At 29.5% G+C, this 71,707-nt stretch overlaps 7 protein-coding genes across 18 annotated transcripts in view; 4 read left to right on the top strand and 3 right to left on the bottom strand.

Moving 5' to 3' along the window:
• Positions 1–15,329: 15,329 nt before the first annotated feature.
• Positions 15,330–19,449, top strand: LOC8279080 (SHUGOSHIN 1). 7 transcript variants are annotated; one of them, XM_048376180.1, is made up of 15 exons: positions 15,330–15,832; positions 16,342–16,505; positions 16,630–16,667; positions 16,779–16,887; positions 16,994–17,017; positions 17,113–17,181; positions 17,273–17,314; positions 17,408–17,492; positions 17,593–17,650; positions 17,764–17,886; positions 17,991–18,125; positions 18,232–18,369; positions 18,458–18,595; positions 18,704–18,826; positions 18,910–19,051. In XM_048376180.1, the coding sequence occupies exons 1-15, from the start codon at positions 15,787–15,789 to the stop codon at positions 18,929–18,931; spliced, it is 1,314 nt and encodes a 437-aa protein (XP_048232137.1). In that variant the 5' UTR covers positions 15,330–15,786; the 3' UTR covers positions 18,932–19,051. The 7 variants fall into 7 exon arrangements, with proteins under 7 accessions (XP_048232137.1, XP_048232134.1, XP_048232135.1 ...); XM_048376176.1 differs by having other exon boundaries at positions 15,331–15,832; positions 17,776–17,886; positions 18,936–19,449; XM_048376175.1 differs by having other exon boundaries at positions 15,333–15,832; positions 18,936–19,449.
• A 6,625-nt stretch (positions 19,450–26,074) lies between these two features.
• Positions 26,075–27,491, top strand: LOC8279081 (transcription factor SPT20 homolog). Its single transcript, XM_002532732.4, has 2 exons — positions 26,075–26,254; positions 26,455–27,491. Exons 1-2 carry the CDS (start codon positions 26,204–26,206, stop codon positions 27,184–27,186), a joined length of 783 nt encoding a protein of 260 aa, XP_002532778.2. The 5' UTR covers positions 26,075–26,203; the 3' UTR covers positions 27,187–27,491.
• Positions 27,492–31,730: 4,239 nt separating this feature from the next.
• Positions 31,731–40,500, bottom strand: LOC112536846. Of its 2 annotated transcripts, XR_007216277.1 has the most exons (4): positions 40,289–40,500; positions 34,783–34,859; positions 33,376–33,576; positions 31,731–33,274 (listed from the first exon to the last, which is right to left on the bottom strand). XR_007216277.1 is itself a non-coding variant. In XM_025159746.2 (2 exons), the coding sequence occupies exons 1-2, from the start codon at positions 33,580–33,582 to the stop codon at positions 33,080–33,082; spliced, it is 402 nt and encodes a 133-aa protein (XP_025015514.2). In that variant the 5' UTR covers positions 33,583–34,497; the 3' UTR covers positions 31,731–33,079. The 2 variants fall into 2 exon arrangements, 1 of the variants encoding a protein (XP_025015514.2); XM_025159746.2 differs by lacking the exons at positions 34,783–34,859; positions 40,289–40,500 and having other exon boundaries at positions 33,376–34,497.
• A 314-nt stretch (positions 40,501–40,814) lies between these two features.
• LOC8279083 (pullulanase 1, chloroplastic) lies at positions 40,815–54,718 on the top strand. Of its 2 annotated transcripts, XM_002532734.4 has the most exons (28): positions 40,815–41,132; positions 41,221–41,365; positions 41,557–41,609; positions 41,783–41,891; positions 42,440–42,576; positions 42,670–42,869; positions 43,068–43,217; positions 43,412–43,472; positions 44,202–44,322; positions 44,614–44,704; positions 44,786–44,879; positions 45,130–45,225; positions 45,392–45,532; positions 45,803–45,853; positions 46,242–46,312; positions 46,484–46,576; positions 46,772–46,862; positions 48,092–48,163; positions 48,929–48,985; positions 49,608–49,676; positions 50,864–50,920; positions 51,064–51,138; positions 52,303–52,391; positions 52,579–52,656; positions 52,894–53,032; positions 53,752–53,861; positions 53,951–54,050; positions 54,357–54,718. In XM_002532734.4, the coding sequence occupies exons 1-28, from the start codon at positions 40,893–40,895 to the stop codon at positions 54,459–54,461; spliced, it is 2,895 nt and encodes a 964-aa protein (XP_002532780.1). In that variant the 5' UTR covers positions 40,815–40,892; the 3' UTR covers positions 54,462–54,718. The 2 variants fall into 2 exon arrangements, with proteins under 2 accessions (XP_002532780.1, XP_048231440.1); XM_048375483.1 differs by lacking the exon at positions 40,815–41,132 and having other exon boundaries at positions 41,261–41,365; positions 41,557–41,592.
• A 3,413-nt stretch (positions 54,719–58,131) lies between these two features.
• Positions 58,132–62,722, bottom strand: LOC8279084 (PP2A regulatory subunit TAP46). The gene is made up of 9 exons (XM_048375484.1): positions 62,405–62,722; positions 62,193–62,315; positions 61,951–62,037; positions 61,586–61,690; positions 61,326–61,487; positions 60,126–60,161; positions 59,951–60,022; positions 59,167–59,447; positions 58,132–58,682 (listed from the first exon to the last, which is right to left on the bottom strand). Exons 1-9 carry the CDS (start codon positions 62,483–62,485, stop codon positions 58,427–58,429), a joined length of 1,203 nt encoding a protein of 400 aa, XP_048231441.1. The 5' UTR covers positions 62,486–62,722; the 3' UTR covers positions 58,132–58,426.
• A 4,106-nt stretch (positions 62,723–66,828) lies between these two features.
• Positions 66,829–67,461, top strand: LOC8279085. The gene has a single exon (XM_048375760.1). The coding sequence runs from the start codon at positions 66,972–66,974 to the stop codon at positions 67,431–67,433; it is 462 nt and encodes a 153-aa protein (XP_048231717.1). The 5' UTR covers positions 66,829–66,971; the 3' UTR covers positions 67,434–67,461.
• A 620-nt stretch (positions 67,462–68,081) lies between these two features.
• LOC8270429 (putative pentatricopeptide repeat-containing protein At4g17915) overlaps positions 68,082–71,707 on the bottom strand; it is a 5,045-nt gene continuing 1,419 nt past the window's right edge. Inside the window, exons 2-5 of one of the 4 annotated variants that reach the window (XR_007216361.1) lie at positions 70,681–71,707; positions 69,985–70,205; positions 69,544–69,631; positions 68,082–68,951 (exon numbers count right to left, since the gene is read on the bottom strand). The exon at positions 70,681–71,707 is cut by the window's right edge and continues 767 nt beyond it. Coding sequence is in view for 1 of the 4 variants with exons in the window: in XM_015727617.3 (XP_015583103.1) it covers positions 71,040–71,707 (668 nt within the window). In the remaining 3 variants the exon portion in view is untranslated. Of the gene's footprint in view, positions 68,952–69,543; positions 69,632–69,984; positions 70,206–70,279 lie in introns of those variants that run through there. The other 3 variants (XR_001536218.3, XR_001536219.3, XM_015727617.3) reach the window with 3 other exon arrangements.

Raw genomic sequence — 71,707 nt, 5'->3', positions numbered from 1 at the left:
TATTAAATTACTAAGTTTCTTAAATTTAAATTTATGATGCCAATGTATTAAACGAAGCTGCAAATATACATTTAAAATTAATAAATTGTTACATTAAAACTATAAAAGTTAAGTTCTTAATCTTTATATCAATGAGTGATTATCTTCACACAAAAAATAAATTATACCTTTATACACTAATAATGATTGAACTTATTTTACATGCTCACATTTTAATAGCCCTACTAATAATTAATAAATAAAAGAATATATTTACTGTAATTTATCAATTATTGGATGATAGGGTTATTAATCATTGAATGTGAAATGAAGTTGATCCTTAAGAATTTATTAATTTATTGATTATAAAGTAGTATAATGAATTTATTTAATATTTTTTACTTATTTAATTTACTATTCATAAAATTTCTATAAACGTTACAAAAAAACTAATGCATTAACGATGGAAGATTTCATCGCTAAATGGGGTAAATCCATTTCTAATACCTATTTAACAATGGCTAAACGACAGATAAAATCCATTAATAAAGTGATGTTCGTTAATTATGATATAGAAGGGAGTCACAAGCTCAAAAGAATTCATTTTTAAAGTCAAGAGGGAATAAAATAAAACATTGAAAATTTTAAAATTTGGATGGCCAAAATGAAAAAATATAAATATATAAAAAAAATTCACAAGTTCTTAAATTTATGTAAAAAGACTTGAGATGTATAAAAGCAGGAGAAGCTAAAAAAGATAGCCTAGAATCATATCTTCTCATGTATTTCTGAAGCATGTAAACACTTTACAAGGATCATGTTCATGTTCTTAAGTCTATTACTTGTTGACAAATATTGTGGAAGGTGGCTAAAGGGATTGTCATAGTCAGCTCCTCATGTAAAACTGCTGTATTAATTACTTGTTTTATCAATTAAAGCTTGATAAAAAAAATACATAAATAATGACTTTATTTTATACAACTTGCTACTTAATCGTTTTGTTAATGCACTTTGTGCTTAAGTATTTTAGACTAATATTTTACTTTAATTCTCACTAACTCTCTTTTAAGTGGTGGAGTAATCATGTTCTTTCTTGTTAAAGGGTGCCATCCTCCTTGTGTTCCTGGTGTCTTTTGTCATTTGCTTTATTTCTTTTCTTTTTATTTTTAGTTTTGATTTGACCCTTTTTTAAAATAAATGGAGGTATGTTAGATGTCAAATCGAATGAAAAAAATAAAATAAAATTTAAAAGAAGAAATAAAAAAAATGATATGATTTCCTTTGTAATTGTCCTATTTTACTAAATATAATAGTAAAAGAAAATTAACAAACGGGTCATATATTATGAGATTTTTCATTCTAATTTTACATATATATTTATACTCAAATTTGGCAATGGTCCAAATTAAAAAATTTGATCATCCCAACCCGAAAATCATTCAAGTTTTATCCAGATTTCATAAGTCTATGAAATCTTGACCTATGATCTGATTCTTGACCCATACTAATTCCTCAATCCAACGGCCAAAGAATTGGTTAATAATTTTTGGATTCTTATTAACATATGATAAATATGTATGGATGTGAAAGAGCAATTACAAAAGTTTATAGAATGTTAAATTAAAAGTAATTTTCCTGTAAAGTGAGAAAAATGCGAGGAAGTTATGAGAAAAAAATAGCATAGTAGCTCATAATTTTTTAAAATATTAAAGCATAAAATAAGAGATAATGATATAAATGGCTACTGAATTTCACACTTCATTTCATTTTTAGTTATAAAATTTTAATTTTATTTCAATTTAATCACTTTACAAATAAAAGATTGACACATAATAGGGATTAACCAATAAGAAAAGAATAATTAAAAAAAATATAACATGTCGGTTTTTTATTGTCAAAGTAATTAAATTACAAACAAAGTCAAAACTGGAATGATTAAAATAGAATAAATTAAAATTTTATTATCAAAATAAAACTAAATATAAAAAATTTGACAATCATTTATATATTAATATGAAATAGAAAACAAATAAGAAAATTGATAAATATAAGAATGTTGAGAAGTGGAATATGAAAGTTAAAACATGTGCAGAATGTGGAAATTACAAGCTATAAAGTATTAAAGTTGATTAAGGAACAAGTCAAAAAGTGAAACTATGCAACAATCTTTTCACCAAGCTATAAATGTCTATTAGCAAAAATCGATTACTTGGAAAGTAAACCTCAACTAATCAACCAATTAACCTAATAATTATATAAATTTTTTTTTATCTATTATGAGATCTTTTGCCTTTAGCACACTCGATGGCTGCAAATATCAAAATAATACGACAACTGCGATATTAATATTTAATAATTATTTTTTAGTTATTATTTTTTAATATATATATATATTGACCTTTTTATTTTATTTTATTTTTTAAATTTCTAACAACTGTCAACCAAACAATTAATCCTTAATGATGGGTTTTAGAAGACCTTATAAATTTCAAACTTCTTCTTCCAAAATGCAAATCCATAGATAAATAAACTCATTATCTCTCTTACTTTCTAATTACTCCACAATAATTACAAGGCCTCTCTTAACACTTTTTGCTTAGATTCAAACTGCATTTTGCCCAGATTCTAACTTATGTTCAGTTGGGAACTGACACAATAGTTTAATTCTGCAAAGTAATTTTCATTTCAGAAATTGGTTTTCCATAATGGGTCTAACAGGCTTACCTTTTTATAAAGTATATGATAGAGTTACTTTTTTCCTTACACAATTATCACTGTAAGTATTTCTTTTTTTAAGATATAAAAAGGTCTTAGGATTTGAATTCTTTTCTTCATATTAGATAGATTTTTTGCTTTTATAGAATGCATAAAGAAACAACTGCCTCAATTCGTATAGTGTATGAATGTATAGGCCTCTCCTTAGTTAAAAAAAAAAAAAAGAAGAATTATTCATTACAAAAGTAAAACATAATAGCATAATTAACAAGTTCTTGGATAATAATTTTTCTTTATTATAGGAAATATATTTAAAAATTATGACTTGAAGAAAACTCCTTAAGCTTTCCAACAATGCTTCCTATATATTCCTTTCAAATTTTAATTTAAAATGTATGTGTCTGCCAACAACATTCTTTATTTTACTTTGATAAAAAAAAAAAATAAGTGAAAAGAGAAAATGTGACTGTTAAAAAAAAAATAATAATAAAAAAGAAATAATAATTTTTTTTAAAAAAGTCATCTTCTTTCTCCTTAAATTAAGAAGGGAGAATATGGCTTCTAAATTTTTTTAAAAATTCAGGATGAATTATAGAGTCTCTTGGAGTCTTAAGAGCGTTCTTAATGATATTTTAAATCATGCTCATTTTCTATTATAGAAAATACCTATAAAATGAGTTAAGTGTCACATTCTCTCTTTATAATAAGTAGAAGTTAGAAAAAATAAAAAGTTAATTATTTATAATTTAATAGGAAGATATATATAAGAAACATTATTGGGGATGCTCTAATTTTGGATACACCATCTTTATATATATATATATATAATGAGTATGATTTAAGATTTTGTTGAAAATGTTTTATGCTATATCTTTTGAGATCTATCAAAAAATTCATTTTATTTGAGAAAAAGTCATGAAAAAAAAATAAAATAGAAATGATAAAGTTGAAAGAGATATTTTGGTATTATAAAATATATTAAAAAACTAACGTGAAATTTATTTAAAAATTCTATTTATTTTCTTATAATTTAGTTTAAATATAACAAATTCTACACAAATTTGATAATGTAGAATTTTAAATTAATATTCACTTCACTCAAATCACCTAAATTTTAGATTTGCAAATAAATTCTATAAATTTTAACCAAATACAATGTTAATTTATCGTCACTTTCTAAGATTTTTTAAAAATTATATTTTCTCTTATTTATTAATAAAAAATAAAATTAAAAATATTATTATACATATATATTTTAAAATAAAGTAAAATAAAAAATAATGATTTATAATTTAATTAAAAAAACATATGAAATGTATTTGTTGGGATGCTGGAAGAGTACCAATCCCCCCAATTCTTCCCGGTGATATGAAGATATAATAATTTAGCAAGAGTATGCTTTTAGACCATTAATCCTTGTCACTTCAGAATCCACCATTGTTTTCTGGTGCATTCACTTTATAAACAAACAATAACATGATAAGTAGCAATTGACCCTATGCAACTAAAAGGGTCTCATGCCATTACAAGTGCACTCTAGATTGTTAGTTAAGGAGCAATGATTTACATAAAGATTTTCTTCAAACTTTATTATCCAATAGCAATAGGAATGGATATTATTGTCTAACAAGAAACAATATATTATTAATAAATAAACATCCGAAATGCATATCCAGACTTAGCTCGGTGATATTTACCTATTTTAATATAAATAAAAATCTTAAATAAGATATTAAATTTAAATATCCTTTCTTCATTTATAATATTTAAAAAAAAAAATACTAGAAACTCACACTTTAAATTCAAAACCAGATATTTTATCCTCAATACATACCAATCACATTAGTTTGGACAGTGTACACAATGTTAAATATTTAAGTTCTACTTACAATTCAAATACAAATATAATTATTAATAATATTATTAATATTTTCTTTTAAAATTAGTAATTATTTTTTATAAAATTGAATTAATTGATTGAGCTGGAAGTTGAGTAGATGAGAGAGTGTAGAGCTCAACTAATAGAATTGGACTCGAATCCAACAACTATCAAAATAATTAAAACTAGCCACTTGGTTGGTTGATTCTTTATATTATGTATTATTTATCTTTCATATTTTTTAACGATGTGAGATCTCTAACAATTATTATTTAATTAGAAAAATAATTTAGTAGTTAATTATATTAATTATATTAATTATATTAATCAATTAATATTAATAATATAATTAATATAATTATTTTTTAGAATTAAATTTATTATTTAATTAAGAAAGTTTTTTTTTTTGATATAAAGATGATATTTTGTACTTTAGTATTAGAGGATAGAGACATACTTAATTATTTAGAATTAATAAATACAATAGTAATTATTTACCAAAACTAATAAATTATTACAAAAGGGTACTTTACCTAAGGGTTGGGTCGTTAAAGATTTAAAAAAAATAAAAAAAACTAATGAAAAAAAGAATATGATTTTCATATATAAAATATACAAAATAACTAAAATTAAATACAATATATTAATTAAGTATATAAAAAAAAGCTCGGTGTGCAATAAAACATGTTTCAAGATTCATCATAAAATAGTCAAATTTTCTCTAGGACCAAAAAAAAAAGAAAAGGAAAAGAAAGGGAGAAAATACTGAGAGTGTCTCCTTCATCTCCGTGCAGGCTCCAGCATGGACCATGGCACATGATTGGTTCTCAAAAAGCAATAAACACAGAAAATCAAAATTTGATAAACACAGATTGTGACAGAATTAGACCAACATCTTAATCTCCTTAATTTATTACAAATTTAAATCACAATAATACAAATAATGATGAAGAAATTTCAATGTTTTTTCTTCAATAAAATCGGCTCCAAAAGAAGAAATAAATTATATAAAACAGACAAATAGGCTGCTAGAAGCTGAATCTTGAGATATAAAGCAGACAAATAGGGTTTTAGATAGAAAAAGGGTTTTTAATTTTTGTAGCATGAAAAAAGAAAAAAAAAAGGTTGGATTTAAATAAAAAGAAAATTCTTTTATATATGCAAATTGCAAGGTATAAGTATAAGTACTTTTCGTGGGGTTGGAGGGAATGTGTAAATAACCTTTTAATTTTGGGCATTTTCTTTCTGCTATTATCTAATCTTTTAGAAATGGATTATAAAAAAATTGGTCTTTTTCTTTGCCTATCAATTCATCCATGATGCCTTAACTCGGAAGTCACAACTCAGAAAATCAATTTTGTAGACTCAATTTTTAGCATTAGATTCCTCTTATTGGCTTGGAAAAGAAAACCCAAGACTTTTATCACCTTAGTTCCACATTAATTATTTAGGAAGAAATATTAAAAATATTTATAATTTCCTATTTTCTTTAGACAGATTTTCTACTTTAATTTTCCATGTCATAGAAATTACTTGTTTTCCATGTGTGATCAAATCGGTGACATGGCCTCCACTAATGGGAAGAAAAAGGAGACAATCTATGATGCTAAGAAGCCCTTTTAGGCCGAACAAGGCCTCCTAATATTGTTGATCTTTGGTCAAAAGAGGATTTTGAGTAATCTTAAGAGGCAAACTACCATCATTTTTAAGATATAAAGTCTTTAAAATAACAATAATAATAAAAAAATTAAAAAAAATATATGACTAATATCTTGTTTTCTAAAGGATATATAGGGTTTAGCATTAAAAGAAACTAATTATTTATTTATATATTGTGGACTTCAATTATATTTCTTTTGATTTTAGTCGAAAATTATTTTTATTCGGCAAGAAAAGAGAAATGAAGGAGGAAAAGATGAATTTTTATTGGCATGAAATTAGTCATATTTGTTTCCTGTTTTAGTCGAAAACAATCCATTTTCAGAAAATAAAAAAGATATTTTAAAGATAAAAATACATTATCTTTGATATAATCTAAAAAAAAAAAAAAATCTAATTATCTACTCATCTAAAGTCGACGTGAAAGGAGTAAAAAAAGACACCGCCTAGGAGTGAAATTAGCCAAGTTGGTCTCAACATGTTAGTAATGCTGTACAGGGCCATGCTATTTTTATTTTTTTTTAATCTCATCTCTTAAATGATACAATGTGGCATATATTAGTTTTTATGAAATTATCACTTAATATTTTAAAATTAAAAAATAATTTTATAAAAGTCGTAAATATCATATTGATAAAAGGTGAGACAACAAATAGTGAAATATTAAGTTTTTTTCTATTATGTTGAAACTAGAACTGATGCAATTATATTACTAATTGAGATTAGTTCAAATTTAAGATATTTTTAATGAATCAAAAGATAAATAAATTTTGAGTTAAGTTCGGACGGTTAAAATATATAACAGAAAATATCAATATTAAAATTAAGTAAATAAAGTTTATCAATACTAAAAATAAACAGGTAATATTACATCTTCAACATGAAAAAAAAAAAAAAAAATTCCGCAGCTACTATGCACTTTTTTTAGTTCCATTTTTCAAGCTCAATCTCTACGAATTCCGTTTAAACTTTGATTTTCTCTTATTAATTTTTCTTTTTACATAAGGGATTATATTTGATTGCTTAACTAAGCCATAATATAAGTAAATAACACTATATTTGATATATATGAGAAATGGTGGGTTTAATAATTCCAATAACTTAGCTAACCTATGAGACAAGTCTTATCTAAAATCCGTATTCCGATGGAAATACTAAACCATAATTAATAAAATTTTGATCCCTAAAATAGTTATGAGTTTTTATTTTATTTCTCTAACCTTAACTTATTTCACACTTGCTTGTACTTGTATCAGTAAACTCACGACTAAAAAATGATAGTTCAAGCCAAAAGTTGATATAGACTATATGGACAGTCTTAGAATGCGTTTTGAAAGAAGAAAAAAATAGAAAAATTAAAAGATATAAGTTTTATATATAGGACAAAAAGTATTTTAGTAATTTGATTATTATAACAATTTATTTATCTAACTAAACCATCCTATCAAAATAATAATGAATTTTTAAAATATAACATATAATGATCTTAAAAAGGAGGGAAAGAAGAAAAAGAAAACATTGAAGGTTGCAAATTTAAAGTTATGGATAAACCTATGTATGTGTAATTCTGACTTCATAGCAAGAAAAGCTTCTTTTGATGCATTGTCTGAAGGCAGATTAAGTTGAATATAATGTGCAAAATAAATGTTATTCCAAGAATTAAAAAATTTAAAAAGGAGAAATAGCTTAAAGGAATGGTGTATTTATATATGGTTTGCATGGTCATAAAGTTTATATCTTTTTATCTTAGTTTTATTTTTAGGGGTTTTATGACTCAGATTTAATTCTTCTTTTGCTTTTCAAGATGTAACGGCCCAAAAAATCAAGAGGAAAGCCAATGTGAATTGTTTCCAAGAGATACCAAAATGTCTTTATATGGTAAAGGAAGCAAATGTGAAGTGTTTCCAAAAGATTACAAAATTCAAAGAAAAAACTAGTTTGATGCCAAAAGATAATGAAACAAAAAAGATGACAAATTGCTTTTACAAGAAAGATACTTGCATGTGTAATTTCAAGACAATCCATATGATATATGTATATAATATGATGCCTTAGAGCATTTTGTAATATTTTCTATATGTCATATTTTTTTATTAAAATATAAATAATCAATTTTATTTTAATTTAGTTTGAAATGGGTCTTCAAATTTTCTACTAATACTTTTTAATTTATTTCCTATTTAATTTTTTATTATTAGAAAAAAGAAAAAAAATTATAAGGAAATAGAATACGTCTTTTAATTTTTTGTTTTAAATGAGTTAAAAAGTTCTTGTAAGTTATAATTTTTAGATATATTCTCTTAATATTATAGAAAATGAAATATAATCTAAAGAAAAGCTTATTGGAAATGCTCTTATGTAATAGCTAAACTGAAGTAAGTACAGGAATCAAATTTCACAGAAATTACAAAAAATCATATCCCATTTAAAAAAGATATATATATTTTCTCTCCATATTATTGATTAAATCTCAAAATTAGATAAGCCTAAGACTAAGACTAAGACTAAGAGTAAGGGGGTTTGAATAGAGTGGTTGTGGAGATGGATCCCAAGCTGAGGGTTCAATGGATAAATGAGGAGAATCAGTACAAGGGCTTGAACTGTAACCTACTGAAGTTTTGCAGGGATTTTAGTGCATGAGAATTAGAATGTGGAGATGTACCACATCTATTCTGAGGGGAACCCAGCAGTAGATTGGTTTGTTGATGCCAACATGGTCTAATTTTTCCAAGGTTAACCCCCTTTCTTGTATTTTTTTTATTAAAAAAATGGGAACCAAATTATAAATAATATATATTTATTGACATAAAAATTCAAATGTATTTGAATTATAATTAAGTTAACAATGTTCAGGAGTAATTCTAAGATGGATGGAAGTGTATCAAGAAAGGAAGATACTGTAAATCTCTTTGTAAGTTTTCTTTTCTGAAAAATAAATTTTAATAATGTAAGGGATAGCAATTTCATAAATATTTAATGTAAAATTAAAAAAAAAAAAATGATAGCTTGTATTTGAAGTATCTCAATTAGCTTTTGAATTTTAAAAAGATACCAAAGTGCACCTGTGAGGAGAATTTTCTTTTTAATAAGAAGTAAGGGACCCATGAAAATCAATCTTTATTTTCATATGCAACCCATTAATGCAGCCAATAAAGTGTTGATTAGGATAAGTAGGAAATTAAGAATCAAGATTAATTTCTTCAATTTTCATTCAACTTTATTATACAATAACCATAAGGATAAGGATAGCTTTCAATATGTGTTTTTTTTTTTTTTTTCAAAAAGGCATGGGTACCTTACTGTTAAAAAGATTTCAATTTATAAAAACTTCATTATCTATAATTCAATTAATCATTAGTATTATATTATATATATTTGACAACTTAAGTTTAGAATTTAACAACTCTTAATTCTATTATTTAAATATTTATTGTTTAAAAAGTTATTGATTCGATGAGGTCGATTTAAGAAATTAAAAAATAACATTTTAAATTGTTGAGCTTTAAACTCATATTATTAAACACATAAAAATATAATAATAATAATAATAAAGTAAATATAGCTAAATCCTTATTAATTAATATTTTTTTAATAATAATATTTTTGTCGCGATTTTTACCGCGTGTTTTTTTTATCTATAAACTTTGCCCGGTCCACCGCTACATTATAGAAAACAACAAAGGATCAATGATGTGTGCCTAGAGATCAAATAAGATGGATTTTAACTCTTTTGTCAAATAAGCCCATAACTTATTACTTTAAGATCATCTAAGCACCACGTAACTTGGCCCTAACTCTATATTAATTTAATCAATTAGAAACAAAAATATTTTAAAAGAAAAGAAAATAGGATAAACTAAAATTAAAACTATAAAAAATTAGTCGTTTTACTCGTGCGTTACACAAACATTATTATTATTTTGATTATAAAATTAAATTAATATATATATATATATATTATATAATTTAATAAAATTTATAAAATTTACTATTAATTTATAATAATAGCAAACTAATTATTTTTAAATATTTTTATTATTTAAAATTTTATTAATACAATAATATAAAAATTATTTTAAAAATATTTATTAATTAATTTAATATTATATAACTTAATAATATGATTGAAATTACTATTTTTAGGATTAAAAATTTATTATATAATTAAAAATCAGTTTATTGTTACAAATAATATTAAAAATATAATTTAAGATGTTATTTTCTAGAATTAGAATTATTATTTAATTAGAAAATTAATTTATTAGTTAATATAATATTAAAATATAATTAATGTGCTATGTTTTAGGATAGGATTAATAACGTCATGTCATTAGAAAACTATTTATTAGTTAATATAGTATTAAAATATAATAAACATGTTACTTTTTACGATTAGAGTGAGATCAATAAATTAATAGAAAAAACTATAAAATTATATATAAGTTAAAATCTTATATGTCAAATATAGTACATATATTAAAATAAAAATTTAACGTATCAAAAATTAAGTACACATATCAAAAAAAATTAAATTTTAAAAATTAATATATATATATATATATATATATATATATATATATATATATATATATATATATATATATCAAATAAAAAATTAATAATTACAGTTACCCGGACCATCGCTGCTTTTTGGCTTAACATACTAACACCATCAAACCATCAGATTTTAAATCAATTGATTTAATATTTGTATATTTTATGTGAAATTTAATTAAATATTTTATTTTTATATTCTTTATTTATGAATTAATTCTATATTTATATTCTATAACTAAATTTATTATACCTTATGTATTAATTATACTAGTCAATTGTCAGTTAATTTATTATAATTTCTGACATAAACTACATAATAAATAGAATATATATTGTCGTTTAATTTATTATAATTTCTGCCATAAACTACATAACAAATAAAGTATATATGTTAAATATTTTGTATTGATATTAACTTGTATGTCAAATATAAAAATTAATAATTATCCTAGTATATTTAAAAGTAACCGTTGTGGCAATGGAGCCGGCTAGTTTCCGTTCACAATTCCGGTTCCATCTAGTTTCAACTAATTTTTTTAAAATTAAAAAATTTATCAAAATGAATTATTTTATTTTACGAGTTGAAATTGAAACTGATAGTTCTGATTCCATAGGAAAATCTGTTTTCTAATTTTGAGCCGATTCTAGTCTGTTTTGACTAATCCGATCCTATTTACTTAATTTATAAATTATCAATTTGAATAATAAAAACTAAAATAAATAATGTGAGAATCTATAAGATGTAAAAAAAGAAATAAAAAAATCATATTTAAGCTCTAATTTTATTGATAATATAAAATATGCATGAACAAATACAATTAATTATTTATTACTAATTAAATTTCAGTAATATAAAATAAAATGAAAATTAAAATATAGAAGCATAAAGAGAAACAAATAATTTTATACGATTTAAGCCAAAACTTAAATTGCTTCAATATTTTCTTATTAAAATAAATTTTTTTATTTCTTTTTAAGGTGTTTGTAGGTAGAAATCATAAAATATTATAAAATAAAATAATATTTAAATTTTTCTATAATTAATAGATAAAAATATTATTGAGAAAAAAACTATAGATGAATGCAAATCTTAAATCTAAATGAGTAAAAGTAAAAAATAAAAGTAATTAAACTATAAAAAAATACATAAAATTCATTAATGAACTCAAATTACTAAATAACAAATAAAAATAAAAATATTAAATGAATAATTAAGTTTAAAGTAAGATTTTATAATATAGCAAAAAAATACTATATGCAAATAAAATAAACTAAATTTATTAATTAAAATAATAACAAAATAAATACATATAAAAATTTAAATTTAAAAGGTTGTTTACACATTAAAAAAGAAAAAAATTATTATTTAAATTAAGATTTACAAAATAAGTGACAAATGTCACATTTTAGAAATCCTACCAGACAAATTATGATTAAATCATTCTCTTAATTTTTTTGATAATGAACTTGTTATTATTTAATTTGTATTGACTATTTTTTATAGGTGGCATATTCATTACTTATAAAGTATATATTTATCTATTATCAGTGTCAGGTTCACTAAACATAAACTTCAGGTTTATTACTTATAAACGTAAACTTCATATTTATTATTTATAAAGTGTATATTCATCTATTATTATTATTAGATTTATTAAACATAACTTATAGATTTATTATCTATAAAGTGTATATTAATTTATTATTAGTGTCATGTTCATTAAATATAAATTTCAGGTTCATTACTTATAAAATGTATATTTATCTATTATTAGTTCAGGTTCATTAAACATACATTTCATATTCATTAAATATAAACTTCAGGTTCATTACTTATAAAGTGCATATTTATTTATTAAACATAATTTTCAGATTCATTACATATAAAATGTATATTCATCTGTTATTAGTATCCGGTTTATTAAACATAAACTGTATATTCATTAATTTTTACTGGTGAACCTACCTTAACATATGAATATATTTTTATTTAATTTATAAATTTATAAACTATAATCTATAAACCTCAAATATACATATGATGAATATATTAATTAATAATATATGAATCTATAAATTATTTTATAAATTTAAATTATAACGGTGATGTTGGAATTAAATTAAGAAAGAACAAAAATGATAAAAATAAAATTATTTATATTTTTAGAAATATAAAATTACTGTTCTCTATGTTTATTTTTAATAATGTTATTAATTTTTTTTAATTTTAATATTTAGTATTTTCATATTAGCTTATTATTAAAAAAATAAAATTATGTGAAAAGAACTATAAAAACTATACTAAAATATAAAAATTGAAATAAAAATATAATAATAAAAATATTAGTAGTATTTAATATAAAATGAGAAGAGTGATTTTGCTTGGGATTGGAGGTTTTGAGTTTTAGCCCTTCCTTTGTATTAGACGAGGTTTTGTTTTTACGACGAGTGTAAGAAGATGGCTGGCTACCCCTTGTTATATAGCTCACAGCCTATTGGGACTCCTATAAATAAAAAGATAATTTTTTTTTTTATTTAGTTAGCTTGATTTAATTATCATGGAAATAAAATATTTATTTCTTAGTAGAGAAGGGAATAGGTGTTTTTGATTGTCGAATATATATATATATATATATATATTTAACATATATATTTATTTCTTAATTATATATGTATTTATTTTTAACACTCATGTATAATATTCATATGTAATATTTATAATTTTTTAATTATTATTTTTTATTTGAATAACTATATTAATATAATGAATGGTGATTTAATCTTAAAAATTACTATATAAAATCTTATGATCTTATATCAATTATAGCTTTCACTTAACTGCTAAAAACCTAAAAGAAAAAGAGTCACTCATGCAAAATCGATGCCGATTCCCGTGTAATCTTGCAATTTGTATTCTTACTGGTACAACAGCTGAAACTAGAAGCAAAGCCTCTTAAAAAGCCTTGGAAATCTCCCCATGCAGGTTGTCACAGACTATATATCAACTATTGAATTCTTTTTGATAGGTTTAATAGTAAGTATGACCCAATTTAAAAAAAAAAAACAGTAATTATTACCTATTATTTTAAGAGACTCCTTTATCTTGTTCAATATTTTCTGAGAAGCTATTATCTGTAAAATTATGAAAAGTAGCAGAAATTAACATTTATAAGATATGTAATAGTTCAAATCTTATTTTCCAGAGAATTAGATTTCATGTAATTACTATGCTTTGTACAGTCACCTTGGTCATGGCGATTGCATCTTCAAGTGGCCAAAGAGCAGCCCTTATTGCCCTATCTGTTGTTGCCATGAGTTGCCTACTGCGAAACATACATGAGTTAACACCATGACAAAAAAGAGTGAAAGGAAACACAATAAAGAAATTAAAAAAAATGACAAAAGAGTTATAACAAAAGATGAGAAAATTAAAAGGAAAAACTAAATCTTACCTACACCAGAATAAGAATGACACATATATATGGATTCTTTGACATTTAATGATTGACACATACGAATTATTTAAAATAAAAAAATATGTATCAATCATCTATTACTTTGATGTATAAATGGGAATATACATCTAGATTAGATAAGAATTTTATTATTTAATACCACAATTTTAGGTGTTTTAAGTGAGGTGGTTTCTTGTGGCTTTAGGTCACCGTAAACTACCTAAAGCCATCGAAAACTGTCTCATTGTCTATTTTTTTTTCTTTTAATTTATCTACATCTCTTACCTTAAACAACTTTTCTTAGTTATGAGAAGTCTAATGTTTTGGCAAGTTATTACCTTAAGAGGTGCCATTCTAACATGATGATTGGCATGAGTGAAGAAAGATTGTTGGTAAGGCATGAGGATCTATGATGGGAGGGATTTTCATTTGAGAATTTCGATCTTGCTATATTGTTCATTACCAACATTTTGACTTGCAGCACGAAATTTGTGTATTTAAGCTTTTATGGAAATATTAAAATTTAAGTTTTTAAACAATATTATTCTTATTAAAATTTATTAATAACAACTTTATTTTAAATTGATCTCATATAATTAAATTTTTATATTTTTTAATAAATAATTATTATTTTAAAATTATTTTATATAGTTAAATAATTATAATATTTATAATTATGGTATTTAAAATTAAAAAATTTTATTAATAGAATTTAAATTTAAATTTCTATTTTTAAAATAATTTTTATAAATATTTTTAATAATAAATACAATTGAGCTAAAAAAATTAACTATAATATTTTTAATTATTATAAATTATTTTTATATATTTATATCATTGAATATAATCTAATAAAATAAAATATATTTAATAATTTATACATTCAGTGCTCATTTAACATACTAACAACAATACCTAATAAAATCTCACTAAAGAATTTAATTTATCAACCATCAGTTATCAGCCACCAACCACCAGCTATCAGTTGCATTGATCAGCCGAATCTGACAAACTCTATATTAATTATTAGCTATTAATTTTAAGTCTTACCAAAGACTTCAATATATCTATTTAGTGATAAACAAGTGCTATTTGGGCAAAATTTACGAATCAAAAACACCTTTAAAATATTCTTGGGACAACTTGGTCAGTTATGTTTAGAAGGGTGATGGGCCAGTTTGATTGGATATTAAGTCTGCTTGAGGGCTTTAAGACCGTCTATTTAGACATTGTAACCTGCTTATTTAGCTCAATAGTAATACAGCATTTTAGTTGTGTTACAATTTCATACACTGACTTTGCCTGGGCCTCTTAATGCCAGCTAATTTTCCTTTTCAGAGAAAAAAAAAAAAAAAAAACAAAGGAAAAAGAGATTCAGAAAATTAAAAAAATTTCAATCTTGAAACACAGAGTTCCCATTTTACCCTTCTTCTTCAATCTTTTCCCTCCCTTAATCCAGTCTCTTCAAAATCCAGAGAAAAGCGAAAATACAAGTCTTAATAGGGAGGGAGATAGAGATCGCACTTCAACTATTGCCCCGGCATGGATGGTGACGTAGTTCTTAATAAAGAAAATCAAAATGTTAAAGGTATTCTCTCTCTGTTCCTGTAAATTCCCAACAAATCTCCAATCTTTATTGTTCATGTCGGTTCTGCTTTTTCATTTTCAACTTTTTTGATGAGATTAATTATGAAATGTTTGAACCTCTGGTTTCATGCTGATACTTACACAATTACTAGGGATATTTTTTTTTTTTGGTTTTATGAATGAATTAGAATTGTGAAGTTTGATTTCGAGGTAGGGTTTGTGAAACTTTATTAGATATTTCGATTCCAATATTGAGTATTATAATGCAGAATGATTGCTTTCTTTATCCGCAGTTTACTACCAATCTGAAAATTAGGTGTTGCACGTGGAACAATTTGCTAAAACTAACTAAGAAACTTGGAAGTTAAAATTTTACATTCAAGGAACGAACCTCATATCTGAATTTGGAAGTGCTGAAGACTGTAAAAACTATTGCTTTTCAGTTTCTTGTGCTTAGGTTGTTTCAGGGCTGGTATTTTTTCAATGACTGATGATAGCAATATTGGTTAGGTAACAAAATGAAAGGAGATGAAAAGGCAAAGGGATTTACTGTTGTTGGAAACATGCCAAGGAAAAAGCTTGGTGACATTAGTAACTTGCCCCAGAAAAACCAAGATATGAGACCCCCATCTGTTTCACTTAATACTAAAGATTATATTCACAAACTTCATCAGGTAAATTTTCATGCTCTTAAAACTAACTTAATACTGAACTTCATTAATAAGCTTTGCATTTCTTCCAGTTCAGCTCAATGGGGTTTTCTTTCTTTATTCTTTTTTCTGAATTTTTTTTTTCCAGGAAAATCTGACACTAGTGAAGCTTATTGCGGATAGAAAGTATCCTTTGCTGTTTATGATTAATTTTGTCTAGTTCTCTTTTGGCCCCTTTTGGTTGTTCTAATTTCATTTGGCTTTCAATCCTCTGTTTTTCCTTAGTCTACTCAACAGTAAAATCATTCAATCACATGCACTTGAATTACAGAAATCGAGAACACAATGTCAACAAGTACAAGAAAAGAATCTGGAGCTTGCCCGGTTAAACAGTCAGATGTTGGCGGTAATGACGTGCATTTCTCAGGGAATCTAGTTCCTGATAATATTTAGATGACTGTATTTAGAGAATATTGCACCAAACTATTGACATATTATTTCAAAATTTGCAGGAACTAAATTCGAATAAAGATAGGGTGAGTTTATAGTTAATTGAGATCCCAGAATCTTGTTTGCTCAATCCTTCACATTCTTTAGTTTTAGTGGATGATAATAGTCTGTTACTCTTTAGCTTAAGGTGGTTCAACATGATCTGGGATGCAAAAATGGTTTGCTTAAGGCAATGCAATTGGAAATTGGGGTAAGCTTATCCAGTGTTCTTTTTCTTGCCTTATATCTTTATTAGGTTATTGATTATATTGCTAAAAAAAGAACTCCTGTTATTTTTCAAGGACAAAGCAAATATGGTAAGATGCAATATTCATGGAAATGAGGTACTTAAGCAAGCCATCTAAAGTAAACCTTATGGAATTTCTCTTTCTAGTTATATCATGTGTGTATTTACTCTTGTTCTTTCACTGCTTTAGGCCGAAACCACCAGAGGTGGTGAAATTGGGAATTTTTCTAAAGCACACAATAGGGACAAAGTACTTTGTAGTAAACGGAGGAAGCGTAAGTGTTAGAAACTTGTATTAGAAATTCTCGATAGCATGTTATTCAAAGTGATAGAAACTGTTTTGTAAAACTGACCCTTTCCCTTGATCTCGTGCAGGTTTGGACCCTACTAGTGTTAAACCAGTCAAAACTAAAGAGAAGATTGATAAGAATAGGTTTGATCTACTGTCTCACACCAATGGGTTTTAAAACTGCTTCTTTCCTTGTAACTATTATCGAAAATTCTATGCGAGGTAATCATTTTTCCTGAAATGCTTTGTATGTGAAGGACATCTGCTAGATCGAAAGCTGGAGAACAAGATCTGTTCAATGATACATTCGAGATAAGTGATGCTCTGGATCCTCCTATGGATAAACCAGTTGAAGCTGAAAAGAAAATTGATGAAAAGAGGTTTGTGCATGGTCTGCTGCTGTGTGTTTCAGATTCTAATGGCTTTTGTTTTTCTGGTATTATCACAAGACATGAGAGAAATGATGAAACGCTTGTTACAACAGGCTTTGTTTGAGAAGGCAATCTGATAGGTTTAAAACCGTGAAACAAGAAACAGCAAATGATTCATTTCAGATAACTGATGCGTTGGATCCTCCTACAGATAAACCAGTTGAAGAAAATAAGGTTGATGAAAAGAGGTTTGTGCATGGTCTACTGCTGTATATTCCAGATTTTAAAAGGCTTTTATGTTTCTGGTAGTCTCACAAAGATTTGAGAGAAATGATGAATTGCTTGTCACAACAGGCTTTGTTCGAGAAGGCAATCTGCTAGGTTAAAAGCTGCAGAACAAGGCACAGCTAATGATTCATTTTGGGTAAGTAATGCTTTGGGTCCTTCTATGGATAAACCAAATGAAGCTGAGAAGAGGATTGATGAAAAGAGGTTTGTGCAAGTTATATCAGGTTTTAAATGGCTTTTATTTTCTGGTACTCTAGATTTGAGCGAGATGATGAAATGCTTGTCACAACAGGCTTTGTTCAAGAAGGCAATCTGCTAGGTTAAAAGCTGCAGAACAAGACACAGCTAATGATTCATTTCAGATAAGTGATGCTTTAGATCCTCCAATGGATAAACCAGTTGAAGCTGAAAAGAAAATTGGTGAAAAGAGGTTTGTGCAAGTTATATCAGATTTTAAATGGCTTTTATTTTTCTGGTATTCTCACGAAGACTTAAGGGAAATGATGAAATGCTTCTCATAACGGGCTTTGTTGAGAAGGCAATCTGCTAGGCTTAAAGCTGCGGAACAAGAAGCAGCTGATGGTCCATTTCAGATAACCGATGCTTTGGATCCTACCATGGTGAAACCACACCAGGCTGAAAAGAAGGCTGATAACAAGAGGTTCGTTTACAAAGTCTACTGCTGTGTAGAACTTATTGCATAGATAGTTTTTATCTTTCTGGTAATGTTAAAGGATGTTACAGAGATGAAGAAACACTTGTTTGAGCAGGCTTTGTTCAAGAAAGCAGTCTGCTAGATTTGAAAGTCAAGAACAAGTACAAGAACCAACTGAAGACTCGTTTCAGATAAATGATGCTAAATTTCCAGTCTCTTCTCTGTATGAACATGGTCCTACATCATCAGTTTCAGCAGTCAAAGTTGAACCTGAAGCAGCATATAGTGCCTCTGGACCTGAAGCTCAGGAATTGCGAAGGTCATCTTTTCGACCTAAGCGTCAAGTGGCTGATAAGGTTCAGTCCTACAAGGAAATTCCACTTAATGTCAAGATGCGGAGACCTCACTGAGTTAAAATCTTCCTCAAACTAACCTTATCGAGCATAGCAGGGAAGACCCCTTTCTTTTATTTTTTCCCTTCTTGATGTAAAGGTTTGAAAGAATCTTAGTGGATAGCTGCTGCTAGTAACTGTAGATCTTAAAGCTAGTATATTTTGTTCTATCATCATCTATGGATGATGATTTAGTACAAAAAATTAATTCAGGTCTAATGTTGAATTTCCAGAGAATCCGAAATTTGCTTTATAATTTTGCTTTAGTTTAATTAAAAAAAGAAAAATTGATGGTCAGGTAGCTGCTTTTTTTTTTTTTTCTTATCAAATTTCTCTAATAGATCAAGGAGACTCTAGCTGCTTGTTTAATCAAAGAGGAATGAATTATGGGTCTCATGATAAAAGGAGAAACTTTGAGTTGTTGAAGTAATCTAAAGGCCGTTCCACCTGTGGGGCATATTAGGAGATTGTATCTGATACCATGTATCACTAATCATGTATTCAGTATTAAGTTATTAACCAGTGTTTGTGAAGACAGGATGGAGGAAGGAAGAAAGGCTGAGCTGCCATTTGCAGACTGCTGACAAATGATTCATCCAATATCCTTTCTGCTTAACTGCTGCATTTGCTAGATAATGGTACTACTTACCTCAGAGAGAGATTATGGCCAGGTTTCCTGGTTTAAGGAACATGTAAAGACCTAATCTACAGGAGTTAGGGTATTTCCTTTCCTGCTGTTGATGGAAAATCTGAAAATAGTTTTGTTTTCTAGGAACAACTGAAGGTCACAGTTAATTCCATGTAGCTGATAGCTTTTACTTTTATGTTTTAGTTGTTATCTTTTGTCTCCTTGAAAGTTCACCAGGTCAGCAGTTTCAAGTTTTGAGGTCTTGAAAATATCAGGACTGTCAAATTTGCTCTATATTTGGTTAGGCAAGTATCATATTTTGCAGAAGATACATTTATGTCCCAACAAATACCCAGTAAGTTTAAGTGCTAACCCGGAACATATAGATGTATTGTGGAATGAGGCATGCTAAAGCCATGGATCTAACCTTCAAATATAAGATGAATAGCAGTTCAGATTGCCAAAATTCCTGATTTCCAATCCAAGAATAATGAATACTGACATTGTTACTGTGTTTATTGCATGGCTTTCTGCAGTATTAAAAAAAGAAAAAAAGAAGTGATTCTTCTCTGTCTTTGCTCTTCTTCAGTTAGCCATGTTTATGGTCCAACCTGACAGGGAATAGTATTTGACTGCTCCTGAAGTTTGGTTACAGCAAAGACATTTTCCAGGATTCTAGTTTCCTGCTTGTGATGTTCTAAGCTGAAAGCTTTTCGTGGAGGATCATAGATAGTCTAAATCACTGTTGATGCTGCTGCTGCTAAAACAATCTGCTGATATAATTGTCTACTGATATAATGACCTTGTCAAAAGTGCAGTTGCTGCTGCTTGATACAGGACATACTTATGTTTTGACAGTACGGTCATATAATTATGTAATTGTTCCTGTATAATACTCATGATAATGAATTATATCAGGTATGTTCCTTTTTATACTTTTATTTAACCTTCTTTTTTTTTTTTTTTTTTTTTTTTTGTTTTCTCCTCTTACTTTGATATATGCATATAATAAATTTGGCTGAACATTATCTCTACATTATTCAATGATTAAGCTAGTGCATAGTCATGTAATAAAGTATAAACCTACACCCTTATCAGACACTTTATTTTAGAATAAGAAACCAAAATCTTTGAAATGACAGGCCCCTGGTGCATGCTGAATGTGAATATGAAGAAGTAGAAAAACTAGTTTAGCATTATTGTGGGACATTTTGTTTCTAAAAATTCCAATGTCTATTTTTATATTTAATTTTACTCGTTTTACCTTTTGGAATTGTTCCTCATAAAAGTTGAATTTCAAAAATATGATCCCTTATCCAACGGTACCTTAAACCTGAATATAAATAAAATTTCTATAAAAATAAATTCATCTTATTTTTCTTACTGGTAATTAAATTCAATAAAAATATTACTTATCTATTAAACCTGATTAATAAATTTTCTAGAAAATCAAAATCAAATTTTCATTTTAAAATTTCCAAACTAATACGTAAGAATACTACAAATAGAGCTGTCCGAAAGACTTATCAAAAGAGTAATTTCCCATCTAGAAGCTATTTTAATATATTTCGAGTTCAATAGTTTTAATAAACCCGTTTTGGATCAAACATAAATATGTTCATGTTCATGGGCAGATCGTAACTAAAATAGGGAAAGACTGAGCAGGAATGAAGTTTTTGTGAGTTTTACTAGATAACTAATCACTGCTATTTTTCAGTTCCAAAATTAAGAAGAAAGAAGACTGCTTTTCACCGAATAAACAGAAAAAAGAAGAAAATGGGACATGCGGGGCCAAGAGCTATGAGGTTCCCACATGCAAAGTGCAAAAAAAGACGACAGTCAGGGGCGACAAAAAGGAGCCCCCCGTTTTCACATCATCCCCTCCCCCCCCACTCCCCTAAACCGCGTTTCCGCACGAAGGGTTTTAATCAACTATTTAATAAAATAATAACTCCCTTTCTTTTTCTCCAAAATACATTTTATATTAAAATAAATTTTAAAATCAATTTTCAAGTTTTTCATCTGATTACAAATATAATAAAATTCAACTGACATATTTATTTGTGGAAATTAAAAAAGTCTTCTTTCGTTGAAATATTTTTTTATTACGACTGATATTAATAAAAATTTATCACTTTAATTATGACTATAATGTTATATAGTACACGTTTGTTATAAAAATATATAATTAATAGAGATTTATGAATAGAAAAGAATTTGATAGAGATAAAATATAAGTGGATATAATAGTAAATAGAATACCTCGTAGGATGTAATATAATTAATAGTCAAACTTTTAATTAAGAACAAAACTATTTTTTATATCTAACGATGTAAAGTGAGAATTTTTGTGAAGTTAAAAGAAAATATAAATCACAACTTATGAAAAAAAAGCTAAGTAAAAATTGAAATTAATGACTAAATTATAAAGAATAGTTTGAGTTATCATCTTTATACTTATTGTCTCATTATTTGTTAGGGGACCATATACATATAAATAGAATAATTAATTATTTAACTTAAATATATAAAAATCAAATTAGTGGGATTAAATTTATGTTTGGTATCTAAAATTTTAAAATTTAATTAAAAAAAAATCTTTAAATCACATCAAATGTGATTGTGAATCTGGCTGCAACTTAACTTTCTATTAGTTACTTAAAAGGAAATTAATCATGCTATTAATTAGTTGTAACTAATAGTGGGATTTCAAACCAAATTGAATTAGTCAATCATCAATATATCTAAACACTATTATCTATTAATGGGTTTTGCACTTTGAATTAATGCAGAGACTTGGGCCTTTTTCTTTTCTCAGGTCTATACTCACAAGGAACACGATGGTACCACGTATGCGTGCACTTTCCTTTTTCAGTCAATTTAATTAATTTATTGTGAATCAAATAGAATTTTTAGAAAATATTTTATTTTATTTAATATTATAATTAATTTTAAAAAAACTAAATAAATTTTTTATAAATAGTAAAGTACTATTTCAGAAATTTTTAATATAACACATGATATTTGAATTGAAAATTCTAGTTAAATTAAAATTAACTATTAAAACTATTTAATTTAAATTTAGATAGTGTTTATCATTTTTTAATATATAAATATGTTATATATATATATATCCAGTTGGATAATATTATTACTATATTATAATAAAAAAGTCTTAGCTAAATTTAGCGCATGTTTCATCTATATATTAAAATGATATATAATTAATATATATTTATCAGTTTTAAATAGTGAAATATGTATTTTAAAAATATAAAATATTTATATACATACATATTATTTTTTTATTATATAGACACTGGCACGTAGGTATAATGTGTTGAATTAGGCACCGTGGATTGAATTTGGGTGTTATACTGGGATTGGACCAAATCATGACTCATCAGATATCTTTCCAAATAGTACAGACTAAGAAAGGGGCATACATTTGGATGTTTTATCTTAAAAGATGAAGTGACATTAAATGTAGAATAGTAATGCACATGCCCCACTTACATAATACCCACAACGTAATAACCTTTCATATTCGTATTTTTCGTCTTTCCTTCAATTATTTCCATTTCAAACCGAAGAAGAAAAGAACACAAATTGGGTATTTTCTCCTTTTTTTTTTTTTTCTTAAATTTTTTTCCTGATGATTTAGCTTGATGATAATAATGGGTCCATTTTCTGGTTTTGAAATTATATTCATTATTAATTTTCTTTTACTTGCAAAATTGTTCTCTACAGATTAAAAATATCAATTTTATTTGAGTCCTCTTAACTTGTAGAATCCTCCTCTCAAACTTGCAATTCGTCTCCTACATGAAAGCATTATAAAAAGAAAAAAAGAAACATTATAAGAGGGCACTCAAATAGATTGTTTTATTGGATTGGTCAAAATGGAAGCCGCTATACTTTTCTTCTTTTTCTTTACTTTAAAAGGATAACTTTGTTTTCGAAAAGGGTATGCATGGAGAGTTAAAGAGGACCCTACCCTCATTATCTTCTTTCTCCTCCAAAATTTATTTGCTCGGTTCGGCTCCTTTCTCTGACTCATGGATAGAATCTAATGAACAAAATAAATAATGAAATTCTTTTTTATCCCCATTAAAAACATTTTTATTTTTTGATATGTTAATGTTGATCTCATATAGTTTGAAGTTTGTAGCTTTGAGATGTGTATATTTATGTTTGTAAATTTGGCCGTTGAGTCGGTTTAATATTTTAATTTTTAATATAACTTAATAGATATTTGACTTTTTCTAATATTATTATAATATTTTTTGGACATCTATTTTTATTTAACACTTTTATGTATATTGTACGAAAATTTTAAAATATTATTAAAAAATAAAATTCAGATTATATTAATTTAAATTGAAAGTTAATATATATATTTAGATATTAAAAAATTAAAACTCAAATATTTATTAAATTAAAATAACTAATTAATATAAATTTAATAGTATAAATATGTATTTATCTTATATTATTAAATTCTTTTTAAATGAGGAATGATATTACATAGTCAATAACCGAATGTGATCTCATGAGGTGCCAAGGGATTTGTAACTTCAAAAGCTTTCTATATATATATATATATATATATATTAGAGAATTATAAAAATGATTATATTTTTATGAGACGAATGGCATGTATTTGTTGAAAGTTGGGACCTAAACTAACAAAAATTGGTCCCATCACAATCCTGTCTAATAGATACTATAAACAGGAGGAGCCCTTTTCTCCTTTCTATAATTCGATCTATTCATTAAAAGGAATTCTATTTTGTGACAAATCTAACAAAGTATTGCTACAATCTATAGTATAAATAGTGATTAGTACACCAAAATAAGTCAAAAAGGGAACAAATGGGTATATACTTTCAAAAGGAGAAAAGGTTATATAGATTAGCTTTAATCATTGCTTATATTAGATTTAGACTTTCCCTTTGATCAAAAGGATCTCTTCTACACTTAAAAGAAATAATGTCCATAGTTGCCTTTTGGCCTTCTTAGTTAGGTTGATTTACAGGGGATTTAAGGTGCATACATGTTTAGAGATCCTGAATTTTAAGGAGAAAAGAAAGCATATTGGGCTTTTAACTATTTGCATTGCCACACAAGTGAGGTAACTATATTAGAAATCTTACTGATTGAATTTCTGAATTTTCTAAGCTTGAAGATAGGTAATTATATTCATCATGCATGTAAAGTAAATTATATACAAGTCCAAAGACATTATAGGCATATCATGCTATATATTTAATAAGGAAAATTAAGTCATCATATGATTAACAAAAAAGAATAAAAGTTAACTAGAAAACATATAACAATAGACCCAAAATGAGGTAAGTTTGAATTTTGCATTCAATTGGTATTAATATTTTAGATTATTTTCTTTTTGGTATTAGTATTTTTACTTTTATTTTAATTTAAGATTTTTATGACTTTTTTAATCTATTTGTGATGACTTCGGCATTTAAAATGTAATATTCATAATTAATTCACGACATCAATAATATTAATTTACTAATAACTTACTAAATTAAAATAGTGAAAGTTAATTAAAATTCTCTATAATTAAATTTATATGAGATTGATTGTAACTAAACTAAATTCCAACACAATATGTAGAATTTCTAAATAAATCTCACATTAATAAATCAATGTATTATATAATATCAAAATATTTCTTTCAACTTTGTTTTTCGTACTTTGTTTTTATAAATCTCAAATGTAATGAATTGGTCACCGAGAGAACATATATCTGTTAGCAATGGGTAAGAAACAAAAAAGCATTCAAATTTCGTAAACATGAGATTCACACTTGGATGCTTGTTCTATTTAGGGAGACACATAAACCCCCTTAGTTTGAGTAACATGTTAAAAATTTTACTTTGACATTTGCACGTGCAAAGCCTAATGGTGCCTGCATCTCATATATGCAAATTGGGTAATTGGGTTGCAAGTTTAGCAGCCAATTGCAATTGGGTTGCAATTTCACATTCCCCTTCCCTCCTTAAACAAATAGTTTTAGCCCTTTGTCTACAATGAAATCTTATTGCATAATAAAAGATTTGCTCTTTTCAACTTTTTTCCTTTTGGACTTTAGTGTATTGGTCTACCCCTTATGTCCCATGATAGAAAAGCAAGCAAAAGAGATCGAATGTGTTTACCAAGTGATTCAATTCTTATAAGAAGTTGAAAACCCACAGAAAGTTTAGCCATAACTCCCTCCAATTCCCTACCCTTCTCTCTCTCTCTCTCTCTCTCTCTCTCTCTCTTCTTGCTCTCTCAACCTCTGCCTTCAGGTGATTTTAACTTGAGCAAAAAAAGAAAAAAAAGAAAAAGAAGAAAATGGAGGATCATTGTAGTCCTCTCAGCTTGGCATACTACTACCAAGATGAGGTAACGCATTGGGGTCTATTCTGCCTAGGTTTTTTTGCTTCATGGAGATTACTAACTTTCAATGACCTAACTTGGTCACAAAACTTACCAAAATTGGACACATTGTCTTAAATCTTAAAATAGAGTTACTTTTGTCTTTTGTACTCAATATTTGGAGTACTAATGTGTATTCACTAACTTTGTTTTGTTTCAATTGATAGGGCATTGAGGAGTTAAGACATTGTCTCTTGTACATAACAGAGCTAGAGGCAACAATTTTTTCAGCAAAAGAAGAGATTACTAGAAGAGAATTTGAGATAGTTAATCTCAAAGATCTTTTAAACAAGGCAATGAAAGAAAGAAATGAAGCCCAAGAAGAATCACAGAAACTTATTCTTGAAAAACTTGTTCTCCAACAACAACTTAAGAAGCAGCAGCAGCAGCAGCAGCAGCAAGAACAGCAACTGCAAGAAGAAATGCAGCAGAACCTCAATCAAGAAACTCCTCCTCCAATCTCTGGCAGTCCTAGCAGAGAAGAAAGAGACTACAACAATCACATAGCCACTGTTGCTTCTCAATTTAGTGACCCAATTCCTCAGCAGAAACCATTACAATCTGAACTACCTGAAGCGATACTAAAATTAGCAGCAGCCAGACCATTGCCAGAAAAAGGCAAACTTCTGCAAGCAGTGAAAGAAGCAGGACCACTTCTACAGACCCTTTTGCTTGCTGGACCTCTTCCTCAATGGCAACACCCTCCTCCTCAACTGGACTCCATTGAGATCCCACTAATCACTATTTCTTCTCCGGCGAACCGGCTAACTCACCAAGACTCTTTCAACAGCTTTAGTGCTTGTTTAACCAGGAAAAGGAGTCTGGAACTTTGTGAAAGTAGTCCTGATTCTTCTTCTTCTTCTCCTAGTAACAAGTATCAAAAGGTTGCTCTTCTTTGATGTAACAAGTTCTTACTACTTTTTCCCCATCCTTTCTCATTCTGTTATACCTTGAAAAGGTAATCAAGAATGAGATGGTTATGACTAGCTCTAGATGTCAAGTTTCAGTCTGGAAATTTTCAGTTTCTTTTCTTCTTTTTGGTCTTAGAATTAAAAGTTCTAACTTCTGTAGCATGTCATGTAGAGACTTAAAATTGGCTTTGTATAATATGAAATGAGTTCTAAATTCTCCAATTTCTGCTGAAAATTCTCAATTATTGTGTCAGTCCTTTTAACCTGAAATATTAGTTAGAGGATTCTCTTTACTTTTGCTTTTCTTTTGGTTATGTTAAAGTAATTGTAATAATTGTTAAGTATGACCAGGAAAAGCAATCATAAATCTCCCCAGAGATTTTCCCTTTATATGAAGCACACCTACCATTCATGGCGAGTGTCTGCCATTATTACTCCATCTAATTAGATCCTATTATCATTTCTAATTCTTTGAGCTAATCCAATCACATGCAGCTTCAATCATATAATTAATAACAGGATCCTTATGAAAAACTTTCTACTACCTCAAATTATTGGAATTTGATTTTATGTTTATATTAATCACGAGACAAACACTCATCTATTATTTTTTCTATGAAATCATAATATAAACTTATTAAAAGCTTAATAGCTTAGATTTAAACTAAAAATGAAGGAAAAAGAATTATATTAAGTACCCATATAGGACATGAAATTAGAATTAAATGGGCAAGAATTATCTTTCAGAAGGACAATTTTGTTCACATGGAAAGAAGTCATTGGTTTTGCTTTTTTAGACCACAATTGCGACAAGTCAAATAAAAGAAAATCTATGAACTAATAACAAAGACATGGATGGTTTTGTTTACTTTCTCATATGAATGACTAGTAGTATTAAGTATATCATCATGGACTGCACATGCCTCTTTGTGGGTTAGATTCACCAATTTTTGGCCCCACACGCTTTGCACTTAAGCAAAAATTAGCAGATATAATCCTTAACTAAAGCTTAATTAAGATTGGACTAAAGATGTTTTGATGTGTGTACAGTAGGATATATATATATATATATGTATATATATATATATGGAGAGATCGACCCACTTGGTTTTAATACCTGAAATATCTATTTTGTCTCGTAACAACTAGACCAAGCTGATCTTCCTTCAAGATTTTGGGTTATGAGTTTGGCTTAGGATGATATAAGGATGTTTGTCTTTTGACAACTTTATTCCTTTTATAATTATTATTAGGGCTAATTACAACATTTATCAACATTTTTAATATTTTTTATGGAATTAATATGAGTTTTTAACTTGGACAAATTTTATAAATTTTACAATTGAAAATGCCGGTTGAAAAATTCGACACAATTTTATTAATATGGAGCACCATATTGATAAGATTATACCGAATTTTTCAACTGATTTTTGAATTGCAAAAATTGTAAGTTTAGTTATTTTGGAAAAGTGTCACGAATTTAATACTTTATTATTATTATCTTTTTTTTAAAAAATGGTATTAGACTATTTTTAAGACGGAGGATTTTCATTCTGTAGTAATTATTATTACCCTGCACGGAACACTTACTTTAACAACTAGACAAATTTAATGAAAATTTAATTTTGAATGAATTTAATATTTCAACTTAATTAAAAAATAATACTGTATCATTATTTAGATATTAGTATCAAATTATGCTAAAATTAAATATTTACTTAATTTAATAAAAATATTATTTATATTGAGTTGGTATTTAGTATTAAGTTTAAGATCATAATTTACGAGAGATTAACACTAATTATTTGATTGGGCACTTAAAAAACTAATAAGCGATCATAGTTTTTGCAATCAAAATTCAGGGTATATATTCAATTTTCAAGCAATAGGCATGAAACGGTTAATACAGTCAAACTTTGGTTGGAAAATGTAATTTGCTAAAACATTATTCACTTTTAGTAATAACAAATAATTTAAAGAATATATATTTAGTAAAAACATATTTATTTTTTGAAAGTACACCTAAGATGTATTTTTCTACCCTTGAATTTCATGTTTTAATCAAATGAGATTTAAAATTTTAATTTTACTAGTCGTTTACGAATGCATTGTACGACTGTAATTATTATTTTATTATAAAATCAAGTACATAAATATAATTTAATAAAATATTTAATATTTAATATTAATTTATAATATTTTAAAAAATAATAGCAAATAACTATTTTTAGATGTCTCTTTTAATTTCTTTTTAAAATTTTAAAATTTTATTAATAATAATATAGAAATTATATTAAAAAAATTTATTAATTAATTTTAGTATTATTAAATTAATACTACCAATATAATTGCTATTTTTTATGATATAAAATTTGTTATATAATTAAAAATTAATTTATTATTAAATATAATATTAAAAATATAATTTAAGATATTATTTTCTAGAATTAGAATATTATCTAATTATAGATTAATTTATTAGTTAATATAATATTAAAATATAATTAATATACTATTTCTTGTGATAGAATTAGTATCCTTATTTAATTAAAAATTATTTAGCAGTTAATATAATATTAAAATATAATTAATATGTCATTCTTAGGAATTAGGAATATATCTTATTAATCAATAAAATAATAGAAAAGATTATAAATTTACATATAAATTTGAATTCCATATGCCAAAATTAAATTTGTATGTCAAAATAAAAATTTTATATGTAAAAAATAAGCAGATATGTCAAGAAAATTTGGCTCTCAAAAATTAATATATGTTTTATATATATATATATATATATATATAAATAAATTACGGGAACTCTTGTATTTTCAGTTATATTATATTAAATCTTTATATTTTGATTTTTTTCTTTCACTAAAGGTTAATTAAGGATATTGATAAACGGTTATAATATAAGGATTTAATGTTACATAAATAACAGGTCAAAATATGTTACATAAATAATAGTATATATCATATAATAAAATAACTAATAAAAACTTAAGTGCTTTAATAGTTTTTTTCTATGTCCATTAATTCTCTATTTTCTAATGGAAAAGAAATGTTGTTCTAGTGTTTTATTTGTTTAATTAGTATTTAATTATAAAATGATTGTTGGTTATTATACATTATTACATAGGATCAATGAAAGTAAAATACGCATCTAGTAGAAAGTACATTATTTTGTATAAAAATTAAAGGCTAATTATTAATTAATTTTCTAATTTTTTACGTTTTTAATAAATTTATCAAATTTATTTAAAATTTGTAAAATCAAATTTTTTTTTTTAATTTTTCAACAAACTCACTTTTCAATGACATTTTTTAAATTTTACGGTGGCTTATATGGTATGCTAGCTAAGAATTTTAAAAAATAAATTTGAGTCAGCAAAGTGATTACTGATTCATCCAATCTTAGTGAAACGATGTGTTTAGTAACAAAAAAGAAGGAAAGAAAGTATTTTGAAGTTTTTTCTCTTTCTTAAAATTCTTATTTCTTATTGCAAATAACTAAAATAAATTATTACTAGTACTTGTATTCCTATGTAGACCTCAGCGACAGCCACAAAGTTCTTTTTTATCTTAATACATCATAGTAGAAACACACTCAACTCAAGTACTAAGTGTTATTTTGGTACTAATTGAGGAGTAACAAAGTGGATTACGAAATAGGTGTTGTTTCAACTTGTTATATTCTTACTCTTGGCTTAGCAGCAATTTCAGAAAAGCCACTACATTCCGTCTTCCTGCTTTTTAATCAAGAAAGACTCTATGATTATTTCAATTCTCTACATAACGAAGTTGAGAAAATGGGCATTTTCAGATATGAAGCTTGTGCTAATCTTTTTTCGTCACGTGCTTTAACACCTTTGGCGGCATGAGAATATTGTTCCCTAACATACTAAGTGGATCGGCATGCTTTCAGGGATAGAGCTTTTATTCTACACACAAAGAACTACCACTTCATTCGATTCAAAACAACAATGTCCGACTTGGCCAAATTTCTCATTCGAAGACTTATACCTACCTAAAGAATACAAAAAAAAAAAAAAAAAAGAAGATCTATTAGATGCAATCCCAAGCCTTAGGCTATAAAATTTATCAAATCCCAAGTAAAACAAACTCTGTGGAAACATTTTGGAATGAAGTTAGATGGGATTGTAACTTGTAAACATTGAATGGGAGAAAACAATATTTGGTTTCATGGCTATGAGGGTAAGGATGGTGGCAGAAAAGGAAAGAAAGATGGTCTTATATGATTGCAGGAAAAAAAGGATGCCTCTTATCGACATTTGATATCATTAAGTTTCAATTATTCAATCTCTTAATCTCTGTTTTTTTTTCAAAACCCTAAAACTCAAATTAAGAAGAGAAATAACTTTTAGAAAAATATAAGATGGATCCCATGTTTAAAATTGAATTTGCCTTATTTTTATAAATGAAATGTAACGTTTTTTATCAAATGGGTGAGTTGGTAAATTTTTTTATTGACTCACTTTTTCTTTAATATAAGAAACACAGTAAGCGTACCAAGTAAGCTTCCTTACAATAAAATCTAAAAAAAATCTCATCGAAATGTGTTTTTGTTAAAAAATTAAAAAAAAAAAATCTGATTTTACAAATTTTAAAAGAATTTAATAAATTTGTTAAGAGCATGAAAGATCAGAAATTAATTGGTAATTAAGCCAAAATTAAAGGTGATAACTATTATTATTATTTATATAATGTACTTCTAACGATGAATGTATTTTACTTCTATTAATTTTATATAATAATATATCATAATAAGGTAATTTTAAAAATTAATACAAATAAAAAACTAAAATATATTTGATTGATTTGAAAATAGAAAAAGAAAGTCATATGTCTTTTGTAAAAACAATCCGAGGCATTTGAACTTTCATCATTTATTTTATTAAATTTATATACTTTTATTTGTGTTAGATTGATTAAGTCTTTATTTAATTAAGTGTTTATAAAGATCATTAAACAAGTCCTTATTGAAAGAAAAAGTAAAAATATAAGTAGAAAAAATTATAAGAATTTAGGTGTTTCATCGCACTTAATATAAGAGCTCAAAAGCAAAATTACGGATAGTAGATAGAGGAGCAAAAAAAAAAAAATCTATTGCTCCATTCCAAAATCAAACTACAATCAAGCTTCTTATAATTAATATATTTAGTAAATAAAAAATCATTAAACATTAAAATTATTAATTTATTAAATTTGTAAAGAATTTAAATTATAAATTTATGTAAAATTAATATGTTCAAAATAAACTCATATGAGAAAGCAAATGATTGTGGGAAAGATTGTGTTTTTTTGTATTTTTTGCTATTGTAATTTTAACCTGTTTATTTGATAGGCAAGAAGTTGAGAAACAAACATGAAGGTTATGCTTGCCCTAGTTTGATGTATCAAATTTGCAAGATGTCTACTTTGTTTCTATAAAGACAAATGTTTCAAAAATGAAATGAAGTGCACTTGTTATGTCTCGAGGAGAAAAAAAAATGCACTTATTCATATTGATCAAGGCATGAAATGCCTCAAAAAACTTTAAATTTCAATTCCTACAAAGATAAGGCATGTAATGCACAAAATATTGTTAATATTAATTCCTACTAATATAAGGCACCCCAAATGCCACAAAAATATTATTTGACTTCCTAAACAGTTAAGGCAATATTAGTGCCATAAAAGATTGTTAACTGCAACCCCTAGACATGTAAGGCATCAAATGCCACAAAATATAGAAATGTTCTTTAAACTCCATTGCCCACTCAGATTGTTGAGTTGCTGGATTAGGTCCTCCTATCACAAAGCTCTTATGACTGCTGATGATATTGCTAACTCCTTGAGTAGATAATGGCGGGGCATTCTAGTTGGTTGTTGGAGAAATGCACCTTGTTATTTGTGATCTAGCATTTGATGGTCCAGCAGTGTACGGTCCAACAGATGATCCAACATTGACTTGTACATTTTGCTGCATGGTTGGCCTTGAGCTTGAACAACTAACAACTACTGTAGTTGCTAGTCTCCCACATACATAGGATACCCTATTTGACCTCGGATTCTGCAATAAAAAATAAATATAAACTTATTAGCAAATTTCCATGCATAAGACATCATAAAGATCTATAATCACATATCCTTGCACCCTAAACAAACACATACCCTAAGATAAAGATTTCTCGATTCAGCATGCAATAAACCATATCCTCGTCTAGTCTGCATTCTCTCTCTAAATTCATTTGCAACTGTCTCGTCTATTGCCTTCCCTGTTGATATGAGCCTAAGTTGATCAGTCCTTAGAGCAGTCCTAATCTTTGGTTGAGCCTTTCTACCTCCCTCTTTAGGGGGTCTTTCAGGTTCTTCCTTCATTAAATCATCCAAATACAGCAAGAGAGTTAACACATTAAAGTAAAACAAACATAAGTAAAGTGACAAGTTATGGAGATGAACAATATTACTTTTGGCTTGTGAGTTTGTGTAGTAACTTGTGCTCCTGGATTTTTTTTATACAAGACCTCTTGTTGTGTCCACACTTCATGCAAACCTGACACTTCATCTGAATTCCAGTCCTTGGAAGTTTATGTGGATTTCTCTTTTCTTCACGAGGGTCCTTTCTTCTACTTATTTTTGGTATACCAAGTTTTTTCACAAACACTAAAGGGTATACTAGATTCTCATTAACTAAAGGCCAATGCTTTTCTCCATGAATTGGTCACAATGCATTTTCATAAGTAGCCATATATACTGATTTGCTGTAAAATCCATCAATATATTTATGGAATCTTGCCTTAAATAGTAAATGCATGCAATTGCATGACAACATGGCAAACCACTTAATTCTCAAGCCCTGCATGTGCTCTGCAACCATATCCACTATATATTGTTCTTAAAAAATGGACTTAGTACTTTCTGCCAACAACTGGCTAAATATTATAGTACTTTACCAAATATTTTATCTTCTCCAGTTTCTTGATGATATTAGGACAAATGACTTGCTTGCTATTCTCCATGTCCTTCATCACTTGGTGCATCCTGACCATCAAATGACTTCTTATATCTTTCAATATATCGATGATATGCTTGGTCCTTGATTTCACAATATATCCATTAAAAGTCTCACATATGTTGTTGTCAATCATGTCTGATGTTACGACCCCACCCATGGGCCCGTGACCGGCACTAGGGAATGGGTAGGCTTAAGGCCACCGAAACCCGTAGTAAGCCTGACACTCACTGATTTAAATAAATCTCATCTCAAATTAATATTATTAAAGCCACAAATTATCTTAAATGCTATGTCACGACCCCACCCGTGGGCCCGTGACCGGCACTAGGGAATGGGTAGGCTTAAGGCCACCGAAACCCGTAGTAAGCCTGACACTCACTGATTTAAACAAATCTCATCTCAAATTAATATTATTAAAGCCACAAATTATCTTAAATGCTACATTTTACATAATTTAATCGGTCTGCCAGAAGAACTAGGCGAGACCTGAAACTCAGAAAATTTACAACTGATACATCTACTATTACTACTGCGGAGAATCTAAGATTTACCAGTTTACATACCAAATCAAATACATCACCCGATGATGAAGGAGTCGGGTTACTGAATAAGAGTCGCGAGAGGACTAACAGTCACGAATCTGAAAAACAGTAAAAATGAGACTGTCAATCTCGAGAGTGAGTTAAAATCAAATAATCTGGGGACTATTGTATTCTTCTCAGAAAATATAGATTATTCAAATCAGTATATCAAACCATGCACATAAATACCAATCATACTATAATCATACCCTATTACTTTCTTCACAGAAAATATTAATCATTCGAATCAATATATCAACCATGCACGTAAATACAATCCATATTATAATCATACCATAATAAATAAATAAATAAATAAATAAAAATATATTTTTACTTTTACGGGACGAGTGGCTCAGTAGAACCCTAACCCCAAATTCTAACAGCCATTTTGGCTCTCTTAATCCAATAAGACTGGCGCCCAGAGAGCAATGCTTGACCAGGGACCTTACCTCCAGTCTGAACACTTGAATTCCAAATAAGCCGGCGCCCAGAGAGCAATGCTCGACCAGGGACCTTACCTCCAGCAATTTACTCAAATCAGCCCAGAGAGCCATACTCGACCAGGGCAAACCCATAAATATCTTATTACATGTCCATGATCATTACCGGTGCGCACGCGGTCCTGATGTAACCCATCAGGTGACATGTTCTACAAGCCACATTTCCCAAATCGCAATCACCACATTTAATAAATATTATTGTCTAAAGAAGTCATTCAACTATATCAAAATAATGATTAACAATTTTAAAGTAAGACATCATGCAACTCATGTGGAAAACTGATAATATTTAATATTATTATAACATTACTAATAATAATATTTATATTATCTTCAATAATCCAGTGAAGTTATTTATGTTGCGATACTAATAACCATATTATGCATAAACTTTCAAAATAACATATTAAATTCAGACTTAGCAATAATGCAACGATTAAGTGACTTTAATTCACAGGTTTGGCGACCTCCTAGCTCTGCTCCGGTGCCTCGGTAGGAGCGAGCCGAACGAACTGACAATCTAGTCACGGAAAACAATTTATCAAAACGCTGAAACAATCGATCATTAATCCTAGATCTAGACTCCCAGAATCTCGACTCGGGAGAATTCTACCGAAAATCCGGCAGAACCTCCCCTACAACACGAACATAACCCCCCATAAAAACGGGTCCAGGACCTGCCAGAAAAACACTCCAAATATCCAACAATTAAAACAACGGGAGTCGGGTCCCCAAACTTCACTATTTCCCGACTCCGCCACACAGCACAAAATACGAGGCAGGCAAACTGATAGACAATTATTTATGACTCACAAAAATCATCAAATACTCAATATAATCCAATAGACACAATTAAACCAAGAATTTCTAAAATTAATGGGCCAAAGAAAATTAAGGGCGCTCGATCGCTCGGTCGACTACTTCCGGAGTCGATCAACGATCCGAACACACCATCGGACTCTGACGGCCGATGGCGATCCCTGCTTTCGATTTTCCGATCGACACGATCATCCGGGAGAGATTTGCGGACGATCTCGGCCGTCGATTCGCGAAACGAAGCCCGATCGCCCACGAAACCAGTGCCATCGCGAAGCTTGAGGAGAGTCGGGATACGTCCTCCGATCGTCCATCCTCCGGCCGGATCTCGCCGGAAAAACCAAAACGCCGGTACCACCATTTTCTCTCCACCGGATCTTAGTTTAAGCCACCTTCGACACCGCCAAAAAGCCGAGGCCGAGAGGAGTCGATCGGCACCAAGATCGGTGACCACCGGCGGAAGCGCCAGCGGCAAGGAAGCTTCGGCCATCTTCCTCCTCGCTGCCGTCGCCTTGGTCTTTATTCTTGCATCTGGCCATGCCTGGCCGCGCCCGGACAGACGGCCAGCTCTTTTCTCCGCGCGCTCCTCTCTCTCCCCCGACATCTCTCTTCCTCTCTTCTTCTTCCTCGACTTCCATTCCTTTCAATATCGACATTAGGCCCCCGAACCTTTCCTTATTGCAATTTGGTCCCTCAACTTTTTTAATTACTTACAATTTCATCCTGCAGAATTCCAATTTGACCCCCAAACTTCATTTTAGCCTTTCAATTAAGCCCTTAACTATTTAATTTGGGCCAAATCCGAATTATTGAAAATACACAATTACAAAAATACCCCTGACCGACATATTTATTCACAAAAATACCAAACTCACAAATTTCCATTAAAACCCCATAAAAATAACATTATACTTTCAATCCTTATTCCAAAATAAATTTCCAATTTAGTCCTAACACACAATTAAATTAAATAATCAAATTTCAACTTAAAATTTAATACTACTAATCAATTATAATACCAATTTTCCCAAAATTCTTTTATTAAAACATCCTTTATAATTTCTTCCAAAATTTTCCAATATATAATTTTACTTATATAAATATGCATTTGGGAAAATTTGAATAACCAAAATATAATCATTTCTCAAATAATTTACTTGAATAATTTCTTAAAATTTCAAACTAATTGGGTATAGAAAATAACTCATTTATTTGATTAATATTAAATTTTTCATTAAGTCATTTCAAATTAAACCCAATAATAATGAAGCTAAAATTAACTTAAATAAAAACTCATTATTAAATATATAAAAATTCCGGGTGTTACATTCTCCCCCCCTTAAAAAAAATTCGACCTCGAATTTTAAAAGAAAAGGGGCTACATTCTAAGACTGAAACTAATTAGGAACCTCTCTGACTAAAATCCAAAAGCGTCCTATATTATCTAACATGGGGCCAACTTAAAATTTAATACTACTAATCAATTATAATACCAATTTTCCCAAAATTCTTTTATTAAAACATCCTTTATAATTTCTTCCAAAATTTTCCAATATATAATTTTACTTATATAAATATGCATTTGGAAAAATTTGAATAACCAAAATATAATCATTTCTCAAATAATTTACTTGAATAATTTCTTAAAATTTCAAACTAATTGGGTATAGAAAATAACTCATTTATTTGATTAATATTAAATTTTTCATTAAATCATTTCAAATTAAACCCAATAATAATGAAGCTAAAATTAACTTAAATAAAAACTCATTATTAAATATATAAAAATTCCGGGTGTTACATCTGACTTGCAACTACTGCTAATTAAACTCCTGCAAAAGACATTAGGATTCTTCGATACAAACAGTTCATATGGTTCTTTAGACTCATCCTTAAGATTTTTAAATCTTGCATGAAATTAGGTCTCACATGTACTCTTGGCTGCATCCTAAAAACGTTTTTTGAACTTGGGGCCATTATGGACTTTCTTCCAGTTTGCATATATGTGCCTTACACAGTTTCTATGCTATTAGGACAAGGTTTTTGATAGTATTTATTAGACCTTGCATCCATTAAATGTACATGTCAGTATATAATATAGTAGAAAGGATTTAAAAATAAAAGAAATAATTTTAAGAAATACCTTTTGTTGATCACTCATGAATATCCAACCAATCTCATCCATCACACCTAACTCCTCAAATAAGATCTCTAAAAACTAGGTCCATGTTTCCTCAGTTTTCCTTTCAAATACGGCCCAAGTAACAAGAAACATCTTGTTGTTGGCATCTTTTACTACTGCAAACACTAAGGCCCCATACTATACTATCTTTAGGAAGCATGCATCAAATCCTAAAACAACCCTACATTCAGCAAGATACCCTCTCCTTAATGCATTGAACCCAGCAAAAAATCTTTGAGATGCAGCTCTTTACCTTTGAAATACAACTCTTTCTTCACTATCCAATGAGGTTTTTAATTCAAATCTTCCATCTTTATCAACCCTTTTAAGCTCAGATGCATAAGATCTAAGCTTTTCATAATGTTGTTCAAAAGTCCCTCTTAATTTGTTCAAAGCTTTCCACTTAGCTTTATAGCATGTTTCAACTTAACGTCATCCTTCAAAACATTAACCCCATAGTTTGGAATCTTTCTAAAAAATATTCAAGTACTCATTTGATAGCCACTCTGCAGTAATTTATTTTTTGTTGAGATCCCTAGTACAATTATGCTCTTCATAGTATGTACTTTTGAAATGTGTCTTCAGCTTGTAGTTTTGCTGCATATAGTTTCCATGCACATCCAGGTACACAACAGGCAGACAGCTTGCCATATCCAGACTTCACCCACTTAATATTGTGACCATTCACAATAGCCTACCTTTTAATTGCACCCTTACACTCCTCATAGTCTTTAAACATCACCCTAATCTCTAATTGTAACTGTTTGTTTTCACATTAGGTGCATAAACTTTAGTTTTAACTTTTATTTTTCTTCTTGGTGACATATCACCTTCCTCACTTAAATATGGTGTTTTCACCGAGTCATCTGAATCTGCATACTCACTGACATATCCAAATTCTTATTTATCAACTACAGGAGTTGGGGGCAAGAACTCATCAACATTTTCCACATCAGGTATAACTGCTACAGGTGTTTCCCTTGGTTTCTTCCATGTTGCACCATTGTTAGGATTCTTCCACTAAGCAAGAGGAGCACTTGTTGCCCTAAATGGATCATCATCATGACTCCTTTGCATTCTTGCCTATCTTAAATTTCTCCTTGCCTCTAAATGTTCCTCATCTTTAGAACTAAAGTCTGACTCATTCATACCATTATCAGTGTCACTGACTTCTATAGGGTCATAGTCAGGATCTTCATTGCTTTCTAAATCAACTAAACTAGTTACATCACCAGGCATATTGCCTCTGATCCCAAAAACTGCTACCATATTATTTACACGTTCATTCCTAGCATTACCTCCCACATGAATACCAACATCTGGATTCCTAGCCCCACCATATTCCCATCTCCAACATTCTCATCTCTAATGTAGTTATCCCCAACAAAGTCAACTACTAAATCTACTTCAACATATATAGTTACAACTTTATCCCTTATGCAGTCCAACATTAAAAGAATCCTTTTATCATCATGAAAAAAGCATAGTGTTCCATCATTAGGATTCCTGTAAACTATTTTACATATTATATCATAGCCTAATATTTTTAAATAAGCTACAATATTAAGGTACCCAGTCCTATCTTGGTCACAGTTATCAAATGCCATCATTTCATCACCTACATATTCTTCTCCATTTTCATCATTTAAAACATACCCACCATGGTATAGAAATGTTATGGATCAATCCATCTGTACAAAAAAACTACCCTACATCAATTACTTAACTCGAAATACCATTTTGCTAATAAAATAATGGTTACACCCTAACTGACACTTCTACTTTAATAAAATATTGTCTCTGTCTTCTGACAAGTATAACTTATATGTTAATACTCTTACTGTATATTATCACTTTCAATGCAAAAAAAAGAAAAGAATTAAATATACATTTTGGCAATAACTCTATTTGCATTATCCAAAACCCATCGTTTTTGCAGTTGTCCAAACACTTCACTCATATTAAACAAAGAACATCTGATACGCACCTGCCAACTTTTTTATGGACAACGCCTCGAACAACTCCCTACTTTTCTTCCCTTTCTTGGCTAATTACAACAAATTTGAACCCTACCAAACTTCTCCCCTACCAATCAAACGGTTAGCTTCAGATTTGGGACCACAAGAAACCTTCTTCTCACAAAGTTTGTTCTTTACTGTGTAAAGGTGCAAAGTTAGGGTTTTTTAGAAATTAATTTAGAAAAAGCGATGTGTTTTGGTTGTCTCCATAAAATACACCGTTTTGATTAAAAGCACACGTTGGTAAATATATTGCTGACATGTCTGTTTTTCTTTCAAGTTTTCACTATGGTGCCACATATGCACACTCAAGCCGGATTTTTCTTAAAACATGGAATCCCAAAATAGAAAACCATTTCGAAGATTGGTAATTGTTTTGCAAAGACTAATACATTTGGATAAATTAGAAAAATTGTTGAAAGTTCAGGGATTAAAAGGTCATTGGGCCAAATATAAAAGGTGTAATGAAAAGAAAATATATATAAAAGGTCCACTGGAGATGTGCAGGCAGAAAGATAATTGTGAAATCTGTTATTCTGTTCCAAAATCAAGCAGGAGACAGAGAAAGAGCAAATGTCTTTGCTGTTCTCCTTTCAAGCACTTCCACTTGTACCATCACTAACCATTACTGGTATTTCTTCTTCTTCTTTACCGTATGGTCTACCTCACCGTTTCAATCCAAAGCTAAACAACGATAATAGCCACCGGCAACTCCTCTATCGTTCTTCCAATCCCAAAACCTCTTTCAAATACCCAATTCGCTGCTCCTCCTCTTCAATGCCTCTGCAAGAACTCTCCACTTCTACTTCTCAGGTTAGTCACTTGAATTGGGTATATAAAATAATAAAGTTTTTACTTTTGAATGATTGATTTGGTTTATTAAAGATGGTGAGTTTTTCAGTTTCAGGATAGCTTGTTGTACTCAAGGGCTTTCTGGGTATCAAAAACTATAATTGCTTGGAATGTGGACGTTGGTGATAATGGTTCTTGCTTTTTATACGCTAGTGACACTGGTTCTTTATCTGTTTCTAATGCTGGCATTCAAGGTTTGAACTTTTCTACCTATTTGCTTGATCACTATGATATATGATATGGGTATTGTTCTATATTTGGAGACAACTTTTTTATGTTCACTGTTTTTGTATGACCTCATTCTCACTAAACAAATTCTGAGATAATAAATAGAAACAATCAAGTGACTGTTTTTAGTACTTCATGAGATTTTGGTTTTTTACAGGCCATGATGTTGAAGTTAAGCTGGAGAAATACAATGGTGGGCTTCCGGAGAATGTAATATAGTTTAGTCATTGTAAAACTAATGTTTTTAGATGCATTGCTAATAGCTGTTTTTCTGCGTTAACTGGTTGGTGCATATCATTCTTGATTTGACATTAAATTGCTTCTTAATGAGTTTTGACGGCCAGCTTATAATTGACTTGTTTTTTCAAACTTAATATTACTAGGTTGTTGTGAAGTTTCCACATATTCGGGATTACAGAGCTTTTAAAGCTCCACCTACTCTTGATGCAAAATCTCTTCTTAAATGCCAATTAGCAGTTGCATCATATGAGGGTAAGTGCTTTCTGGAACTTATTTGTTCTATGTAATATATGGTAATGCACACCTCTAGAACTATAGTTTCGCGAGAGCCATTGATAAATTAAATAATAAATGCCGTGGACATGCAACCACATAGGTGCATGTTTGAGTATCAAGAGTGCTCATTTCATCAGAACATGGTCAGGAGTAGGAAATTTCTAAAATTTTTTCCCCAAGACCCCTATTTGCAAGGTCCATGATTGAATTATCCATTGAATCAAATTGAATATATTATTATTTTAGTAACTTAATGTTCCCGTAACCAAATGAAACTGAATTCTCATTCGAGAGGTTATCCATAGATCAAATTGCTGAAGAAATATATCACTAACAGCGGTTGCTTTGTTGCTTATCAAGTCAGTCATGTATAAGCTGCATAGTGGCATGAGGATAAGTTGTTTCATATCAATACCTATTTTCTGGATATGCATATATGCCCCAATGTTATATGAATCTATGTTCATCATTCACAGTCACTCGGTTATTCTCACTGCTAATGTTCCTTGCTTCTGTTTAAACAGCTGATGGGAAATGTAGAAGTGCTACTGGTCTGCAGTTACCTGGTATTTTGGATGAATTATACTCATACGATGGTCCCCTTGGTGCACATTATTCCAAAAATGCTGTATCACTCCATCTTTGGGCTCCCACTGCTCAAGTATGTGAAATTTCATAACCAAAACACTCTCATTCTGCCTTCCTCTGGATGATTACAAATGATCTTTTCCCCCTTTTTTTTGCATCAAAATAGGCAGTTTTAGTGTACATTTATAAGGATTCCTTCAGCAAGGTTCCTCTAGAGATTCATCAGCTCAAGGAGGTTAATGGAGTTTGGAGCATTAAAGGACCAAAAGATTGGGAAGGTTGTTATTATGTGTATGAAGTTTCTGTCTATCATCCCAGCACCTTACGCATTGAAAAATGCTATGCGAATGATCCATATGCTAGAGGGTATGCTGGTTGTCTCAATTTGCCAACAATTCAATGAAAATAGTTAAGTTGTTACATACTCAGATTATTTGTAGCATTACTAATCATTATAACATGTTTACATTTGCACTATGATCCATTTATTCACTCAATTATTGAAACTTGTATGCATGCTGATGTAAGTCTTTCTGATTTCATTCTGGTTCTTTGTTGGTTCAGGCTCTCATCAGATGGGAAAAGGACATTATTAGTGAATCTCACTTCTGAATCTTTAAAACCTGAAGGATGGGATAATTTAGCCAAAGAAAAACCTAGTTTACTTTCTTTCTGCGATATCAGTCTCTATGAGTTGCATATAAGGGATTTTAGGTAAATATACTCTTGCTTTGTGTTGTAATTTTCTTGCTTTGACATATCTTAATTTTATATTAAAGAAAAGGATTACTAATGTAAGGCTATTTTGGAAGAAAAAATTACTTGAATTGCTTTTATTGTATTTAGTTTTCTATGCATTGGATTGTTGTAGCTTTGTGATTCCATTATTACTTTTTCTTCTATTGTAGTGCCAATGATCAGACTGTGCATCCTGACTTTCGGGGTGGTTATCTGGCCTTTACTTTTGAGGTAGTTCAGTTCTTTCTGTGATTACGATTGGAATCTAGTGCTTTTAGAAGAATATTTGCTAACTCCATTCAACAGATCCATTAAATGCTAGGATGAAAGAAACTTTTATTTTATTTTTTTTAATTTGCATTTCAAAGTATACTGAGTGGATAGCATTGTTACATCACAATAAAAATGATGGAAAATTTAATAGCAGCTGTTGTGTCATAGATGTCAAGATGCTGTTACTGTTTTGAGTGCACTGTGAAACCAAAAGGCTCAAACTCAAAGCCAAGGGTCACAAGACCCTTTTAGACACTTCTTGTTGGTGGCAGGGTTAGATCGTTAATCCTGTTGTTGTTTTTTGCTGCTTTTGAAGTAGATTGATATATGTTAAACAAAAATGATGATTTTTTATATGTAATTTATGAGTTTATGCTCATATTTTATCTTTAATGCGTAAAATTTAGTAAATTCTTTAATGTCTATTCATTTTACATGATTTGCAAGTCATATAAAAAAGATCAAACAGCTCTGATACTGTCTACAGCAGATTAATTATTGCTGCTACCACACATAACATTAGTGACTTCTCCTGACATATTAATTGGTAATTAAGATATTAAACCATGGTAGAAATAAGAGGGGATACAGTTTTACTCGTAAGTGTTTACAATTATGTTTCATAAATTATAAATACATGATATAAAAATGTACCATTTAGTTCTGATAAAAATATTATGCTTGAAGAATTCAGCAGGTGTACTTCATCTAAAGAAATTATCAAATGCTGGCATTACTCATGTTCATTTGTTGCCAACCTTTCAATTTGCTGGTGTTGATGATGTCAAGGAGAATTGGAAGTGTGTGGGTAAGCATAGTTTGTAGTTTAAAATTGAGTGATATACTCTGCTTTGGTCCAATGTAATTTAGTGATGCTCTTCTATGCTATTTCATTTTCTGGAAAGAGAATCTAAGAATTCTATATCACCTTTGTGAAGATTTTGTTACTCCCATTGGAATGTAATCTAGTAAACTATTGTTTCTTCCTTTTTTTTAATTGGTTTCGATGTCTATCCATTTCTGAAATAGGATATGCTTGGGTCAGTCACCTTGATAAGTCTTGTTATTGTGCTATTTATGACACTTGAGGCTTTTGCAGATAACAAGATGCTAGAAACTTTACTGCCAGATTCCATCGAACAACAAGCTCAGATCACGGCAGTCCAAGATAATGATGGGTATAACTGGGGGTATGTTACATGAACCAATATTGCGAGGATTATTGTGAATTAACGTCCACACAACATTTTACCGCTCTTCACCTTATGAAGGTATAATCCTGTTCTCTGGGGAGTCCCGAAAGGAAGTTATGCAAGTAATCCAAATGGTCCTTCTCGCACGATTCAGTTTAGGAAGATGGTTCAGGTATAGACTTGTTTTTCTTTATTACTTTTTTCTCCACTTTCAAATGAGTGTAAACAAATTGTATTTTCTCTATGATCATAAACATGGACCACAGTTTATTGATTTTGGATTTGAGTGTAAACGAATTTTATTTTCTGTATGATAATTAACATGGACCACAATTCTATTGATTTTGGAGCTGTAGATGGTCATCTCAGTTAATGCTTGAGAGTCTTCTCATAACTTATTCTCACCTGAATACTGATTGCAGGCACTTAATCGTATTGGTCTTCGTGTTGTTTTGGACGTTGTCTACAATCATTTGCATGGAAGTGGGCCTTTTGATGAGAATTCTGTTCTTGATAAGGTTTTGATTTGTTAATCATGTCCAATATTCTTTTCTAATTTCAAATGTTACTTTAGGTTGCAGTTTGGAACTTAATTTGTTTAGTTTCATTCTTGTCTAGTGAGTATAGTAACTATACTAAAAGGTGTTATCCCCAACTTTTGTTGCGACTTTGTGTTCTCTTCAGATTGTTCCAGGTTATTATTTGAGAAGGAACATTGATGGCATTATTGAAAATAGTACATGTGTGAATAACACTGCTAGCGAGCATTATATGGTTGAGCGCTTGATCATTGATGATCTTTTAAACTGGGCTGTTAACTATAAGGTACTTACTTGAAGCTTATTATTTTCTTACATAATATAGTTTAGTGAAGCAGCTTCCACACTCCTGTATCTTGAATGCTATGCTATACTTCTCATTTACAATTTATTATCAGAATCTTCTAAGTTTACATCGTAATGGTGCAAGGCAGAGCTTGGGAGATTTTAGGAATTTCTTGGTTTTGCTTTTATTTTTGGATTTTAATAGGTTCGTTCAAAATCTTTTAATAGGTGATGATTTTTCTTTTTCTTGTTTTCTTTTTTGTCTTCTCAGGTTGATGGATTCCGCTTTGACCTTATGGGTCATTTGATGAAAAGTACAATGGTATATGACTTTCATTGCATATCCATTTTTTTTTTTTTGAATTTTAATACACATTGACAAAATATTTGTTGGTTGAAGGCTAGGCTTATTAATATACATAGTTTTGTCATATGTAGCAAAGAAATATAGTTGCTAGCAATTTTTTTTTCCTGCTAGTGCATCACAGATCAAATGAGTTGGTCATGTAATTCCACTTGCAGTAGAAATAAGAAAGTAATAACTTAATTTTCTTTCATGAAGCATGAATCTTTTGACTTTCAAAATGATGCCATAAGCTGAAAACTAATATCAAGCATATCTGATGCTAACTTACAAGTGTTTAGGTATGGTGCTATCATACTAATGCACAAGAAGTATGCAACTAAATAATTTTTTTATTTGTGCATAGGTAAAAGCAAAAATTGCACTCCACAGCCTATCAGTGGAAAGAGATGGAGTTGATGGTTCAAGTTTGTATATGTAAGTTCAAAGTCATGAGACATATGGGTTTTATCATCACTATGCCGTAATTTCTCTAATTTATTTGTGTATTCTTTATCATGTTGGGGACAGGGTTTGGAAACATGGATGGGCACTTCTGATACATATATCTATATCCTAATTTGGCTAGCTTAACATTTTACTTTGTAGTTATGGTGAAGGTTGGGACTTTGGTGAAGTTGCGAAAAATGGTCGTGGGGTAAATGCTTCACAGTTCAATCTTTACGGGACTGGAATTGGGAGGTATTTATTTTTGTTATTATATTATTGGTGTCAAACACCAAAAATTTTGGATGGATTGAACAATTATACATCTATTTTCTTCATCAAGTTTGCTTTTATATGAATAAAAAATCAACTTGTCACTTGAGTCATTACTTGATTGATTATCTTTTCTGAAGTGCTTTGGTTTCCTAAAGTATTTAGAAACCTATTCAGTTTTAACGATCGAATTCGGGATGCAATGCTTGGTGGATCTCCATTTGGCCATCCTCTTCATCAAGGATTTGTGACTGGCCTAATGTTGCAGGTATCAATTTCTATGGCAACACACTTCTATCATGTTTATGCTACTGCTGGAGTTTCTGGAGGCTATATGCTCATTTTCTAGTTACTTTTTGCTCTTCTACCTACTTTCCATGAATATTGATCTCTCTATTTCTGGAAGATTTTATTGCACACCTCAAAGTGAAATGACTGAGTGCAGTAATGCATCATGGTTATAGTCCTGTTTTCAGGTGTTTGACTTTTCAGATTGTAGAACTAGCAAATATGGGCTATGAGTTCTAGGAGAAAATTAATTTCCTTTCCGCAGAATGTCTAGGTATTAGATTTGGAAACTAGTTATATGAGGGAAGGAGAATATCTGCCAGTCTTTCATTCCTAATAGGTTAGGCCCAGTGGTGGATGCAGAATTTTGATCAGTGAGGGCTAGTTAGAGGGGCGGGGTGGGGGCCAGTTGCTGGGGAGCAAAAAAGCCATCATTTGTCTAGAACTGTAAGTAGGAAATTTACAACTATTAACTATACAAGTCTTTTTTACCTTTTCAGATAATAGGGAAATATAAAGTTTTAGTGCTGGTATCTAACTACAGCCGACCCTCTTATATTTAATATTTAATAAATTAATAATCTCTATTAATTAATAAATTTTCGAGGAACCAATATCTCTTTAGATAATTGAACTGAAGAAATTAATAATTCTAATATTAAAAATTTTTAATCCACCGAATATTTTTATTATAAAAGGTCGACTGTGTTGGCATCCACATATATGTTTATTTCCATATAAAGTTTCTAAAAGTAAAAGTTCAATCGTGCTTTTTTTAAAGTATACAATATATCTAAGCTTATTCTTTACTATCAACATTCCAAATTCCAGAGGTTGTTCATATCTGTTATTAGTTACATGTTCACCCTTTTGTAGCATATAGCAGCGGCAAATTAAACAACATAAAAGATTTCTTTTAATTATATTAGCCTCCTTTTTTTTCTTTTCCTTGTTTTTGCAAGGATTTCTGCTGAGGAAATTGTCTCTATTAAGTTGGCTTGGATTGTACCATCTGTACTTCTGTTATCGTCCGATTCTTTTTCTCTGTTCCGATTTTTTTGCTAGGATTCTGCCGGGGCAATTGTCCCTGCTAAGTTGGCTTAAGAATGAACCATGTGTAGTTCTGTTATCTTTGCTATATATGCTGTTAGTGTTAATTGATATATATATATATATATATATATATTTTTTTTTTTTTTTCTTTTGTAGCCTAATGGTCATGACCATGGAGGAAAAGATGTTGAAGAACTCATGCTTACCACAGCAAAGGATCATATCCAGGTTAATCATTTTAATTGTCTCTCATATGCAATAATGTTGAATGCTTGAATGAATTAATGGTAATTAGATTCAGATATTGGCCTAAATGTCTATGTGGGAGCAAGATTCAGTTATTTGTCCTAATGATGTTAGTGTTACAGAAAATATGACCAGATTACAAGTAGAAAAAGGAAGCTATATTCTTTGATAACATTCAGACCTATTAATTGACATTGACAACTAGGCAAAGGTGGCCATCATTTTCACATTTCTGATATCAAGGTGTTAGTCCACAATTTCTCTTTGGTCCGGCATGTAATGAAGTGTTGATCTAGGTTTAATTTGATCACTGTACCCCTCAGGTGGCTTGAACTAGGCCCTTGCACCTTCTTTAGGAACAAAGGAGAAAGAAGAGCACGTTATCTGATTTGGTTCTACGGGACAGATTTTTCAGTTTTTGTATGAAGGCATGGATAATAATCAATTCACTGTTATTTGGTAGTCAAGACCAATAAAAATAAGAAGCAATTCTTTTAAAATCTTATTTTTTCCACTTCTAGAACCGTTCAACTTTGGATTATTAACAGAACATTTATTAGCAGTAAAGAGCAATACAGTAAAAAAGATTGCACTCATCCATAGAAGCTCCTTTTATTACTCAATAGTTTAGATTCTATGTTAAACTCATTCTTCCTTTCCAGATCCAGTGACTTTCATTTAGATAATCGTAAATTATGATCTCTATCTTTGCTTAAGGCTAATTTAACTGCTTCGACAATGCTCCAGGTTGGAATGGCTGCAAATTTGAGGGATTTCGTGCTAATCAACAGTGAAGGGAAAGAGGTTACATTGTCATTCTGGATCATGCATTATATTATGCTGTCTAGTATCTGATATTTGATGTTAGATTTGAAAGTACAGTTACATATTTTGTATGAAGACTGAATTATTTAGTTTGCTTCTACAAGTTTTGAAGTTATATGTATTTCTATTTTGACGTGTTTATCATTTCTATGGATAATGGGATTTTTCACTTAAATATTGGTTTGTTTGGGTGCCATGCCTTTTAACAAGTCACTTATGAGCATCCTTTGCGCACTGTCTTGGGGTTGTCAAGGACTTGCTTGTAGCTTGTGACCAATGTTCTTATCCTTTGCTAATTGGGTGAGGTCAACTGTCTTAAAGAGCACTAGTTGTTTAGCAATCTGAAGATTGCAACAAGCATCCATATGCATAAAACCTATTAGACTATCAACCGGGAAAATTTTGGCCCGCACACTCTTTTAATAGTGCAGGAAAGAAACACCTTTCTGCTTAATGGTATTTCATAATCAATGTCAGTGCAAATGCAAACATGCATACGTTTAGATTTACTGTATTTTTCTATCTTAAAATTCTGTTTGTTCAGATGTTTCTTTCCTTCGTTTGCATTTACACTGGATCTCCTTATTTTTGCTTTTTTCAGGTGAAAGGATCAGAAATAACAACTTACGGTGGAGAACCTGTTGCATATGCTCTATCTCCCACAGAAACAGTAAGGAGCTTAATTAGAATTTGATGGATGTCTTATCAATTTGAATTGTACACTTGTTATGTCTTTGGGAGCAATATCACATCTTGCATGAGTCAGTGTCATCTCTTAAGATGTCCCTATGGAGATTTTGGCCTTTATGTTGCTGCAGACTTGGCTCTTAGAAGCAGACACTCTGGGTAGAAGGGGATCAACTACAAGGAATTATGTATTAAATGTTTTTTGGGGTGAAATAATGCTATTCTTACAATGATAAACTGGTCCATTAGTTATATGAAGTGGTCGCAAATTTTTTGTTATAGGCCATTAAGTCCTACATCAGGATACTTTTGGCTTCCTTTGCACCACAGAAACTCGGTAACAAATTCTTAAGCATACATTCTTTGTCAAACAGAAAGTATATTCTTTTTAGCCATTTTTGTGATTTAATTAAATAAATAAATGTAGAACTGTAGTTACCAGTTACAAATTCTTTTTATGATCAAATAAAACTTCTGCATCAACAAATTGACAATACGCCATATACAACTTTCGATAACATTCAGCAATAAAATTATTTGAAACAAAAGGATATATAAACAAAATTATCTGAATCCATTATACATTTACTGTTAGTGTTTGGATCTTGTATGCAGTCACCGAGTCTTCTTTGCTTTTGCAAAATTACATGAAATATTCTTGCCATTTAACTGAGTAGACCTCCACTTATAATTGTTTCAATTCCAATGCTGTGTGAGTGATTGATGTTTTGGGCGCAAGGAATATTATTTAGTATGAGATAATATTCTCACTCATAATATTGATGATAAAACAGCAATGGAAATGTTCTGTGAGCATTGGTGGTTGGGCATTATTAAACCATATTTTTCTGCGCATGATTCTAGAGTGGAATTTTTTAAATGGGTTTGCAAAAGATGCTCATTGGCATGCAATGCTGTACCATTGTGCACATTTTAATTTAAAAGTTGTTCCAGTCTTAATCATGCTACAGCATATCCTATCAACACAGCCCTATGCAGAATTTCTCTGTTTTATTATTCCTCGATTCTTCATTATTATTACAAATATCTACCAGTATGATGATGGATAAATTTCGTTCAAATATTTGACCAGTCTATACTGAGACCATGTGTATAGATAAAAACAGGTTTCTCTAACATGCTGATTGATTTAATTTGTTGCTTTTCCAGATTAATTATGTTTCTGCTCATGACAATGAAACCCTATTTGATATAGTGAGCATGAAGGTATGTTTCATATGTTCTTCCGACAATCCAATATTTGTTCTAATAATGTTACATTTGCCACCTCTTCTCTGATTTAGCCCATTGCTTATGGACTGGATGATCTATGAGACAGAACTTTATCCTAACTCAGTACTTGCTTGTAGACTCCAATGGAAATTTCTGTGGATGAGAGATGCAGATTAAATCATTTGGCGACAAGTATAATTGCACTATCACAGGTCAGTTTGTGCCTTTCATTTAAAAATCATAAAGTCTTACTGTTTTCTACATCTTTTTTTTTTTTAAACTATAACTTCCTTAAAAACACCATTGGTGATAATTATGATTATTTAACTCCATTGATACTTAAATTAGTCATAGATGCACCTTGCTATTTTCCCTTCTCCTCCAGTCTTATGGGCACATCCTATGTGGCCCCAACTAGCTTAGGATCCTATTTTTTTGTTAAAATAGGAGTTTGTATTACCCTGTACTTTTTGCTGTTCTAAACTAATATAAATATCGCCTAAGCTATAATCTGTGTGTGGAAAAGCAATATTTTCTACGTGCAAGAACCTTGCAGTGCATTGAGGACTGAGACTCTAAGCATGTATATGACCTCTTGAGAGATAATACCATGTGTTTGATAATAGATCTCCATAAAGGCAATTTCACAATAATACCAAATCTCCATAAAGTCAATTTCACAAACCATGCTAACCCTTGTGTTCCTTTTTCTTTTCTTAAATTTTTTGGGCTTTGCATAACACTGGTCATAAAAGAAAAATTATCCTGGGAGAGGCTAGAAGTTCTCTTTTATTTTCATTTTTTTAATTTTCTTGACTTTTTGTGAGGGGAATGCTCCTACTGGATGATGATAGATTGTCTTGCATCTGTTATAACTTTTTTAAGGAAAAGAATCAATTATGACACTAATGTTTACCCATGCTATCACATTAGACCTTTATGTTTTTTCTGGGCCAAGTATGATCCAAGTCGTAAAAGATGGTTCTTTCAAACCCCTCCCTTGCAGTTGGCAGAATTTGGGTCCTTTTACAGTACAGTACCTAGCTTCTCTGAGACTTGCTTATAATCAGTCTAATAACAAAACATAATATAACCCAAAGTATCATATACCTGTAGTTTTTTTGCAAATCTCAAGAGCTTGACTCCCACAGTTTTAGTTGCTTTCTTAGATAGAGAGAGGAAGAAGGAAACAAGTAAACATGCAAGCACCTGTATGCTTACTTGATGAAATTGGAGACTGACCAACACTTTGGGTAGTACAGATTTTGGGGAATGAGCAAGCTATGCAACATGATTTAAATTGTTCCTTGTTACTGTTGCTTATTATTTAATCATTTGTAATGATCTGACATACTGAGTTTTTTCCCTGGTTGAAGGGCATACCATTTTTCCATGCTGGTGATGAGATGCTGCGTTCAAAATCACTTGATCGTGATTCATACAATTCTGGTGATTGGTTCAACAGGTATTCTAATGTTGAATTATTGTTACTTGGATTCATTATGACAATTATCATACCTTTGCTATTATACCATTAGAACTTAATAATAAGTCTATAGGAACTTCTAATCTTGTCTTTTATGATGTGGATACAGTACTGAATGCACAGAGCCCAATTTGCCCAATATTTATGTTCACTTGTAACTTTTCAGGCTAGACTTCTCTTACAATTCTAACAATTGGGCTGTTGGCCTTCCTCCACAGAAGAAAAATGAAAAGAACTGGCCACTGTATGCATTTCTTTTCCTTGTATCATTTTTCATATTTAATTTTAACACATTTGTCTTCTTTCCTTTTGTGTTTCTTTTAATCTACACACACACACACACACACACATTTGTTCTCTATATATACACCATACACAGGCCTTATAAATATGTATATAGTTAAATATCTTTATAACAGTTGATACAGAATTTTGATTGATAATCCGGACCTGTTGAGTTGTTATATTGTCTTCCGCTCAGAATAAAACCAAGATTGGCAGATCCATCCTTCAAGCCTCAAAAGCATCATATTGTTGCTGCCACTGAGAATTTCTTAGATGTATTGCAGATGCGATATTCTTCACCCCTTTTCCGTTTGACAACAGCTAATGCTATTCAGGTAAGAACTATCATTCATTTACAAATTACATGTTTAAATGATTCTTTTGAGGAAAAACCATTAAAAATCCCTTAAATATATTTAGGGGTCATTTGGCATGCGAGAAAATATGGTAGGAATGGAATAGAAATAGGTAATTCTCGTTGTTATTGTTTAGTTCGTCAAAAATCACTGTCGAAACCAAAATGAGATTTCCCCCATTAATGGGAATTGCCCATTCCTCCTTTCCCTTTAGGAAATAAATTTTCATTTCTATGAAATCAAGTCAAATCAATTATTATTTGTCAAACAAATGAAATAATAACTTGTTATTTAAATTATATTATTTTTGTATATATTTTGTGTACAATAATAACAAATTTAATATTATTAGTGTTAGTGATAAATGGAAATCTATTTTCATTTCATATAGAATCAAACAATATATAAAAGATAATCACTTGCATCCCCATTTTATCTATTCCCATTACTGACCTTGAACAAAACTGGTCCTTATTTTAGTTCTTTTTCGCAGTAAGCCTTTCTCTGGGAAAAAAAAAAGAATCTCTGAACTCTAAAATTATATGATATCAAGCCCTGTATGACTTAAGTTCTTTAGTTACTTTCTCCTAATACATTCTTCTGGTTTTCTCCCTACTTTTCTCCCATCTTTTAATAGCGCGTTAGAGATTTAGAATAATGAGGTGTTCATATTGCTAATGACACAAAATGACAATCAGGAACGGGTACGATTCCATAACACTGGTCCTTCATGGATCCCTGGTGTCATTGTAATGAGCATTGAAGATGGCCATGAAGGTTTCCCTGGGTTATCTCAACTGGATCCCATGTGAGTGAATGAATGCCTGCACGGTCTTGGCTTAGAATGCCAATGATGTAAATAGTATATTTTAACTCTTTGTTCTTACCGTGTTACAGTTACTCATACATTGTTGTTATTTTCAACACTCGTCCAACCAAGGTGTCATTTACCAGCCCTGCTCTGCGGGCAAGAACTTTTGAGCTACATCCTGTGCAGGTAATTGTTTTATCAGTAAACCTGCATATCAAATGATGATAACTTTTTTGGTTTCTATTAGAGTTGAGCAGGGAATAAGGCGAGGGTGGGACTTTGCTCTAGCTATTGCTAATATGTATACAGAGATGCCCCTTGTAAATATTAAATTGTAATGTGGGGAAAAGGGTGAAGTATTGCTTAGCATTTCCGGTTGAACTCACAGATGAAGCTACATGTCTTGAATCTACTTCCCACCGACCACACCGACACGATATATATTGATTTGGAGGTTCTAGCATTGTGTCATTTGTGGAAATCTTGGTGCAGGTTAAATCAGCTGATGAAGTTGTCAAGAACTCGAGGTACGAAGCATCCTCGGGGTGCTTCACTGTGCCCCCAATTACAACATCTGTCTTTGTCGAGCATAGATAAACTTAGTAAATTTTTGCCAGAAGATCTAGCACGTACAATGATCTTAAGAAATTATGTGGTAAGTTGCCTATGCTGGTTCTCATGCAAGGCTACTCTTCCCAGGGAAAGGTCGCACAACCACGGAGAAGATTCTCTAGGCACTAAGATGGATGTCTGAATGTAATATCTAAGAAAATTTTGTGAAGATTTGAGGAATAAGTTGCCAGATATGGCATTTGCATATGAAATTTGCCATCACATTTCTCACAATCATAAAATTTTGAGTTCACACCATTTTTTTATTTGACTGGATAAAATGATCCATACAGATTTGCATGCTCCAGCCTTTATATAGCAATTTCCAGAGTAATCAGTGTGTAGGGTTGCAAAACCATGGAAGCTGCTTGCTAGTTATTTGGAGTCCAATTATTTAAGATTAAAGGAAAAATACATTCAAGAAAAACAGTTAAAATTAAATGAAAAATATTTTAAAAAAAAAGTGTTGGTTGATTGCGGTTAAAGGACTACAGATCATTTTCTTGATATATGAATATTCTGTGATTTTAATTTTTCTTTATTTTACTATACAAATTAATATTTTTAGGATTGTATGATCTTATATTATATTTAATATTCATTTCTTAAATAACAAAATCATAATTAGTGATCTAATATACAGTTAACTATATTGAGCTCACAGTAAATAAAATTTAATATTTCTTAATGATATTAGACGTATTAAAAAAGAACAAAATAGAAGGTATTTCTTTGTTGGAAAAAGAAACCAAATTCCTTTTAACTGTAAAAGATAGTGAGAGGATATGGTTTACATTCTTTTTTTTTTTTTAATTTTAAATATGGTAATTTATTTTTATTTTCTGATTTTTTCTAACATGTTAACTGTATTTTTTTTAAAAAAAATAAGAGGATATGTGTTTTTACCTTTTTGTAAAATTAGTAAGTTTTGCCTAAAGTAATTCTGAAGGATTGTTATATTATGGACTCGTGTCCATGATTTATCATATACACGTGTGATATATTTTTGTGTTTATATTTTAAATGTTTGAGGCTATCTTACACTACACGGATACTATTTTTCTTTTACTTGTCTTATCTTTTTATTTTTTTACTAAATTATTATTAATAATTTATTATGATATTATTTATTTTAATTTTATAATTTCGGTATATTTCTTTTTGTTACAGTATTAAATTTATCTTGTAGTAATATACTAGTAATTTTATAATGAAATGTCATAATATTAAAATGAAGTTTTATACATGTATAAAATTTATTAACAATTTACTAAAAGAATTAAATTTGATCATATTTTAGCATATATTTATGTTTTAAATTATATTATGTCTTACTTGATGAAATTTTAATTTTAATTGTTTTTTACCATTATATAATAATATCTTAATTTTTAAAATTTAGTAATAATAATAATAATATAATAATATTATTATTATTATTATTATTAAAAGTGATAATATTATGTTTATAATTATAAATTACAAAACACAATCATAGGTTATCAAACACAAGTTCATCAGTAAAAACTGTAAACATCAATCATAAAACTACAAGTTTGTAGGTCAATATCAAGTTTATAAATTGTAAACTATAGATTTATTATACGTATATTTGAGGTTCATATATAATATCCCAAAAGTTCATAAAAAATATAGATTCATAGGTTAAAAAAAGAAGATTTATAATTTATAAATTATAAATTCATCACATACACCTAAAATTTATAGATTATAGTTTAGAGATTTATAATTTGAAAAACAGATATATATATTAACTGATGAATTTACAGTTCAAAAAATGATAAATCAATACCTTATATTTGATGAACCTATAAACAATACTTATTGATCTTGTTGCTTATAATTATACATAACAGTAAAAGTTTAATGAACCTATATTGTACTACCAATGAACTTACAATTTATGTTTAATAAATCTACAATTTATCACATATGAACAATGCATAATAGTAAAGATTTAATTTTATATAAAAGATAAATATAATATTTTATTAAAATAAAAATTATCCTTAATAGCCATTTAAAAAATATCCATAAAATGTTAAAATTTATAAATAAAAGTTATACTAAAAAATTTTATGCAAAATAAAATTTTATTTTTTTAATTTTTTTATTGATATTCACGATACTAAAATAATCAATAGAAGGATTAAACAAATACAAAGATTCAACTACTAATGTAATATTTTTCTTAGAGTAATTAATATAATTTTAATTAGAAGAATTAAAATAAATAACTCAACCATTAGAATATTTTTTTTCTCTTAAAAGTTAATATAAATATATATTTAATAAATCAAACAAATAATTATCTCTTGCATACTGAAAAATCAAATATATGTTGAGTTGCAAACATTACAAATAAGTAAAAAGAATGTCACTTTAGTTTGATTGCCAATATTATCCATAAAACTCATTGAGTTTTGGAGATGGGCACATAAAAGCATTATGTATTTGGATGGAGGATATAATTAGCCAATTCTGAAGCTCATGCAACGCCTTGCAATCTAATCTTTATTAATCAGTCGAAGCCTGCAAGTTTGGTTGGTTACATATTCGGGTTGTTACCTTATCTGAATATTCATTCAACTCATTGATGACTTTTGTGTTACTGTTAGCTCACTTTTATGGAACTCCTTTTTCACTCTCCAATAATTCATAACACATTTTGCTGTTTCTTATTATAATACTGGAAATTCAGTTTGTTTTTCACTTTTACAATCTATAAAATAAGATTTCAGCTCATTTTTATTTCGTATAAATTTTAGCAATTAAGATTTTGATAAAATCATTAATTTAAATATGAATAATGAATAGCTCACTTAAATATTTGCCCACAAATCTTTGGTACTATTAACTTTGGCTTGGGCCTTAGGGCAGGAGAACATAATGTTAAATAAAAAGACACAAGGAATTGTTGAATAAAGTTAATTATAAGGCGAAGAGCATTAATTATTTTAGGAAAAATAATAAAATACCTATATTTTATATATTTTTTAATTAAATTTATAGTCTTTTTTTTTATTTTCACTGTGTTAAAATATAAAAATCATAAAAAAATAATTTAACTTCTTTTAATATTAAGTTTTTATTCTTTTTTTAATTTTTCTAAAATAATTAATTAATAATTAAAGAACAACCAAAAAAATAATCATACCATAAATTAAAAAAAAAAAAAAATTAAAAAAACAATATTTTTAAAAAGAAATTTTTTATTTTATTTTAAGATATTTCTAAAAAATTCCCATTATTTTTAGTATGAATAGCTCCAGAAAGACTAAATATATCCAAGCTTAGAGCCTATACACAACTCTGAACTCGCGCCCCCTGCACTTTTCCAGCAAGGGTTCAAATTGTTTCAAGGTTGACTGGCAAATGTCAAGACCTGTAATCAGAATTCAATACTATAACACATGGTAAACAATAGGATAGCAGGTATTTTACTCAAACACTCTTTGAGGAAACTGGACGCAAAATCTTTCATGTTCTGTAAAACTTCTGAAGCAAACTCTTGAGCTTTTATCAGGGCCGGTGAGCAGTCATCAATTCGGTTTTGTCAGGGCCTTATAGAACCATTCTCACGCATTAATTCTCAGATGGTTTTAAAGTTGAAACAATGAACCAACAAGAAATATACAGAAAAGAAATTTTTTCTTTCATGCACGTCCTCAAGTGTACATGGTTATATCGGCCGCTGGATTAAGTGAACAGTAATAAAACAACAATTGAGTGCGCATCCAAAGGATATATGCAAAGAACCACAATAAAATACATGATAATATAATTAAACAAAAAATAAGGGAGATGACACTGACCCAAAATTTTGTAGAACCAACATCTGCAGCAAGGATCTAAGAGAATATATATGCCAAAAAAAAAAAACCAGTTTTGACTATGGCTCAAAGAAAACAGACACAACCTGCCATCTTTTAACCACAAGGGGTAAGCTTTTTATTACCAGCACCCCGAGGATTATCATCTTTCCAGTCATCCCACGCTCTTGCCTTCTGTACGGCGGCATCATCATCATTATCTTCGTCTTCTTCCTCCCCTGATTTTAGCCTCTGATCATCCTTGTACCATGCAGAGTTGGCTTCTGCCATGAGTTTAGCATTTCTCTCTTGCCAATTATTCATCATCTCCATTTCCCTTAACCCAGCTTCCTCTATACTCATGGTTGGCAACCTTCCACAGAACATTCATATAGCAAACAACGATGAGAAGCTTTTTTGAGGCAAAAAGGTTATACTTATCATTGTGTGAAGTATAAATGAAAATTCATTTAGAATTCTATCCCGTTAAATCCTTAGAAATTGGATATAATTTTACCAAATCCAATCAAATTTGATAAAATTTCCAAATGAATTATCAGATTACTTTTTTATTATAACAAAACTACCCTTTGATTCAAATACATTTTTCCTCTCTCAACCCTTTCTTCCTTTTATTATTCACCTCTTCTTTTTCTTTCTCTTTCTTATCTCTTCAGCTCTAAATCAATTCTTAAAATGATTCCACATTTATTACACATCACACTTGATAGAAGAATTCAATTGCATTCTATTAAATATTCATTTGTAAATAAAATGAAATTCCCTCCCAAGTGGAAAAGGGCAAAGCAATTACTAACTTGTCTAACAACATTCATTAATCACGCTAAGAAACTTACCTATGGGTAGGTTGGAAGACCTGTGCTACCATTCTTTCCCTCTCACTTGTTAGACTGCCACCTACAAGACTTGCTGGTCCAAATATCATTGGCTGGTGCTTATGGTCATGTGCCTGTGAAACCTGTGCTCTCCCTTCCAGAACATCTTGAGCAAAAGTAGCACAGGTGATTGGTGGTGCTGGCTTTGTGTATAGTGCTCGAGTAGCAGCACCACGATGCCAAGCTTCCGCGTTCTTGGTTCGATCATCAAGAACAGCCTGAGAAAATTCTTTATCCCCTTCCTGAAATGTGAAGCAAATTTTAAAATCACTGCTGACATGATAAAATATCATTAGGAACAGCTGATTCAAGAAGGCTTGAAAATTAGATATTGAAGTTCTGCAATGAGACTAGATGTAACTGATAATAAAATTTCATACTTCAAGCAACTCCAGCTTTGACCCTGTCAACATAGCATCAGGAAAACCTTAACTTCAGATATCATAGACTTGGAGGACATTATTCAGCTGAAGGTGTGAATATACTTAACCATGAAAATCAGTGATGATTCACAATCAAGAGTGGTTCAAACTCACAGTGCCATTTAATATCCAAGTAGAGTTCTCTTCAGTGGAATGATAATATTAGATAAAGACTGCCTTTTGAATGTCTTTTAGTTCTTGAACAATAACTGGATCAGGCTGTGTTTGACCAAGCTTATGGACTTGTTTCCTAACTTATTCCAAATAAAGACAATCCATAAAACAAATACATAGATTCTACTAGCTGTTAAGCATGGAAATACCTTTAGTTGTCTTTCTTTTACAGCAGAAAGCATTTCTTCCTCCCTCTTTAGCAGTTCGAGCAAATCAAATGCCTATAATATGGTCACATTGCAATTAGTGGTGTAAGGATGAAAAATGATATTAATAGGTCTAAAGAAATTGTATATGGCATATTAAATGGAAATGTAAGACTACCTTACAAATGGCCAATGAGATGGTAGTGAGCCAAGCCTGCAAAAGGGAGAGACAAAAGGAAGTAATTTAATTTCAGCAAGACCGAAAGTTCTCACAAACCATAGAAGTTAAAGGACTAGCCATCTGCTTATTACAAAGTGCACAAGTATTAACTCCTTTTTATCCAGCCAAATATTACTAGCATATGAGATGTTAGCACATAGAATAGGTTCTTTCAAATTAGAAACCAAAATACTATGCATTGAATAAGAAAAAAGATTATGAAGAACCATCTCAATATAGATGCAAAATCAAAATGATCACCCTTGTGAAAACCAAAACTTTAAGTCACATTCCATAAAAAAGGTGAAATAGAAATTACAGAGCTATGCAGGTCATTAATTAGATTCAAGCAAAAAGTAATTTCTTGGCATTAAGATGGATTTTTTGATGATCTCAGAGTGCATTAATCAATACTTAAAAGTTTACTACTAAATTATGTCAAGAAATTAGCATGACACTAATTCATGCATTTTAATTCAATTTTGATAAGATATATACCCAGCCAATAGTCAAAAAAAGGGAAAAAAAGAAGAAGAAGAAGAAAACAGAAGATGAATTAGCTACATTGCCAATTTCCCAAGCAATGTTGGGATAAAAATATAATCAGAAAAGTAGGCACAGATTGAGAATCTGTTCAAGGCTTGTGGCCATGATACACCTCCAATCAGTTCCATTATCCATGTCCAGTGGACTCAATCACCAGGAGTCTGTCCAAGAATTTCAATGAGACATCGATTCAGGAGTCTCAAAAGAGAATTCCCCCTGATTAACCAGAAAATCAGGGTTACAAGGGCGGGATGTCACTTGTTTCAGTCCTCTACGAACGAACAAGGTAATCAAGAGTTGGTTAAACATCCTATGTCAGAAGCTGATATACCTAATGGTATGCATAGTGAGTTTGGTTTCATCGACATTCTAAAACTAAATCATAGTTTTTATTTCGATTTCTCACCCAAAGTAGTAGATGGTATTACTTTTTCTTTTCCAAAGACATGTAATTTGGTCTTTTGTGGTAATTTATTTAGAAAGATCTAGTTGACCTGATCTTTTGAGGTGGAGGAGGGAAAAAAGGCAATTTGTGAAATGATCTTCAAAATTGAAAACATCGTCATCACAGCCCTTAAGCTTCATAAAGATACCATATAGATAACAACCAACCTCCCTTTCTTCTTCTCCATCATCATCCAACACATCTTCCTCTCCAGCCTCAACTGGAGTTGACAAAGCAGTTGCTCTATTTGAACGACCTCGCCGCTCTTTCCGCTCCTTTATTTCAAGAAGCTTCGCTTGCGCAGCTCTTTGACGATTGAACCGGGCAATCTACATCCAATCATATATAAAACCATATATCACCACAGGCACTCAACAACCTTGCAGAACTGCAGCGCAATAAACACAAAAAAAGAGTTTAAAGCTACCTTTTGGGCCCTTCTTTCCGCAAAAGAATTTGAGCCCCCTTGAGAGGATGCTTGCAGCTCTTCTTGTGGTACAAGTTCCATTGCCTCACAAAAAGAAAGGAATTCCTACAACACGTTTTAACTATCATTAATATCAGTTAATATAATGACAAAAATCATTATAGTGTGTTCGGAAAGTCTAGAAAATACAAGAACTGCACTATGCTTAATCCATTTACATATTTGGAAACCTCGCTTTCTTATGAAAGAAATGAAATAATGACAAAAGCAACACGATTTTTGCAAAAGTTCATTTTTCAAGTACATTCCTGCACATGATTTTTGAAATAATGCATAAATCAACCAAAATAACATGAAGTACTCACCTTTAGCTTAGCCTGTGAAGCCTTAAGAATTTGAATCCTATCATCTTGTGCAATTTTTTCAGTGAGCTCAGCAAGATAATACGGTACCTACAGTGCAACAGAATAATGAATATAGAATTAATTACTATAAGTATTACCTTATAAAAGAAAGCCATTAGACAATATAAATTTAACAAAGTTCAAATTTTTACACAGTTAATAACTTGAAAATACATAAACATAAAAAGAAAAAAAAAACTTACCAGAGTATATTTAAGATTAGAGGTGCTAATATCATCTTTAGTTTCATTGACAGAGAATAGCCCTAACTTGTTTATCATTTCCTCACATTTATGAAGTGCCTCGCATCCCTTTTTAACCATTTCCTATGTAAAAAAAGAAAAAAGAAAATCAGAAATCAATATTTAAGAAAAGAAAAGAGGAACACCGTAATTAAAGTTGAAAAGGAACGTACTTGATCAGCACCGGACTCTGTAGCGGCTGCATGGATCTTGTGTGCCTGCTCGAAGAGAGCTGGAAGAGGCAAGTCCTCCATTTCGAGAAAACCCTAGATTTAAAATTCAAATTGAGTTCAATTTTAAGAATTGAATTGCTGGGATTTGAATTTGGACGGAAGTGACGAAGGTAGAACTGGAATTGGAGAAAAGAAGAGTTGCTGCTATTTTGTTTTTGGTTAAATTCTTTTAGAAAACAAGGTTGTTTCAGAAAAGGAAGGAGTTGAAGACGAGATTGATAATTTTATACGATGGAGATTAGCATTCGGTGCGGATATCTTTATTGTTTTAGTACGATGAATAAAATGTCATTATGTAATGTAATAAAAATTTACGTTGGGGTAATTGTTATATGCTCTTGCGTTTTCTTTTTATTATATTATTTATCTTTTAATATTTAAATTTATTTTTTAATTTATTCTAAAATATTAAAACTGGCTTACTCTTTTTCTATTTCTTTATACGTACATATCTAGATTTAATTTAGAATATGTCGGCCAAGATTTTTACGAGTGGTAAAACACTCTCTCAAGAATTTTATTGTAATTGCATATTTAAAATTCGAACTCGATATTTTAATTAAGTTAGAAAAAAATATTATTCTTTTTTTTTTAATAATTCTTCACAAAGTCCAAAAATTTAGTGTTGGGTTTTTGTTAATTTTAATGGAGGCTACCACCAGAGTCCATGTTCCTATTTTTATATTTGTTTTCTATTTTTATGTTTTAGTTTTCTTGTTATATGTGATATTTGGATCTATTATATTTTTTGCTATTTTTATATTATATTTTTTATATTATTTTTAGTAGAGATTTATGAGTCTTATTTTATGAAAATTTTGTTAGTCCCATCGTCTATGGATATTCTTTTAATTTTTTTTTTTGAAAATAATAAAAAGATTATTAATAAAATTTCTACAGTCGTACTCATTCAAAGACCAAAGAGTCTACTGAACGAAACGATCTTCAACGACTATTAATGAATTATCCATTAACACGGTTAAAGAACATTAGAGATATTTATCTTTTTATGTAAAATTTTACTTTATGTAATTCTTGAATGTAATTATTGCTTTCATTCTTGTTTCAAGATGTATTTATAAATTTTTATTAATGAAGATTTATATTTTTTCTATTAAAAAATATTTTTTATTTTGTAATTTTATACTAAAAATTTTCTTTATCAAAATCTTATTAAATAATTGTTAATTATACTTGGTTTTATACTATTTGACTCATATACTATTTGCTTCCTGATTTTTACTGTAGTATATAAATTGACTCTTTATATTTTATTTATTGCACTAAAATCTCCTTGTGTTTTAAAAGTCAATGCAATTAAATAACTAAATTGATAAATAAATATAATTTGATTCTTAAACTTTTTATCAAAAATTACAATCATAGTATAATAAAATAACAATAAGAATCATATCTAATTTGTTTTAATAATTTAAAATTAAATGATATGAATTTTTTTACTATTTTAATTAATATAAGGACTTTTACAATATTAAAATTTTACTACAATTTAATTATGTTAGAAATTAGAGTAAGTAAAAAAAATACCAGTTAATTATTTTTATACTAATACTAAAATTGATTTTTACATAAAAATTAGACAATGGAGTTTTAGTGTAATAAATAAATTGTAATAGGTAATTTGTGTATTCTACATAAAATCAAGGATAAATAATATAAAATTAAACCTAGTTAGCGATTGTTTAATTGAAATTCTAATAGAAAAAAATTTAGTATAAAATTATAAAAAATAAAAAATATAATTTTTAAATATTAAGAGATAACAAATATAATATGAAAAATACGAAAGTAAGTATTAATTATTTTAAATTTTTTGATGTAATATGATAATAAATATATTATTTAATTATTATTATTAATTTGATGTAACGTTCAATAAATAAAAAAATCTATATAAATCATAATTACTTATAATATATTTTTATTTTTTTATTTTAAACACTTTCAACCACTACTGATCACCATCATCGGGTGATCAATGACAGAATTTCAGCAATCATCGACTGAATTCTGGTGACTACGTTATTAATTACATTGTTATCCGAAACATAGCTAACAAAATATATTTGTTGGTTATCTCATGTTGCTAGTGAGTAGTTAAGGGGTGGCTATGGTTCGGATATGAACTCATACTTGATGATCAAAAGCAAACTTTGATCACTGCTTGTTGGTTGAGTTATGTATGGTGTTGGGTTTTATTGGAGGGAGGGCTTTGAGTTCTGCTGAATGGCTGGAAAATATGTTCCATTGATGCTCAAGCAAAGATTATGCTATGGCTGTCGTGATATATTGGAGTAGATGGAGAAATATAAATAACCTTGTTTGGAGGAATAACAGTCATTTTTTGTTTGTACGACAGAAAAAAAATACTTATTTACTTTCGGAGGTTTGATTTAATATAGGATTCGGTTTTTGTATTTTTTTATTATATTAAAATTTCTTTAAATTTTAATAAAACTAACTACTATTCTCTTTCGTTTAGTCGAAGAACTAAACTGGTAATTTAAGATTATAGTTTGATTCTTAAACTTGTTATCAAGTATTAAACTTGTTCAGAATTAATTTTATTATTAAATTACAGTAAAGTTTTATTTTTAACACAAATTAATTCTAGATCTAATTAAAACAAAAAATTTAATATTCTTTTACTTGTATATTTTAGTTTATCTTTTAGCATAATTTAATTCTAAAAAATTTAAATGTATTAAAATACTTATTTTTTTATTAATATTATTAAATTACTACGTAGTTTAATTTTAAATTTTTAAATAAAATAAATAGTTAAAATTTAATATTTTTATTAGATACTATAAATAAACTATATTAAAAATCAAAATTTCATTCGTATTAATCTCATTTTAATAGTTAGTAAAAAGTTTCATTTTTACATATAAAATTATCATATGATATTTTTTTATTGATAATGAACTTGTCAATTTGGTGTCTAGATTATTTCACTAGATTAAGACATGATTGTTTAATTTAATTTTTACTTTTTAAATAATTAACTATAATATATTTTTAACTATAAATTTTTATTTTATATTAATAAGTAAAATTAAATTAGATAGTAATTTAATAATATTATTGCAAATATAAGTAGCTTTATAATGTTTAAATTTGCTTGAATTAAATTGTATTAAAATAAAAAAGTTAGAGCAAAAAATTATTAAATTTATTATTTTAATTAAATACTAAAATTAATTTATGCTAAAAGTAATATTTTACTCTAATTTAATAATAAATTTATTTTGGACGAATTTGATACTTAATAATAAATTCAAAGACTAAATTTTAATATTAAATTATTAGTTTAATCATTCAACTAATACGGAATGGGCAGTAGCTATTTTTATTAAAACTTAAAGAGATTTTAATATAATAAAAAAATACAGAAATCGAATTTTATATTAGAGCAAACCACAATGGGTAAACAGTATTTAATCCTTACATACATGGTTGGAACCTGAAAAAATTTGATAGAGACCTTGGATAAGAATTTTTCAAAAGATTAATTTACCATTGATGTTGCCTCCCATTGATACCAACAATAGAAGAGGTGTTGGCTGGTTTGTTTCAGAAGTTGTTCCAGGTATACATGAGCCAAATAAAGTAGTTTGTTTTGTTAACAAGAAGTGCTGATTTTTTGGAGAAGCCCAGGTTCTTGGCTAGCCCTAATGGCTTAACTTCAGTATTAGTGGTTATCCCTTTTCCTGCTTGACTTTCTTCAAAGATGCCTTACTTAGATCTCTTTCTCGTTCGAGGTGGGAGTAGGAAGTAAAGGAAGAAGCACTACAACAAACATCCCACATAGCTTTTATTCTTATTCAAAATAAAATTTAGATTTGATTTATTGTCTTTTAAGAAAAAAAAACAGAATTTATTCTAAGTTGCCTATAAATCTGTTACAGAAGGCTGTTAACTGAGTAAGCATCCTAATTGCAAACTGTGTTAAATAAAGATTTAAAATGTTAAGACATTCAGAGTTAAGAAATTGAATAGTCTACAAATTTGGTTGAGAAATTCAATAGCAACAGTCTTAAAATCCGGGAGCTAAAATAGACTTTATTTTCACAATTTTTAAATTCTCACTAATTTGGCGAGAAAACTAACTTAAATAATCAAATTATTATGTTGCCTCTAGTAAATAAAAGATCTTTGATGTTGAAAGTGAGAGATTTACATAAAATAGAAAATAAATTTATTTGCCTTCTAAGCTCTCTAAGAAACAAAGATAGGAAAATGACACCTTTTCTTTTCTTTTCTTTTCTTTTCTGTTCTTTTAATTTTCACTTTATTGTCCAAAGTAGGTTTCTAATTGCAAAAAAAAAAAAAAAAAAAAAGAAAGTTTGATGAGGGTTTAAATTGTTAGTAACCTCATTGATCCGGGGAATTATGTAATTTTCCCAAATAATAATAAACGCTAAGCTGGGTCCTCTTTCCTCTCCGTTTCCCAAATTCAAGAAACATTGATATAGCCATAGCCATGTTAGGGTTCAAACCTCTCATACGCTCACCAATTTCATCAATTTCAAGGCCTATCTTCCACTTCACCTCATTTCCTCTCAAAACCCAACTCAAGTTTTCCAAAACCCAATCAGGATTTATTCTCTTTGCACAAAATAACAGCAATAATAACCAAATCCAAGAACCCAGCAACCAAGAACAGCAACAAAATAATGGGTCACCTAAAAATAGCGGTGATGCTGATAACGATGATGACTTGAGAGGAAGTCGAAATTCCTTGTTTAATATCAAGTTGGGTGATCTATTACTTGACCCAGATCCTGATAATATCTTGGCTGTTGGATTGACTGGTTTACTTGCTTGGGCAAGTGCTCAAGTTCTTTGGCAGCTATTTGTTGTTTCCTTTGCAATACTTGTTGCTGCTCTTAAATATTCTTTTATTGCTGCACTCCTTGTTTTCATTCTCATCACTCTTCTTTAATGTAAATTTCTTTTAATTTTCTTTTTAATTTTTCTGTTGATAGTAAACTCTTGCTAAATCTTTTGTGGCCTCTGTTCATGTCTAGGACAGTTTATTGATTATGTGTATGGCAATGAATGAAAGTATTTAAAAGGAAGGAGAAGAGAATTGAAGGAAAGAAATTTTCTTTAATAAATAACCAGCCATGAGAAGGGCAGAATTAGTTTTTAATTTCTTTAATTAAAATCATAGGAATAAAACTAGTAATTAATTAACTTTTGATGTCTTTTAGTTCAAATGTTTTACACTCCGAATTAACATTAACATATAATTAATTATAATTTATGTAAAGAAACTAAAGACTTTATTTATTTATTTTATTTCTCTTTACTTTAAATTTTTTTAAATAGCAAATGGTTATATGTAGTTCTCTTTCTTTCGGTTATTCTCAGATTCATGGATACTGTATTCTTGTTTAGTGTTAAGAAGGTGCATGATGACTTATAACAATTAACAAAATAATGCTTGTATCAGTTGTCCATGGAGGCAGAAAAGCACAGTTGTTTCGAGCAAAGTCTACAGCTTTTTTGTTGCCCACATGACCTCTATGTTTTTACTGCTTAATGATCTTTCCTGTTGAGCAATAAGAGCTTATAATATTCACTGTAATAAAAGGAAGAGGCTCTTTCTGTTCTGTTTCTTTTTTTCCTGTGATTGAAATTTACACTGGTAACAATCCTATAATTTGATATGTAACGTTTTGAAGCTATAGAATTTTATTTTCAGACTTTTAGTAGGTGCCCCATCTGATAATCGGTATAAATATATCACTTATTTTAGATATGTTGGTGCAGAGTTTGCACAATCACGTTCCATCATTCTTGTAAAAATGGGATGCTCTCCGGTGATTAAACCAAGATATCTAGAGCCAACAGGAGTTTGCTTCCCAATAGGACAAGACGGCTTTGGTTAAATCTGAGGAAAAAATGGGATACAAAAAAGAATTTACAGCTGAGTTGAAGGAGGTAGGAAACATCGCGCTCGGCTTCCTTGACAAGGCAATGTGAGCAATGTGCTGAGATAGAGCTTAGAGATTATGTAAACGATCAATCATATTGTCTTAAATTAATGATGCCTTGAATAGTTTTTGAATATTGTCTCATGGTGCGGTGTCTTCCGATGCAAGTCTTGAACTCTGCAGACTTTACACTTTAACATGATTGCCAAAACGGAGAGGAGAAAGCTTTCTCGGCTTGTTGAAGAATCTGCAAACTTCCTAGCCATATTGCAGGTAAAATTGTTAGCTCAAATTGAAAGAACTTGAGAAATGGGCAATGCTGACTAACTTCAAAATCTAAGCTCTGGAAAAGAAGGCAAGATCTTTCCACCAAAATGGTTCAAGTAAACATCAAAACACCCTGCAGCTTGGTTTATACAGGAGGCTGCCAAGTTCTACCGTGAGATAATGCACAGTGAAGTCAGAACTATTTCAAATGACAATGGGAGCTGCAGCATCAAGCTGAGTTCTATCCTTCATACCTGGCACCAAAACCAACAGTGATCATAGAGATTGAAGTTCTGAGATATGCTTTGCCTAATACATAAAACTTGCCTTAGGGGAATGGTTTGATGACACTTTCAATTTTTTGTTTGAAGTCATAATACACCCCTACTTGTATATTTTTGTAACGTTTAAAACACTCTTGCACATTACAGACATCATGTTTAAACTTGTTTAGTTCAAATGTAACCAAGGAGGAAAAAGTTTAAAATAAATATATAGAAAAAAGATGGGATAAATAAGAACAAAGAACAAGTCTTGCTAGAAATTTAAGTTTAAAAAAGTAACATAGTAATATTTGATTCATATCAAATTGCATGTAAGCACGCACCATTAAATGTGCATAAAGATAAGTGTTTATAGATAAGAAAAAGAGAATAAGTTGAGAGAGGTGGTGGCTTCAAACAAAAAATGAAGGTGCAACCAAACTTTATTCATAGGTACATTTTTTTTTTCAGAACAACCCAAACGGATTCTATATTAGTTAATTTATTGCACAGTTCTCATTATGCAAATGACAAGAAGTATACTGGTAAAAGGAAGGTATTTATAGAATTTGAGTTGCCGTACCTTGATAAAAATATTTCAGTCAAGATAACTATTGATTCAGAAGGTTTAATGATCCAGCAAGAAATTACATTGGTTGCCAATTGTGATCCTATAATTCAGAGTCAACAAATCATAATCCATTAAGCATTGTGATGCAGGAAGAACTTAGAAGAAGATAAAAAAATGTGATCAAGCATTTTGTAAACTGCGTTTCTCTTCAAGCAAAATGCGAACTTGCATCACTATATGATTGGCTGATCAAATCTATAAAAGCTCCAGTAACCACCAGTAAAGAAATGGAGGAAATGAACCTATGGTAGAGTTAATGCTTGGGGACCAATTTCAGCTATTTTCTGTAACTGCAGTAGATTCCATATATAACTTGGATATATAAATTGAAGAAACAGTGCAACATTCTAGGCATTTTAGCATAAATTGAAGAAACGAAGCAGCAGTTTTTACCATTACTCAAGTAGAAATGGAAGTAATCTGCTCTTCTTATTCCTTTTTCCAAAGGCATTCTTTTGCCGTTCAATCCACTTACATACCACTAAACTCAACATCCTGATCCAAAGGAGCTATTGATACCACGATAGAAACCCAAATTATGACATTTTCTATATTCCTTTTTAATCAACTAAGAATAGCCAATAAAAACCACCACTTGCATCCTGCACCAAAAACTAATGATAAATCCTTTATCAAACAAACCAGTTTAAAAGACAGAAGGCAAAAAGTTTAACTTGTAGAGAGGGGATAATATAATGCACTTATATTAACAATGTGCATAAAAAGTAGACCATCATGCTGGGACAGGAGTAAAAAAGAAATTTAAAATTCCTGTGTTCAGTGAGAGAGAAGGGAGCAAGGAAAATTCCAAAGAACTTCAGACAGAAGAATTCATGCAGTAAAAGACATAATTAGGTGTCATGCTTTAGAAGCAAGATACTCTGCTTTTACTAAAATAATACACCCATTTGAAGCAGTTACATACCGGGATTCCTTTATTCTAAATTCTAACAAGATCATCCATTTATAAGCAATCAATGACCTGTAATAATTAGCCTCCTCCAGAGAAAGAATTCACTTTTGAAAAACGACCATTATACTCAAAAAGGGTGTCCTACATGCAGCTTTGATGTGGAAACAGAGGCTCACCTGTGATCTATCAGCAGTAGCAACTGCCATGAGTCCACTTCCCATGCATAATCCAAACATATGCTCAGCAAAATTGGGTTCTTGAAACAATGCAATTTTATACCAATAGTATCGCAGTGTATGTGAAAATGAGTGAAAAGCAGTTGTCTTCCAATAACCTGGATTCAGTACCTCCAATCCGCATCTTGTTATAATAAATCTTAATAGCAGAAAACATCTTTGTTTTTACACAACTACGTGGGGGATATACATTTGGCAGTTCTGATCAAGCTTCATATCCTAAAGAATGATCACTAGATTGTAAATTTCACCACCAAATCATTCCATGTTCCAGATACAATTTAAAGGGCCTCAGAAAATCAGTGATGCAACATCCGAGCCAATTTAATTTTCGATTTAAGCTTCCTTGCTTCTTTTTGAAAACCAGAATAACGAAGGCCACTTATAACAACCCGTTGAGCTGATGGTAGTATTTTCATGCCACTTCTCAAACAAGAGAGCAAGAGTTTGGATGCACGATGGAACCTTCCATTCTTGCAAAGATTGTGAACCAAGGAAGAGTACGTAAATGAATCCCTCATCTTCATTGATTCAAATAGTTTTACGGCATGATCAATCTGACCATTTTTACACAAACCATCAACCATACAATTTAAAGCAACCAAGCATGAATCGAAGCCCATCATATTCATATGCTGCATATGTCGCCTTGCCCCCAATATATTACCAGCCTTACACATCCAATTTATCAAAATTGTGTGCGTGTATTCATCACATTGTAGACCTTCTTTTTCTATTTCATCAAGCAATTGATAGGCAGCTTCCAAATTACCTTGTTTACAATACAAATTAATTAGTGTATTATAAGATGCTAAATCATGCTCAATACCATTTTTTATCATCTGCCTCATATATTCAGTTGCCTCTTCAAGCCTGCCAGTCTTGATTAAAACACCAACAACCGTGCAATATGCAAAACCATCAAAAGTATAACCCTTATCAATCATCTCTTGCAATATCTCAAGTC

This window comes from Ricinus communis, chromosome 6 (assembly GCF_019578655.1).
Source record: "Ricinus communis isolate WT05 ecotype wild-type chromosome 6, ASM1957865v1, whole genome shotgun sequence".
Classification (NCBI taxonomy): domain Eukaryota; kingdom Viridiplantae; phylum Streptophyta; class Magnoliopsida; order Malpighiales; family Euphorbiaceae; genus Ricinus; species Ricinus communis.
This window is presented reverse-complemented; position numbering and strand designations above follow the sequence as displayed.

Excerpts from the sequence above, each read along its gene's own strand:
- LOC8279084 (XM_048375484.1), bottom strand. The coding sequence starts at position 62,485 with ATGGAGGACTTGCCTCTTCCAGCTCTCTTCGAGCAGGCACACAAGATC. Across the intron at positions 62,038-62,192 it reads CTAATCTTAAATATACTCTG|GTACCGTATTATCTTGCTGA; the intron begins GTAAGTTTTTTT and ends GTTGCACTGTAG. Across the intron at positions 60,023-60,125 it reads TCTCATTGGCCATTTGTAAG|GCATTTGATTTGCTCGAACT; the intron begins GTAGTCTTACAT and ends ACCATATTATAG.
- LOC8279085 (XM_048375760.1), top strand. The coding sequence starts at position 66,972 with ATGTTAGGGTTCAAACCTCTCATACGCTCACCAATTTCATCAATTTCA.
- LOC8279081 (XM_002532732.4), top strand. The coding sequence starts at position 26,204 with ATGGAGGATCATTGTAGTCCTCTCAGCTTGGCATACTACTACCAAGAT. Across the intron at positions 26,255-26,454 it reads CATACTACTACCAAGATGAG|GGCATTGAGGAGTTAAGACA; the intron begins GTAACGCATTGG and ends TTCAATTGATAG.
- LOC8279083 (XM_002532734.4), top strand. The coding sequence starts at position 40,893 with ATGTCTTTGCTGTTCTCCTTTCAAGCACTTCCACTTGTACCATCACTA. Across the intron at positions 43,473-44,201 it reads ATCTGGCCTTTACTTTTGAG|AATTCAGCAGGTGTACTTCA; the intron begins GTAGTTCAGTTC and ends TTATGCTTGAAG. Across the intron at positions 51,139-52,302 it reads GTATAATTGCACTATCACAG|GGCATACCATTTTTCCATGC; the intron begins GTCAGTTTGTGC and ends CCCTGGTTGAAG.
- LOC112536846 (XM_025159746.2), bottom strand. The coding sequence starts at position 33,582 with ATGAAGGAAGAACCTGAAAGACCCCCTAAAGAGGGAGGTAGAAAGGCT. Across the intron at positions 33,275-33,375 it reads CGAGAAATCTTTATCTTAGG|AATCCGAGGTCAAATAGGGT; the intron begins GTATGTGTTTGT and ends TTTTTATTGCAG.
- LOC8279080 (XM_048376175.1), top strand. The coding sequence starts at position 15,787 with ATGGATGGTGACGTAGTTCTTAATAAAGAAAATCAAAATGTTAAAG. Across the intron at positions 16,888-16,993 it reads TAAACAGTCAGATGTTGGCG|GAACTAAATTCGAATAAAGA; the intron begins GTAATGACGTGC and ends CAAAATTTGCAG. Across the intron at positions 18,126-18,231 it reads AATAAGGTTGATGAAAAGAG|GCTTTGTTCGAGAAGGCAAT; the intron begins GTTTGTGCATGG and ends TTGTCACAACAG.